Below are 72,089 nucleotides of genomic sequence, written 5' to 3' on the forward strand. Positions count from 1 at the left end.
GTTGAAGTCCATGAAAAAAGGAAAAAGAAAAAAAGGAGGCCACGAACTGTAAGGAGCAATCAACCAAAAAAAAAAAAAAGGCTAGGGACCAAGGCTAAGAAATAATCCCATCCAATACGTAAAGATCTTCTAGATAAAAGTTCCAAATTGTCGTGACTCGCATAATTAAGAAATTTCACTTGTGCAAGTCACAATGGGGAATTTGTTGGCACATAAATTTCAACCAAAATTATGTTCAAATTTCAAATACGGTCAATCAGTTAATGACACACATAGAGCCTATGATAGGATTGTTTTAGGTAATCACTTTCTAAAATGATCAACTTGATCCATTAAAGTGTATAAATAAAATAACGTCGTATCTCAACAACGTTATTCAAGATACTCAACTGACACATGGAGCCTACGAAAGATGAAACCTGTAGAACCTATACAGCAAGGACACCACACAGGATGAAACCCCAAAGATCAATCTGGTTAATCAGATATACGATTAATCATATAGCGCTATCATTCAAAATTCAAATGGAACTATCATTCAATTTGAAATTCAAATTGAGGATGAGGCATTCTTATCGTCTGGATGGCCCTTTATAAATATGAGGACTATCGCACAAGATGAGAAAAATCAAAAGTGAGAAGATCAAAGAGAGAAACAGAGAGAGAGAGAGAGAGAAAGAAATCAAGAGCTAAAGAAGTCGTTACAAGAAAAGAAGAACAGAAACCTAGAAAACTCAAGAGCCTACGCTACAAACGCAGAATGGCTAGAAATAGGTAAATGGTTCCAAACCCAAGAATTGTACTTAGTATTCAAGGGTTTAAAACCCATAACAATTTCAATAAAATATTTATTTTTCTTAAATTGTCATCTGTTATTTATGTTATTCTTCATTAATCGGAGGTTTCATTTATATAAAATGTGTAATTAACGATCTGGAATACAGATCGGAAATAGGAACCTGCTATTCAAATAATCAACACTGTTTCGTCAAAAAAACTAAACAGTGGACATTTGTAACATAAAATTTTGAAATGTGTTGAAACAATTTTTTGGACTAGAAGTGTTAATTATTTGAATAGAAGGTTTCTATTTTTGATCTGTATTTCAGATCGTTAATTATACATTTTATATAAATGAAACCTCCAATTAATAAAGAACAAAATAAATAACAGAAGACAATTTAAGAAAAATAAATAGCTTATTGAAATTGTTATGGGTTTTGAACCCTTGAATACAAAGTACAATTCTTGGGTTTGGAATCCTTTCCTATTCATCGCCATTCTGCATTTGTAACGTAGGCTCTTGAGTTCTCTGGATTTCTTTTCTTCTTTTTTTGAAATGACTTTTTTAACTCTTGATTTGTTTCTCTCTCTCTCTCTCTCTGATCTTCTCATTTCTGATTTTTCTATCTTGTGTGATGGTCCTCATATTTATAGAGGGTCATCCAAGTGATAAGAATGCCTCATCCTTAATTTGAATTTCAAATTGAATGATAGCGTTATATGATTATTCGTATATCTGATTAACCAGATTGATCTTTGGGGTTTCATCCTGTGTGGTGTCCTTGCTATGTAGGCTCTACATGTGCATCTTTCGTAGGCTCCACACGTCACTTGAGTCTCTTGAATAACGTCTTTGAGATATGACGTTGTTTTATTCATACACTTTAACGGATCAAGTTGATCATTTTAGAAAGTGATTACCTACAACAATCCTATCATAGGCTCTATGTGTGTCATTAACTGATTGACCGTATTTGAAATTTGAACATAAATTTGGTTGAAATTTATGTGCCAACAAATGCCTCCTCATGACTTGCACAAGTGAAATTTCTTAATTGTGCGAGTCACGATAATTTGGGACTTTTATCTAGATGATCTTTAGGTCTTGGATGAGATTATTTCTTAGCCTTGGTCCCTAGCCTCTTTTTTTTTTTTTTTTTTTTTGCATGGGCCTTTTACTTTTGTTGCATGGGTCCTTTTTGTAGACTTGATCCCCCCTTTTTTTTAAGGGTCATGGGTAAGGTCCAAAGATTTCATTGGACTTTTCCTTTTGTGGGCCTCCAACTTGCCACCATTTTTTTACAGTAGATTTTTTCTAGGCCATTATGTATAGTGATGGGTAAGGTCCAAGATTTAATTGGGCCTTTTCTTTTGTGGGGCCTCCAACTTGCCACTTTTATTTTTTATTTTTTATTTTTTAAGGATTAGATTTTTTTTATAGCAGATAGTTATATATATATATATATATATTTTAGGAGTTTGTCTAAATGGAATAGGATGGATTGGAATTGATAGGATTTAAATCATATATGAACTCTGACTTCTTTGGAGTGTTTTAAGAGACCACTACGTCTTTTCTTAAGCAAGACTTTTTATTTTATATAACGTCTATTCATGCATAAAGCCCATATATATAGATTTTTTTGCAGCTTTCTTCCTCCCAGTAGATTTTTTTGTTTCCAGAAAAACTTTATCCTTCCAGCATATTTTTTTTTTTCCAGCAAATCTCCAGTAGCCTCTCTTTTTCTTTTTCTTTTTTCCTTTTTTTTCCTCTGCAAATTTTGTAGTGCATATTTGGTCTTCATCCTTCTAGGTTATTTCCATCAGAAGTTGTCTAGCCATTGTCTTTCTTCTCTTCCCAGCGGAAGCTCCTTTTTTTTCCTCTGCAAATTTTGTAGTGCATATTTGGTCTTCATCCTTCTAGGTTATTTCCATCAGAAGTTGTTTGGCCATTGTCTTTCTTCTCTTCCCAGCGGAAGCTGTTCTTACATTTCAAAGAACGCACGAAAGAATTCATTCAAATTCCTTTTAATCAGGTATGCTTCCCTTATACCTTCATCATAATATTTGTTGCTTTCTTTTCACCTTTTTTTTTTTTTTTTGCTGCTGCCAGAAGAAAGTTTTTTTTTTTTAACACCCATACCAACTTCATGGATATCACGCTCAGAAATTTTGCATGCAATAGTATCCCTTGGCCTAACAAGACTTTCATCTCTGCATTTTTTTAAGGCATAAGATTTCTTTTATTCAAGAAAGAACAAGTTCTTTTATTGGCAATCAAGCTATTCATCAAGTATGCAATATGCCTTTTATCCATAGCACCCCTTTTTTTCTTCTCTGCTACTGCTACCATTTTTTTTTTTTTTTTTGTGCTAACTATGAGCCCAAACAAAGACTTTTCTTGTTTAAAGAAAAACTTGCCATACCCTTTTTTTTGTAACAGCATGTATTTATTTATTTAGCAGATTTTTGCTGAACCCAAATATGAACAAAGATAGACCTTCTTTTCTTTCTTTTTATTTTTTATTTTTTTTTATAGTAGCAACTTGTTCGTTGCTGTGTTTTTTAGCAGATTTTTTTTAAAATTTTTTACAGCAACAACCTGTTCGTTGCTGCGCTGTTTAGCAGATTTTTTTTTTCTTCAACAACCTGTATACAAAGTCTTTGCTTGTGGATATGACCAAAGAACCTGTTGCTTGTCTCCTTGAACAAATGAGGAACAATGGACATTAATTAACGACCAACATAATCCCAAGCTACAAAATCTGTTTTCCCTTTGACTTCTTTGGCAGAATCCTCACAAATTTTCAACCCCTTTTGTAGAAATTTGCCCTCCCCCCCCTTTTTTTTTTCAACCTTTCATTTTCTTAGGCACTGCACCTCGGACTTCCTAGCTACCTCGCATATGCCATTGGCTACCTTTTAGGGTATTCTTACTCATTCCTTGTATCTCATTTTATTTCATTATGTATATGTACTCAAGGAACTTTTTTCTCTTAGATCATGTCACATTGCAGAATCCATGGTCCACCTGTGGGAATCACAACTTGTCTTCTCCCACACCTAAGTCTCTTCAAGCCGTACATCAAGGTATACTTCATTCATCCACACACACACACACACACACACACACACACATATATATATATATATATATATATTATTTTTACCTTCTATATTTTCATTGAGTGTCTCCCACTATTTTCACAGAAAATATATTGGAAGAGGGAGATGAAACTTCTTCTGATACCTTGAAAGAGGCCCAAATTCTTGAAGATTTAATTAAAGCAAATGGGGTTGACAAATTATTTGACCGACTTGAGGCACCCCTTGCTCCATCTAGCTTTTTCTCGAGGACTTCATCTAATGAAGCAGCCACTCATATTCAGAAAGGTCTTACTATTTCTCTCCAATCAATGACAGATGTTAATGGCATGAATGCAGTAGCAAACAACTTTTTCATGGTTTTGAAGAGTTTGGGTGCAGACTTCATTTCCTTTTACGAGAAGATGAAGATATTTCTTGAGTGCTTTGCTTTGAAAACCCAACTTGCAAATTCTTCAAGCTTGTCTATTGCAGAGCTTGAGGCCAAGTTAGATGAGCACATTGTGGGTCTTAATCAAAAGATTATTCAAACCAAAGAATTACTTAAGCAACTTAAAGAGGAATTGTCATCCATCCAAGTGGAGCATGCATCCTTTACGCGTGATTTTCCACATGCTTCCGAGGGTATTTCTAAATCAGAAGAAGGCGTTCAAACTGCTCTGAATGTTTTGAGCTAGCACAAGAAGAAGAATGGATAACAGTGTATTGTTGAACGTGCTTTTGAAAGGGCCAAGGCTTCTCTTAATGAATGAATGTACTTCTATTTTGTTATTCATTCATTGATTATTTCCCAACGAACGAAATGTATTTATGAAATTTTGCTTAGTGATAGATTTATTTATTATGTGAAATTTCTCAATACAATACATTGATTTGTCTTATTTTAGCCGTTCATAGTTTATACTCTTGCGGGCCATGAGTATTCAATGTTTTACTACCTTACATTTCGGTGGAGTATTTTTGCAATTTAACCACATACAATACCGTTGCTGGTCTTCAGCCTATGTTTGGCCGTACATAGTTTACACTCTTGTGGGGCAGGAGTATCCAATGTTTTACCACCTTAGATTTTGTTGGGGTATTTTAGCAGTTTAACCACATATAATACTGTTGGTGGTCTTCAACTTATGTTTGGCCGTACACAGTTTATACTCTTGGGGCTGGCGTAGTAATCATGACCCCTGAAGGAGCGATAATAGAACATGCTGTTAAACTAGGCTTTAATGCATCAAACAATGAGGCTGAATACGAAACATTGTTAACCGGCCTACGAAATGCACTTCACCTCGATACGCGGCGTCTACTTGTTTTCTGGGACTCAAAATTTGTAATCAACCAGTTAAAAGGGAAATATGCAGCTAAAAATGACCGCATGACAACTTATATGAAAACGGCGAATTCTTTGCTCACGAAATTTGATCACCACGAACTTAATCAAATAACCTGAGATCAGAACACGCATGCGGACGCCCTGGCTTGCCTAGCCTCTGTCATCAACTCAGAAGTTAAGCGGACAATTGAAGTAGGTTTCGTCTATGAGCCGAGCATTGCCTCTTCAGAATCAGTTCAGATCAACGTTATTGAACCAGCTCCAAGTTGGATGGACCCTGTCGTTGCATTCCTATCCTCAGAGCAACTCCCGACGGATAAGAAAGAGGCACACAAACTGCGAAACAAAGCCCTCCGATACTACTTGGATCCGCAGGGGAAGCTTTACAAAAAAATCTCTCTTTGGGCCGTACTTAGAATGTGTTCACCCGAGTAAAGTCGAGGAACTCTTGTCCGAAATACATGAAGGCGGTTATGGTGCCCATTCGGGCGAACGTTCTCTGGCCCATTGAGTTGTAACGCAGGGGTACTATTGGCCTACCATGCGAACTGATGCCGAGTTTTATATCAAGAAATGTGAACAGTGCCAGAAGTTTTCCCCCTTAACTCATATGCCTGCCGAGGAGTTAAACTCTATCACTAGTCCTTGGCCGTTTGCCCAATGGGGGCTTGATATCGTTGGACCATTACCACGGGCTCTTGGGAACAAGTGGTTCTTAATTGTCGCAACGGACTATTTCACAAAATGGGTCGAAGCGGAGGCACTGACACGTATTCGAGATGCCGACGTTAATCATTTTGTATGGAAAAACATCATAACGAGATTCGGCATACCTCGAGCGCTTGTTTCAGACAACGGTATCCAGTTTGATTGTGGCTTGTATCGAGAATTGTGCAACACTTATGGTATCCGGCCCTACTTTTCCTCGCTGGCTTACCCCCAAAGCAACGGTCAAGCGGAGGCCACCAACAAAGTTATTTTGGATAGCATCAAGAAAAGGCTGAAGAAAACTAAAGGCAGATAGGTCGAAGAGTTACCCAGCGTGCCGTGGGCTCATCGCACTACTCCAAGGTGATCTATTGGGGAAACGCTGTTTGCTCTGTGCTTCTGAACCCAAGCAATCATCCCCCTGGAGATCGGCCTTCCAACCTTGAAATCGAAGGTTTTTGACATGGGCCAAAATGACATGATGTTGGCGCCTTGGACTTGACTTTGATTGAAGAACGCCGAGACCGTACCCTTGCTTCCATGGCACAGTACCAACAAAAACTCGCTAAATCGTATAATCAACGTGTTCAGTTACGTCATTATACACCAGAAGAATTGGCCCTCAAGAAAATATTTCCCACTGCTAGGAATCCCGCTGACGGAAAGTTGGGTCCTAACTGGGACGACCCCTACCAGATTGACTCAATCGCAGGGACAGGGGCATATCGGCTCAAAGACATGGACGGAAGAAGTTTGCCGTGTTTGTGGAATTCCACACACTTGCGCAAATTTTATCATTAAGCTAACTTGTACGACACGACAGTTTGTTTTGAATTTTTGCCGTGTACATCTTTCTTTTTTCCAATACAATGTTTTTTCTTTCTTGCCCAGTGAGTTATGGTTGTGTCAAAAAGCCTCTGAATTCGGAGCGCCCTTCATGGAAATCACGATTGGCCAATACAAAAAGCCTCCGAATTCGGAGCCTCATCCGTGAATGACACGTTTGGGCCGAATAAGCCTCCGAATTCGGAGCCCCATCCATGAATGACACGTTTAGGCCGAATAAGCCTCTGAATTCGGAGCGCCCTTCATGGAAATCACGATTGGCCAACACAAAAAGCCTCCGAATTCGGAGCCCCATCCGTGAATGACACGTTTGGGCCGAATAAGCCTCTAAATTCGGAGTGCCCTGTATGGATATCACGATTGGCAGACACAAAAGCCTTCGAATTTGGAGCCCCATACGTAAATGACACATTTAGGCCGAATAAGCCTCCTAATTCGGAGCCCCCTTCGTGCAAATCGCGATGGGCCAACGCAAAAAGCCTCCGAATTCGGAGCCCCGTGTGTGAATGACACCATTGGGTCGAATAAACCTCCGAATTCGGAGCTCCTTTCGTGGATATTGTGATTGATAAGCGCAAACGAGATTGACGTGAAGTAGTAGATGGTCATAACTTAATTTACAAGCATTGATCAAAATAACATATAGACATTCAAAATAAAATGTTTTATTAAATAGATCGTGAGTACATGATTTACATAAAAAAGGAACAATGTACATAAAAATTATTCGGCTCCATCCTCGTCATTAGTCTTCTCGGCGTCAAAAGCCTCAAATGGAAAAGTATAATTCCGATATAAAGGTGACACCGGATCAACGCTCGCGGCATGGAGAGCCTTGATCTATCCATGCTTTAATCCGCGATTTTCGCATCGACAGACTTCCTCGGCTAGTTTTCCTTCGCCTTGTCTATTCCAATTTTTCGGCCATCATGGAAGCCTTTTTCATAGGACCTGGTCTTCGCAGCTTCTATTGCGAACATATTCGCCATATCTCGGTCAGCAATCGTGTGATCCAAAATTTTCCGGTTTACTCGTTTTGCAACAGTCGGGTTCACTTGACTCGCCGACTGAGTCTAAGAGGTGTTAGCTTTCTTCAGCTCATTTTCGGTCTTCTCCGCGCTGGCTTGCAGGCTCCGAATGCGAGCGTCCTTTTGCTCTACCTCTCTTCTCGAGGCACAAAGATGCATGCCGATTTCATAGGAGGTATATAACCCCTTTACTGCTCCATGAACGCCCTCCTGAAAAACTTCATAATTAGCTCAGCCGACCATCAACTGCTGAACTTCTGGTGGAAAAATCTGTCGAGCGAACTCGACTGCTACATTTGGGTCGTGGATAATCGAATCCGCTTCCGTCATTGGTTTATTCCCAACGAAGACCAAAAAACTCAACGGGCGCGGTGGCCCACTGGTTTCTCTTCTCGAACGAGGGGAGTTACCTTGTTGTTGTTTTTCCTTCCTGGGTGACCTACTTCAACGACGTAGGAAATGACGCCTCTCATGCTCTCCTGACGTCCTACTCCCCGTGCGCGTAGGCTCGCCACCTCGATTCATCTCTACGTCCAGTTCTGCCAGTGTCATACCCTCCCGTCTGCTGTTGAAGAACAATCTTCTTGCCATCTACAATCATCCACACTACTTTTTTCCTCCCCTAATTTGTTAGATTTGAACGCAAAAATGACACCTCCGCATACGCAGCCCCCACTCTATTTATTCACTACGGGTGCAGCACTCCCAAGGCGATCTCATCAATGCTCTGTGCACCAATATTCGGCGGTCCAGTTCAGTCATTAGGTGGGGCAAGGGCAGATTCGTTAATCTAATCGGCGGCCCAGCCACGTGTTGGCTGCGAACGGGGCTCACCTCTCTATAAATAGGGAGGTCCCTATAAATAGGGAGGTGTTTCACCTGGGTAAAGAAAAGAAGGAAAGAAATAAGAAAAGAAAGAAAGAAGGGAAGAGAAGAAAGAGAGGAAAGGAAGAAAAAATAATGGAAGCTGAGATGGTCTTTGATAGTGGAAAGAAAAAGTAAGGTATTAAAGTTAAGGTGAGTTATAGCGATCCCGGTTGTCCCTTTACTGTTCTGTTGTATTCCGGACTCGGTTCCGTGGAATTGGTAGTTGTATCTATCTTGTTGTCGTCCTTTAATTCCATTTGTTTGAGTTTTAGGATGTGTTGGGCATGTTTCGAGCAGGTGGGTTGAACCTTGGTCTAAAATCTTGTTGCCAGGTTTTTGGTCGTTCCGCTCGAGCGGGACTTCTTGCCCTCGAGCGGGGATTGCATACTCCCAGTATTTCGTGTCCCTGCAAAACTCCTGCAGATGTGATTTCTACGCTCGAGCGGGTTTCCTGCGCTCGAGCGGGTCGCGCTCGAGCGGGTTTGTTGGCGCTCAAGCGGGTAGTACTGTCTTGGTGAAAGTTCTAGGAGAGGGAAATTTGCGCTCGAGCGGATTGGTTTTCTCGCTCAAGCGGATGTACTTTATTCTTGTGTCTTGGCGCTCGAGCGGGCCTTATTGCGCTCGAGTGGACCTAGTTTTTGTTCTTGACGTTCGAGCGTTGTGTTTTCCGCTCGAGCGGGAATGTCGTATATCAGTTGGCTGTGGGGCATTTTTAAATCACTTTTTCTCATTCATTCTCTGTCTTACTTTTTCGAAAAAGCCATTAGAGAGCACCTCACTCTAAAACTCAAACTTCTCTCTAAGTATTGATCTAGTAGGAGTTGTTTCCTCACCTTTGGCCTTTGTAAAAGTTGGGTTGATCGTTGAGGGCTACATTTTGATCCGAGAAACTTGTGATTTGGAGCAACTTCGTTTTCGTCATCTCCTTCGTTGGGTGTCATCTTTTGAGGTAGGGGTTCCTACTCACTACTATGGGTTTTGACCTAGATATTTGAGCATTTTGTTAAATGGTTGATTTTGGGAAGTTAGGGTTTGAAAATGTTAAAAGGGGGTTTTGTTATTTTTGATTCAAAAATATGTATTTTGGGTTTCAAAATAATGATATTATTGTTGGTTGTTGATATATAGGCCATTGGGTCAATATTGGGAAATGGAGTAGAAAACCCTAATTTGTTGTATAAATTAATTGGTATAATTAATTTGGAAAAATTGTGGACTTATGGAATTGAGTTGGAAATAATGAAATTGGCTCATTATGTTGTGAAATGGTGGAGTTAGATTTATAAATCGCTCACTTTTGGAAACATTGATATTTTATCTGTTGGAGCTTTTATTATCTGTTTAGAAATAATTGCTTTGGGCTACCGGTGGAGGGTAGTTATGATTGTTATAGGCAATGCATGATGATTAGGCAAACTAAAACTAATCAATTGAATGTGTCATATGGTATGACGGTTGATGGAATACATTTGCGTTATGTATTGATTGATTGTGTATATGACCTATGTGTATATACGTTGTGTGCGTGTGAGAGGAGATAGGGGATGTACTCCACGGTTTAGGGGAAGATGGGGAATGGACCTCTAAACCGGATGTTGTTTGGGAGAAGATAAGGGATGGACTCCACTGATACAGCTCATATGCTTGTCAGATAATGTGGTGATACAGCTCATATGCTTATTTATGGAAGTGTTGATATAGCTCATATGCTTATCTGTTAAAGTGTGGATACAGCTTGTATGCTTATCTGTTGAGATGTTGATATAGCTAGTAGGCTTATCTATTGTGTAATGGGAAATGTTTAATATGAGTCACTGTCTCATGTAAACTGTTGGCCAGGTTCTAAGCCATTGTTGTGAATTATAAATTTGATAAGAAATGGAAAGTGAAATGAAACATGGACATAGTGGTCATGTAATAGAAATGGTTTATGAATTGATTTATGAGGGTTGAACATTTATCAATTGCTAATGTCTTAGTTATTGCTCATATTGTGTTTAGTATATTCCTACTGGGCGTTGGCTCACCCTATATGGGACATTATTTTCAGGTACAGGTAGCATGCCACCTTCAAGGACATAGCTTGGATGATGATGAGAGTTGAAGACTCTTTTTGTTTATTTTGTTTGTATTACATGCATATCAAGCCAAGAGCTTATTGTGTATAGAGTTAGTACTCTTATTTTTTGTAACCAAGTGTTGACTTGGAAAGCTGTAAGCCCATAGGGCATTTGCTTTTGTTGTTAACATGTAATACTGTTGTAAGAACTACTCTGATGAATAGAAATGGTTGGTTTCTTTTATATCAATGCATATCTAAAGTGATGGGTTTTATGTCTTATTTTGAGGGCGTTACATGAGTTAGTTTATACCTTGAGTCACCAAAATACATTTTACGTATGTTTTGACTTACCATATTTATTTTATACAAGTTATGTTTTTATAAACTATTATAAGTTATATTATTATTTCAGTTACGTGGATTATTTTCTGAACCCGATTTGCTTAAAAGGAAACCCATGGATATGTTTGTTTATATTTTAAAGAATATTTGGTTATGACCTTATATACAATTATATTTTGTAAGTACCACCACGGGGTCCCATGCCTTGGGGGACTTAAATAACCATCGGCTTCTGTTTAGTCACTTTGTGGCCCTCTGATCCATTGACCTCTGTTTTGTGCGAAGCAAAGTGCTATGCGGAGCTAAGTGCTATACTATTGTGGGAGCCACCTCTAGAATCCGTACGAGCCACCTCTTGAATCCGTACCTTTGTTTTGACTGTCACTTTTGTAACCTCTGTTCTGTTCTGTTCTGTACCGTGGTTATGGTCATTTACTTACATAATTTCTATATTTTAGTTCTGCTACTTAATGAGCAGTTTTTGTCACTTACATGATTTGTTTACCAAATTACCGTGGTTATGGTTATTTATTTAGATAATCTCAGTTTTGCTACTTAAATGATTATTTGTTCCGACTAAGTTATCTTAAATGTTTTGGCCTAACTAACTATCCATGGTTATTTCATGTCCCTTATACTCTTGGTATAATATTTCTCACTCTGCCATGTGCTTATAGCTGTTTACCAATTTTCAGGAAACATGCAATTCAGAAATAGCTTTTGAAAGTCTTAGACGCGGGGCTGCGGAATAGACACACACAACAATTTTATGATATTTTTATATGTAAATATCTGCCTTTTTGGTCCATGTATTTTGTAATAAAAATAGAAGTTCCGATAATTATTTTGGTACCCTTATTTAAATATTACTTCCGCTCGCGTTTAATGATTTGTTTAAGAATTGGCCGGAGGTAACCTCAGTTACTGGCCATCACGATGCTTAACCCTTGGGTACGAGGAGCGGGTCATGACAGGCTAGGCTCCATTTCTCTCTCTCTCTCTCTCTCGTTTCGGCTGCTAACAGCTAGCCACAGTGACAGTGTAGTGTGCCAGTGGGTCACACTCTATTTCTCTCTCCTGGCCAAAGAAAAAATTATTATTAGTTTGATTTTAATTTAATAAATTATTATTATTATTTGTTTTATTTTTAAATTATTAATGTTATTTATTTAATTATATAAAATTTTATTTTACAAGATTAATTTTTATTTTTATAAGATCAATCTTTTTATTTATTTTATTTTTTATGTTTTTTAATTATTTAATCATTGCAAATTGTTTTTTATTTTTATTTTTTGAAATTTGACCATTGGTAGAAAGATGAGCGGATGGGTGGACTGAGCTGGGCCCCAAATGGAAGGCCCAGGCCCAAGGTACTGGGCTCGGCTCGGGTTCGGGCTTTAACCGGACCGAAATGAGCCGGGCCTACCTCGGACTTCGGGCAGGCTTCGGGCCGCCCACGAGGTCTCAGGTCATTTTTACACCCCTAATTGGGATTACGTGGGATGTCCAAACAATTTTTATCACAATTCAAATTTTGATATGGGGTCCCAATAAATGAGGTGCATTTAGAGCCACTTAGAGATATAACAAAGAATCTATCAAAAAAATTATTAAACACTCATATGGGTGTGGAGCTGGTATCCACATCTATATGATATACAACTCACACTCACATGAGTGTTTGATAATTTTTTTTAGTAAATTCGTTAGTGGATCTTTAGCATGGTTTTTTTTTTTTTTTTCGTTTTAATTAATCACTCGTTTGGCATGTTGGTTAAGTTGGCTTTTTTGTTAAAATAGTTATAAAAAGATAAGATAGATTAAAAAATCAATAAAAATATCACATAAATCATAATTATTTAATTTTTTTTCTTATAAAAATTAAAAAAATCATCATAAATAAGACTTTTTGATTTCAAACTAAAATAGCCAAAAAAATGAAAAAGTCAAAAAACTAACACATGCTCCAAACAAACCCTAATGTAGCCCAATCTAAATTTTAGGTGCAAATAGGGATTTGGGGTGTGTGCAGTGCGGTTTTATGGATTTATTTTGAGGTTCATTTTGATAATTCGAACTATTTACATTTTAGAGTATATTGAATAGAATATACTTATAAAAAATTAAGTTAATCGGATATTATTAATTTTTTCATCTACTCACATTTATACCTTAAAAAATAAATAATATTGTGATTTAAAATATTAAAATAAATACAATGTTAATGAATAAAAAGATTAACAACATTCTATTAATTTAATTTTTTACAAATATATTCAACTTAATAGATTCTAAAATATAAACAACTTAAATTATCAAAATAAACCTCAAAACAAATCTATACAACAGTGGCTCTATGTTAGGTGCACAGCACCCCAACTCCTGCCAGTACGCACCCATCGCATAATAAAAACCCTACTCAACCCTACCCAAAAAACACGACCTACAAAGCTGAAAAACCCTAGTTTCCCTCTCTCTCTGTCTCTGTATATATATAAGCACAGTCGAATGAATGAATCTCAAAACTCCAAGCCTTTCGATGGCAGTCATCCATGACGATGAGCTCAGCCTCCTTTCTTATTTTGTATATGCGAATTCATTAGTGTGTGTTTTGTGTGTCTGGAAGTGAAAATTTACAAATTAATAGCTTTACTTTGAGTTTTGATTTAATTTTTCTTTAATATCCTGACGAGTGAATCACAAAACTGAAGCTTATGCATATAGATATGTACTTAAAATCATGAGTATCGATTTGTATGTATATATATATGTTGTGGTTTATATGGAGCACTGAGGTACGATGATGATTACATGTGATTGGTCTCGTTCGTCGTAATGGCAGCCATTGCCTTGCCGACCATCCTGATATATCACCACCCATAAACTGAGTCCTCAAAAAAGACCTCTCTTTTTTCCTCTATATTTAGCTTTTCAAGCTCTATTTTTTATTTTGTATATATATATATATGTATTTATGTGTCTGTTGTGTCTATATTTCATATGGGTTTTTTTTTTTTTTTTTTTTTTTTTTAGTTTTCTGTTTGTAAATTGGCCAATGATTAAACAATTTTTAATAGACAAGCATATGTCTGAAACATATTGTGTTGACAAACTAATCTTCTCTATGAGGCCACTAGATGCTACTACATTTGTTTTTAATTTTTTTGTTGGTTCTTTATTTTTTTTAACAGATCTGTGCATCTCCTACTCTTGACTCAAACTTGTATCAAATATAAATTTGCATAAACTTAATCAACAACCTCTTCCATTACTTAAATTTTTAAAGACAATTTTGAAGCTTCCAAAATTTTAACTTTTCCATCGCTGAAATTTATGCTTAAATTTGAGTGTGTCAATTGGAGTGAGCTTCCACTCAAATTTGAGTAAAATCTGAGTAAGGGCTGGACATAGCCTAATTAATATATGATTACTCATGTTTACAACCAAGCTGCTGTTGAGTGAAATTTTGTGACCAGTGGATGGTGTTGAGTCCTAATATATGACTACTTTATTACTTTAACCTCTTTTGAAAGAACCAAGAGGTGGTAAACTTTTGATTTTGATTTATGCTTTATTTTGTTTTTGCCTTTTCATTCTTTTCAAATTTTAGCTTTTTTTCTTTTTTTTTTTTTTTTTTGCCGGGTAGAAATCATGTAGTTGTATTTGTTTGTGTTTGTGTTTGTTTTGTTGAGTGTCTGTTTGTGTCAAACAGGGTCATATGATGATTTCATGCATAGTTCAGATGATAATATATGATTATACATTTGAATGTCTTTCGCTCCTATCTGATGACTCTGTTTGGGTTTTCTCAGTTGCTGTATACTGTAAGTTCTGTCTCTGTTGATTTTGTATGTGATCATTAATTTTGTAGATACCCCAAAATTTTGATGCTCTTATGTGAAGCTGGTGTGCAATCATGGTAGTCAAACTCTGTTCAAGATGTATTAAGGCTTCTTTGTTTCTTTTACGTGTGTCGTGATTTTTTATCTGGGTTTAATAATTGTTTTGAGAACTTGTGCTAGTCTCATGTGCGTTCAACCTATTCAGGGAGTTTGTTGGAATATGATTTCTGGACTAAACGGCTCTCTAAAATAGCTATGAAATAGTTTGATTCAATAACATCCCTATCCATATGTTTTAGCAAATTCTGAGTTTCATCTCCCAAAATTAATTAATGTCTTTAATAGCCTCCCTATGATTGACAATTATGTGTTTGAAAAACTGAAACATATGGTGATGACTCTAACTTGATACTACTATGTTTCTTGTTTTTTTTTTCTTCATTTTTTCTGTTGGCTTTGTAATTTTATTTGAGATTTGCCAATGCCAATGATGAAATAAATAGTAGTGTGCAATATATGATTAATCATGATTACTATCATACTAGATTGAGTTCAATTTTATTTACTCACCTTCTTGTTGTGTAAACATAATCCCACCTTTTGATTGCTTCCTCCAAAGCAGTTAACTCCATTCCTAACATTTAACTTGTTTTGGAAGAACCAAGAGGTGGATAACTTTTACTTGTCATAAAGGCGAGTGAACAAAATTGTTCTCATGCTATCTTTTGAGGCATTGTTTTGTTTTTATTTTTATGGGTTTGGTCAATGAGTGCCCTAAGGGCATTGGTTAACAATGTTTAATTTGATTGTACATTACATGTTATGTACAAGCATGTCAAGCTTCTTATCGAGTGCCCTAAGGACACTTGTTGACAAAACTCTATTTTTATTTTGCTTTTCAAATGTTAGCCTTCTTTTGTGTTGCTGAGTGTTTAAATTAACCCAACAGGGTCACATGATGATTTCAAGCACAGTTCAAATGATAATTTATGATTATACATTTGAATGTCTTTTGCTCCTGTCTGTTGACTTTTGTTTTGATTTTATCTGTTTGTTTTTGTTTGTCAATTTCCTTTAATTTTGCAGATACCTGAACTTTGATGCTGTTATGCTGGTGTGCAATCATGGTGATCAAACTCTGGTTACGTTTTATTTAGGATTCTTAGTTTCTTTAATTTGACATCAAAGACTGTTTTTGTTAGCAAGGTTTAATTATAGTGTGTCTGGGAATGTTGTTTATTATTTGTGTGACATCAAATGCTATTTTTTTTTTTGTTCTTTTTGTTAATTGTTTCTTAGATTTTTTTAAAAACAATATACTTCTCAAATCAACTAGATTAGATAAATTTAAAAAGTAAAAAAAAAAAAATGACAGAATATTTTTAAAAAGCTCACTATAGGCAAACAAATGAAAAACAAAATCTCAAAAATAAAAACAAACAAGTGAGTGACTTTTATAATAAAATCAAAATGTTCTTTGGTGTGATCAAAGAATTCATGGTATGCAAATGAGAACATGCCCAATCCCATCAGTTTTGGAGATCTTCTATTGGATTTTGTTAATTTATTTTTGTTTACTATTCCAAATATATGCAAGGCTTCCAGCCATTTTTTATTTGCTTCATTCTAAATTTTAGATGTTATAATTTGCTTATAGGTTAAATTGATTTTATGTCCTGTGTCAGGATGTTTAATTTGGGATCTTGGAGACCTTTGACGAGGAAGCTGGTATGAACTTTAATGATTCATTTTTGCTCTTCTTTGGTTCCTCAACTTTTGTATTAAAGTGGGTTCAGTTATATATTTTTTGGGTCAATGATTATGCAATTCTTACAAGATAAGCATATGTTTGAAACAGCCAGTGTTGACGACTAATCTTTTCAATGATATCTGGTACTTGCATCTTTACATTCATTTTTAATATGTTTTGTTTTTAATTTTTTTTAGTTTTGGGTGATGATTTAATTGGTACTATATACAGGAAGAAAATTATTTTTGACCTGTGTTTGTGTACTTATTTGATGGGACTTAAGACTTGATTTGGTTTGTGTACATATTTGTTTTTGCTCTTTGCGATTGTGCGCAATAACTATGACATTTGTACTTTTGTTTCTTTCTTTTCTTTCTTCTCTTTGAGCGAGTGTTTGTTCCTTCCAGCAACTCCAACAATGGTTAAACATTATTCTTCAAATTTTAATTAAATGATGAGTTCTCTATTCTCAAGGGGCTTTTTCATAAAGCTTCTCTAACAATGCTCTTTATGTTTTCTCTATTATTTTTTTAACTTAATGGTTATATTTTAAAAATATATATATACATTTTCTTTAATTTTTTTAAAAACTATAAATATTTTTAAAAATAAATGATGTTAGATGGGTTGTAACTTTGAAGCCAAAATTGTTTTAAAGAGGACGTGAAAAACAATTCCTCTTGTTTTGGGAACCTGCACTAGCCTTTTATACCTTTTCTAAAATAGGGAGGTTTTGGGGGAGTTTGTTGGAACTCTTTTTGAACTAAAAAGATATCCAGAACGGCTAAAAAAAGAAAAATGCTAGAGGCTCAAATTTTTTTATCAAAAAGTATACCAAACACTCATGTAGGAGCCACACACGAGTGTTTGGTAAAAATTTTGATAGAATTTTGGAGGTCCCTAGCATTGCTCCTAAAAAATTTGGTGTGATGGAAGTTGAGCATCTCCAATAACTTTCTTAGCCTTATTTTTAAGCTATATCTGGTGTCTTTCTTCAACAAAATAGGTCTAACAACATCCCAAAGAGACTCCATATTTTAGTTAATGACTGCATAACTCTAAATATGTTTATAGTCATTGTAGACTCCCAAAAATAAGAAAATACATTTTTATTACCGTTTCTAACCAGGTAATTAAATGCAGTAATTGCATTTGAGTGGTATTTGGTGAAACAAATTACAAAATGCTAAGAAATTTATTTTAATTGCAGTAGAGGTGGGAATAAATAAAAGGGGTGAAATATATTTCTTGAATTGATCAAACTAGTCACCTGTCAATTTCTTTACTATTCTTTATTTCTCTTCACATGCACATTTTCTTCCTTATTTTTCTATATTTTTTTGCTATTCCTTCTTGCAGTCTTCCCACGTTAAACATGATTATCTTTTCATTTTTAATGAAATAATAAATAATATTTAAATGGAATAGAGGAAGGAGAGGATTTACTGGGGAAGTGAGTTCCTGAATAGAGACCTCACTTTTTACCTAAAATTTGGAGAAAGATTGTTGGTGGAGTTTGTTCTACAACTTCTCCAACGGACATTTTGTTCCTATTTTTTGGCTAAGTTTAGGAAGGACGCACCAAAAACAGCTCTCTATGTAGTATATTCTTGAAACAGTCACTACAAAATTTTAAAATACGTGCAATGCATATATTATTGTAACAGTAGGCAATAAAATATTGCAGTAGGAAAAACTGTGTTTATTGTTTATATCCAAAAAAAAAAACATATTGTGAACTTAACTAGTAATTGTTAATGGCTTTTTTTAATCTATATGGTATGATTTTAATTAAATTGCATATTTTTTAATTGAAAAGGTTTGAAGAAAGTATATTTAAACTGAATTGAGAAATAGTAGAGAATACTTTCAGAGGAATAATGCTTAGATGTACCTAATATTTTATATATTATTTGATACCATCACATCATGTGGGTTTCACACTTTATTTAAGGAGAGGGTAACATCTTGTGTAGAGTATTAGGTACATCCAGCATTGTTGTTTCAGAAGAGAAGCTGTACTAGTGTCCACACAAGACAAGGAAAATTTGTAGAAAAATTACAGAGTATTGTTGGAGTCGTTTTTATTAGCTTTTTCTTTCCCATATTTTTAACTGAGATTAAAGATGGTAGTTGGTATCTTCTTTTACATGAATTGTTGGCATGAGAGGTCGAGTGATGAATAGTATCACGGTTCAGATGATAATTTCAATGATTATTACTCTGCATATTCGTTGCTCCTATCTGACGACTATCTTTTGTTTTTACTTCATGTGTATGTCACTGGATGGATTTCACATACACAACAATTTTGCCATGTATGTAAATGACGCATCATATTCAAAATAGACTTGTATTACTGTTTTTTTTTTTCTTCTCACATCTGCTGATGAAACAAAAGTAATTTTGTAAGCTGCATCCAGTCAGGAAAAAGTGTGGGGTGCCACGTACTTGTCCTTCACCTTTAATGTGTGTACATGGTGTTTTCAGTCCTTGTAATCTGACTGGTTTCCTCTTGTTTCTCCTCCCCCATCTCTGTCTACCCCTTGTCTCCCATTTCACGAGCCACATTTTTTCTTCCCCTTGCATATTTTCATTTTAGACAAGTGCTTGATATGTTTCAATTATAATTTGAATTGCTTTGTTCTCTCATGGGTAAGACATTGTCTACTGTCTGAATGTTTCTGGTAAACCTCAAGATAAATCAGCTATCCCATCTTGCACTATTTTCATTGTCTTCTCTAGGCACTGTCTTTCTTTGGGTTGGTTTGTGTTTTTGTTTGTCTGCCTGCTAGTGGATGGAGTCCTTCATTTGGTGCTATGAAGGTAACCACTGCTATGAATAATTCTTTTGTCCTATCAGTTATTGGCTGAGTTAGTGGTTTAGGCTCCCTCATTGTAAATCATGTTATCATTATTGCTAGGAAAATCTGTGGTGCACACACCCCTTTAGGTTATATCATGTACACTGCCATCAGCTACTATCCTAAATGCTCTAAGTTACGACATAACGTGTTTGAAGTTACAATCCAACCAGATTATGTCGCAACTCTAATAAGAGTTTTAATCTGGAGTTACAATTCAATGTGGTTGTTGTCCTAACTTTGACCACATCATATCGTAACACATCCCCCACTACAAACTGGCCCTTATTGCTATCAGTTTTTTAATTATAGGTTTATGTCATTGTGACACCCAACATGTTTCCATGTTTATTGAAGTTCACATAAAATTTGCGTGGGTATGTTCCTATGCACAATGTTTGCAGGTTAAGGCAGTCGAACGCGGGAAATGTGTTGCCAAATGTAGTCTCTGTGAATGTCCCTCAAATTTGATTGCATGTGAATCGTTTAACTGAATCATTTTATCTTCAGAAACTGATTCATGCAAATTGGAGCCACTCACATAGATGATTTGAAAGTGATTTCTACATCCAGCTGCTGCCAATACATGTGTAATTGGAGCATAAATGTTCAATGTGAAGGTACATTCTGAGCTAACTTGTAGCTTTGAAGATGGTTTTGCGTTGTAATGAGATTCGTTTCAACAGTTCCAACTGAAACATGTTTGTGCAAACATTTTTTTATGAGTTGTACTGTGACAATGAATTGTTCTACTTTATTTCAGAAAGTATTTAATGAAATGCTCGTTGTGCCTAATATGTCTGTTCTGTTTCTTGGTTTTTTTTTCCTTATAATACATAAATGTTCGTCTCTTCCAGTGAATTATTCAGAATGAGGTAATTGTGTTTCTATTGCAACAACAGAGTAGAGTGGCAGTTGGGTTTCTATGAATTGCATAGTTCCGTTAACATGCTTACAAAAAATCAAAACAGATTATGTGAGTTTGTCTTCTTGTCTTCTGTCTCTGTCAGACCACACTACTTATAGCCAAGTCTGTCAATTGTGACGGTTCAGTTCTCTCTGGTTAATTTCTCACTTACTTTTGCAATTATCGCCATGTATTTGTTCTTTCTAGCTCATTCACGGCCTACTCAATGGTTCATTCTAAATTTGGTAAGAACAAAAGTCGACTTATAAGGAAACATAAATTATTACACGAGTGTAGAACATTACATGATTGCGTGTTCAATCAAGTGTTTTATGATTTTATAAGATTTTTATTATTTGATCATGTAAGCATAATTCGTCTATTATTGAGCCAGCACACAATTCAGTGCAGGGGTTTTCGAAAGTTGGGACAGACTGCTGATTGAATGCACAAACAAACTTGGAAAATTTTGGCCTTGTTTGGTTTGTTTTTGAGAAACAAATTTTGGAGAAAATTTTCTAAAATTTTGTTTGGCTTAGTGATTTAGAGAAAAAAGTAAATTAAATTCACTTTCTATCTCTTACACATCAATCAATAATTTTTTCTCTCCTCTCCTTTTCAATCACTTTTTTTTTTCTCACACATCACTCAACTGCAACAAAATATCAAATTATCTCAAATTCTCATATTCCAAAATTATTTACAAAATATATAACCAAACAAATCAAAAAAAATTTTAAACTCTTTCTCCAAAGATTTTGTTTGAAAATTTATCTATTAAAACCAAACCAAGCACACCCTTTTTTCTACACACCTAGTTATTTAAGTAAACACACTTAATAAAATATTATTTTAATGACAATTATACCTTAAACTAAAATGACCATAATTAACATTCACATCTTTTAAAACAAAATAAAAAAAAAATCTCAATGTATACATTTTGAGTAAAAATAAAAAAATAAACCCTAGTAGATTTTTAGAAAAACTTGAAATTCAAGTTTATGAAAAAGTTTTGAACATTGATTATATTAATTTATTTCACTAACTCTCTAATATTTTACCTATTAAAAAAAAAAAAAAATCCCTCATCGGATAAATTAGGATTGGATATTTTACCTTTATCTTTAAGTTGGTTGTTAATTTTTTTAATTTCATTAAGGATAGATTGGTTGGCTGTTTGAAGGTGTTTTACTTCTGTTTTTAATACATTAATTTTCATTTTTAAATCTTGGATAGTTGTTGGCTTTTCAATTGATTGAGAAACTTGCATGCGGTTAAGAACTTCTTTTATGCTGTAATGTTCAATTGGAATTATTTCTTCTGTTTTTTGATTCTGATAACATATTTTTAAGAATTTTAGTTTCATTTCTAGATCTTTAATCTGGTCTGCTAATTCTAACATGGACTTCTGGTCATTAGTTAAAACATTGAGGCTGGGCCCTCTTAAGTCTAAATCATTCATTTCAACTATTGTTTTCCAATAATTTGCATCGGTTAGAGCATCCAGAGCATTTATTTTACTGGTCTTACAAGAACATTGTGCTGGATTATCTGAGTCAGAACTAGACTCAGATGGGGAATAAATTTCTACTAATCCATCTTTTGAGTTAGATGTACTATCTGTACTAGAAAGGGTTTGCAAAATCTGTTATTGAAGCTGCTCATCCAAGGACGTCTCATTAAGTTTTTGTTTCAATTTAGCTCTGCATTTATTCACGTAATGTCATGTTGTTCCACAAACAAGTGATTTGTGATTTATCTTTCTTTGGATAAGATTTCTATTTACCTTTAATTGATCTTGTAGGCTTTTGATAAGACTGTTGGGGATTATATTTATTCTTTCTGGAGTATGATTTCCTAAAAGATTTTCTATATGGTTTATGTTGTCTATGCTTCTTAGATTTAGAAGGATACTGGATTTTGGTTTCATAGGCAAATTGATCACAAAATTCACCTAATTCTTTTCTACCTGTTAAATTCTGCTTCTTCATAAGATACTGGAGTTTAAGGTCATTACAAAGGGAAAGACCTTCTTCAACTATGATTCCTATGAGCTGACCATAAGTGTACTGGTTGTAAGGGATATACATTCTATTATGGCGATCCCTTAGTTTCTTGTAGATTGTTTCGACAAAGAGGTTAGAAAGACCACCAATGAATTTGGTTTTCCAATGTTCACTATTAGCATCCTGGCGTTGCATTACCTTTAACATAAACACATCTTTATACCATCGACAATGGGTTAGAGATGGGCAACGAAGGTTCTGTAGAAGTTCTCTACTTCTATCACTGTTAGCTACATCTGGTCCTGTAAGGATGTAAACGGCATCTTCCCTATTTCTGATGGTTCCTATTATGGGATCGGTATCTATCTTAAAGGAATTAAGAATTTTGTTTTGTTGTGTGGCGGTAAGAACATTATCCCACCATCTTTTAAGGATACCGGTAAAGCCATTGACAATAAATCGGGCGATTTGGCTATAAGAATTGTCATTCTGTTTACAAACAGTGGCATACATCATAATCTGGTGGATTGTTTCAAATATTTGGTACTCGGTATATCCATCAATATTCCATTCATAAATAGTCTTACCATGATAGGCTTTCTAGGAATGAAGAAAATCTTCTTCATATAAAATATCCTAGGGTGTAGTACCTACTAGGTTCGGTTAAAGCCATGCAGGATGTCTGTTTAGGGAAATAGGTTTTGTTTACATATTGGATATCTTGAAAATTATTCTGAATCTCAAGAATATGAAAGGGTGACAATTCATCATCCTTATCCTCATCTAGAGATTGTTGGTAATTCTGATTGTTTAGCATATTTAGTTGAGAACTGGATTGCCCTAGCTTCATGTCTTTGATTTTATTCACAAGAACATCCAGAAATTCATAATCCTGTTTGACTGATCTAAGCTTGAAATTAGAAATTTCTAAAGGTGGTTTAATATTAACGGGATGTATAGGTTCAGGTTCAAGCTTCTTTTGATCAATTTTTTGAGTCTGAAGTAATTCTGTTATGGTCATTTCAATTTGGTTTAATTGATTGCCTACTGTTTGAAAATGAAGATTTGTATAATTATTCTGTTTCATTATTGGGGCAAGATCTTTAACCCAAATAATATCTCGTTTTTCAATCCCATCTGGTGGTTTTACAAAAGCAGTAATGTGTAAAGATTGACTAGAATAATTTACCCCTGGTGCCAATTCTACAGATAAAGGAGGAGGATGTACAAATTTAATGGTTTGACTATCTGTAGTAGCCCAAGATTTCTGTAAGTCGTCTAAAACATTTAATTTTGATGATGATAGATACTCTATTACAGTTGTATATTCATAATACCATTCAACAAAAGGTTTCATTATTTGATATTTTTCAAGATGAAAATAATACCGTTTTTTAAGCTTCTCAAGTTCTGGAGAACCATGGATCTGAAAATATCATATCCTAAATTCTTGGTATTTATCTTGCATAAAATCCTGGTTTAATTGTTTTCTTATTTCACTTCCTGGTGTAAAATCCATTATATTTCAAAATTCATGTCACTAGTTGTTAGGCTGTAAGGCCTTCTGTTTTCATACACTTCATGAGGTATTTGATTTTCTGATACATGAATTTCTTGAATCACAGGGTCTGTAGGCGGATCACTCTTTATGAACTTTTTTTTTCAAATTTTTTTAAAAATTGTTTTTCAGTTAAGTTTAGTAGAGCTCAAAAGTGTAAATTTAAAATTAAAAAAAGTTCACTAACGCACTGTTTGTTTCAACAAAAAATAATTTCATAAATATTTTTTGTTCTAGAAAATAATCTTCTAGAAAATATATATATACATTTTTATGTTTATTGGTGGTGATAGCAAGACGAAGGTGGTGGTGTGGTGATAGGGTGGCGGCAACAATGATGGCTACAGTGATAGTATTGATAGCTGTTGTGATAGTGTAATGGTGGTGGAGATCATGGTGATGGTGATAGTGTTGTGATATTGATAAGATTTTAAGATTTTAGTCTAAAAAATAGAAGTAAAAAATATTTTTCTATCTAAATAGACTTATTTTTCGTTGACAATAAAAAGTGTTATTTTTTATTCTACCAAGGAGAATTTATTAGAAAATGTTCTTTTAAGTACATGTATTCTAATTAGTCTATAAGATATTCATGTATTTCAATAAGTCCTATTATTTTGGACATTTGATTCACTAAATCTTAATTCTTATATTTTAGGTATTTTATAAACAATTTTATTTTTATAAATATTTTTTAAACCCTTAGCAACTTGGTGATGTGAGCATTCACATTAAATAAATTTGAGAGTGTAGATGTTCACATCATAGAATATTCGCACTATCAATGTGAATATTAATGCACACTTTACTCTATAATTATTAGAGATATTGTGATAACTATATTACCCATAGAATTTATTGAAAAGAAAATTTACTTATAAATCACATTTTGAAGAATGATGATCCATTTAGTCGCAATGATTTTTTTATAAACCAATTAGTCCCATTGATTTTAGAAATGTAGATTTAATATATTATTTGAAAATTAGATTTACGATTATACCCTTATTTCTATAATGTTTCCTTATTTTTTTTTCTTTTATGCTAGAAAGGTAAGGTACACAATTTATAAGAATTTGGAATAAATTTTTGTATGATAATCTTTTTTATTTGGAAAAAAATGACTTAAAATATAGGATTCTTCAAATATTCCAAAACGATATGGGATTCTTCAAATATTTCAAAAGGAGTACAAAAAACTCCTTAGTAAGCTTCAGACAAATGTGTAATTTCAAATTGTAACACTCCAATGTAACACTCCAAAAAGAAAATCCTTAGTATATTTTTTTTTCCAAACATAATACTCCAAAAAAACTCTTTAGCATAATACTCTAATGTAACACAGAAAAAAACTCCTTAGTGTATTTTTCTCAAACATAACACTCTAATATAACATTCCAAAAAAGTTTCTTAGTATAACACTCTAATGTAACGCACAAAAAAAACTTCTCAGTGCACATTTTTCAAACGTAACACTCCAATACAACACTTTAAAAAAATTTCTTAGTATAGTACTCTAATGTAACACACAAAACAAACTTCTTAGTGCACCTTTTTCAAACGCAACACTCCAATATAACACTTTAAAAAAAATTCTTAGTGTAACACTTTAATATAACACACAAAAAAACTCTTTAGTGTACTTTTTCCAAACGTAACACTCTAATATAACACTCGAAAAAAACTCCTTCGTATAACACTGTAATGTAACACACAAAAAAATCTTTAGTATAACACTTTAATGTAACACAAAAAAAAACTCATTAGTATACATTTCTCAAGAGTAACACTCAAAAAAAAGTATGTGCGATTCTTCAAACCATTGCAAAATGATAAGGGATTCTTCAAACCATTCCAAAAGAAGTATAAAAAAATTCTTAGTAAATCTTGACAAATATATAATTTCAAACTGGGAGTGTTACGTTTGGAAAAAGTACACTAAAGAGTTTTTAATATTTTTGTGTGTTACGTTGGAGTATGTTATATTGAAGGAGTTACGTTTGCGATTACATTAATTGGAGTGTTACGTTTGGAAAAAATATACGAAGGAGTTTTTTTTCAGTATTACGTTGTTACGTTTAGGAAAAGTACATCAAGGAGTATTTTTATGTATTATATTAGAGTGTTATGCTATTAAAGTATTACATTTTGTTTATAATGTGAGATTTGTTCTAAAATAAGGGAAAATCCAACGGATTACCCAAATGTATAATTTTACATTTGAAGAAACTCACTTTTATCGTTAAAAAATTAAACCTAAACATATAAAACATATAAGTAACTATCCTTTTATGTAATTTTTATTTTAATGGGACCTCTGAGTGCATACGAAAAAAAGGACGACTAAACAACTTACAAGATTATATTTTAAAATTTATTGATGTTTCACCCTTACTAAAATATAAGAAAATAATTTATATTAAGTAAACTATAAGTAGGTGAAAAAAATTACCAAGAAATATCCCTGGTACAAAACATCAAAAGAAAAATATAAGTAGAAAAAATAATAACAACTTTGCTACAGACCCCACTGGGGGTCGACCCCCAATGATGTGGCAGCCCCTCATTCGTCCAAATCACAAAAAAAAAAAAAAAAATTTTTTTTTTTGACCAATGGGAAGCCTCCATTCATGACCCCAGTGACCCCCACTGGGGTCTGAGCCATTTTTCAAATAATAATAATAAAAAAGCTATCAAAAAAAAAGTCTAAAAACGCGCGCGAAACCGTCCCCGTGTCCGTTTCACCGTTTTTTTCGTTCCCCAAGAGAGAGAGAGAGAAAACTAGAACTAGTCACAGTGAACGATCAGATCAGAGAGAAAGAGAGAGAGAGAGAGAAACGAGAATCACTCGGATCTCCATATTCTTGACGATGAATTTCAACATTCTAAATTCACTCTTCGAAATGCACTTGTTTAATCCTCTCTTCACTCCTCGCCGCGTGTCATTATATCTTTTTCTTCTTCTTCTTCTACTACTGCTACTACTACCCATTTTGCCAATGAATTCAACTTCATGCGTCTGTTTGTCATTTCGAGCATTTCTTCCCATATTTTCTCCAGAAAATAAACAAGAATTTTACAGAGAAACTGCACCAGCATTGTTTGGGTTTTCCCCACCATTCAGTTGATCGTGTGACGCTTCGAATTGGAACAATTCGTTGCCATTCTGATCAGTTTCAAAGATGATCCAAGACCCACAAATGATAACCCTAGACCTAGATGTAGAACTAGACCTAGACGAAGACGAAGATGAAGATCAAGACTCAGATCCATTATCACCATCATCTCCCAATCAAACCGAATACTTCGTGCAGAGCCCTCCATCTTCCGAGTCTCACAACGGCGGCGATAGTAATAGGAGTCCTATGCAGCAGTCCACTCAGTCCGACGAGAGCAGCCCCTTGAATTCATCTCTGCATTCGTTGAGCAGCGGAAGCCGATTTTCGAGCAGGTCCTGGAAGGTGAATTGGAAGCTGTTTCCTCCTATTGATGAGGTGGAAGAGACTTTTGATGACTTTAATTTGTTTGATAAATGTCCTAATATTAGGCCTTGGCATTGTTTGCTTCTGCTGTTTGGGTCTGTTTTTCTCTTTACTCTCCTCTGTTTGATCATTGGGGGCATCAGTAGGCCTTACAGACCTCAAGTGGCCATCGAGGTATGGATTCTAAAATATTTCAATCTTCAACTACCCACTGTTTGTAAATCTATTTTGTTATTTGTAGTATTGCATAATCTGTGAAACTTAGAAACTAAATGCACAAAGTGGTTAAAGGAAGGTACAAACTAGAGTTTAATGCCAGTTGACGCAGAGGAATTACCGAGAGAGACGTGATTGTTTAATCTGTAAAGACCTAAAAAACTCAAGTGTTCTCTCAAATTTATGATAGTTAAATATGGTTGTTAGAATTATACAATTCACAATTCATAGGATTTGAAACGAATTTCAACAAAAAGAATTCGAATAATGGTGTTGAATTGGAAATTGAGTGAATCCTACAATTCACTATGATTCATTATGATTCGCACAATTCACCACGTCAGTACTGTTTTTATTTTTGTTTACATAATGCATGAAACGCCATTTTTCGCCAAACTATGAAAATATATAGAAGAGATTAATTAGTTATATTGATATACATGATTTTATATGTATATACATATATAGAATTTAGTGATATTGATAATTTACTTTATGCATTTTTATATGTATATATATATATATAGAATTGTATTTTATATTAAATAAAATAAATCTTACGATTCACAATTCGATTCGCAATTTGACAACAATGGTTTTTTGAAGTTTTTAAAAAATAGACGCAATATATTTATTCCAGTACTGGATATTTGTTTTGGGTACCTGCTATGCGTGCAGACCAGCACCAGATACCGTACGACATAATTGTAGTACCCATGCTTCATAGCATCATATCTCTCAAAAGAGAAGATATACATTGAATAGTAGAGCAGTAGGTGAATCCCCATATTTACTAAGCCTATACAGTCTTCCTTTCTCAGTCTGTGACTCCTTTTACAATTGGTAGGATGGGAAAAGGAGAAGGGAAAGCTGCATCACACTTTCTAATATCATCAGTTGTCTTTTGAATTAGTGTTGAGGAGGGTGTGCTGTGGAGATTGAAGCTCTGGAGATTCCTTCCTCTCCAGATGTGGTATAAAGCTACACTTTAGAGTAAGAGATAGTATGTATAGTGTTGACATTAACTTTTTCCCTCTGATTATTTTGGATTATTTAACGCAATTCCCTGTTCTATTCCTGAGGCTCCCTAAAGGCTGCGCTTCTTCTTAAAATGAATTTCCATATATCTGCCGAGTAGGGGCAATTTCTATATTTCCCAGCCAGTCCGGATTATTTTGGCATTTTGGAGCAGCTTGTCTCTCTCTCTAATTTCTCTGTTAATTTGAAAGAATTTCACTATGCAATGCAACAATTCGACATGCCAAGGTTCTGTTAGAAATTTCCACTCCTTTCTGAGTTGAATTCTCCTTCAATTTCTTATTCGTGGTTTGCTTAGGCAAATCAATCATGCTCAAATCATTCAATTGTATGACAACTGAATTTTTATGCAGATTTCTGGCTTTCAGAGTGTTTTTCACATGTTTTGCCTTCTTGTTTGTGTATTGATACATATTTTGCTACGGTGACAATATTGAAGGATTTTAAAGACATTTTCAGGTTAATACCAGTATTACCAGCTCAATTAGCCAATAAAATTAGTGAATGTTTTACAGTAGGGGCCCATTTTCGCTAAATTTGTAGCATTGAATGCCCAGACCTTAGTCTATTAAATTTTCTGGATGTCTTGATCAATAAATCTTTTAATTTTGAAATTTTTTATTGTTTACGATCTTGAGAAATTCCAGGAGCTGGGTTGATTGCGGATACTTCTTTTTCTTTTTTGCTGGGAAAGATTGCTTATACTTCTTGAGTATCACACATTGCAAATTTGTATGATGGTACACAGTGACATGCTAGATCAAGTTTGGTCTATGATATTCCATAACTGATTTGTGTAAATGATCTTTTGTTTGTCCTGTCTCGTCTTATCAGTAAATTTCATTATTCTCAGAGTTTGCTCTTCAATCACAGATCATGAACACTTCGCGATGAAAATTAAAAGATCCTTGGAACTGTGCCTTTTGTATATTTTTATCCATGGTTGGTTATGAAGAATTTATTCAAGACACTCGCAATCTGCCAATAAAATTTTATCTTTTTAAATTCTTGGAATGTTTTATTGTTTTCTCTTTCTATCATATCTAAATTATTTATCTCCTTATGGAGAACCCTTTTCTTTCAGAGCTTGATGGTAAATAATTTCTACTTTGGAGAAGGATCAGACTACGCAGGGGTCCCAACTGAGTATCTGACAGTGAACTGTTCAGTGGAGATGACTATATACAACCCTGCTAAATTTTTTGGCATGCATGTCAGCTTCACGCCTGCTGGTCTATTCTATTATGAGATTACTGTTGCAACTGGTCAGGTCAGTTTTTTTTTTTTTTTTTCTTATATATATTGGCTGCCAATTCAGGTTTATATGAATGAAACACTTCATAAATTTGTAGACAATAATGGGTTATATGGCACATCAATATTGTCCTGGTAAGTCAGATGATCATTTTGCAGAGCCAATAGCCGAAAAATTATGAAATAAGATACTAAGCACATTAAACATTGAACTTTGACTTGTGGACTTGAAATGATTCACGAAACTCATTCATATTGCTTTCAACTTCCCTTATCTTTGTATTACGCAAACACGTAGAACATTTCTTACACTTGTTCGTAATAGAAATTAAAAGAAAAAAAAAAATGCTGAAGCTAACCATATATTGATTGACCTAATTAAACATGGATGTTTGATTTGTGGTCTTCAATTGCTCATTGACCTAGTTTCTTTAATATATTTTTCCAAAATTTCCTGACTAGTAAAATTGATTATTGAACAAAAATGCTGAATTGAAGCTAATCATATCTTGATTGAAACATTTGTTCCAGCTGAAGAAATATTACCAACCGAGAAAGAGCCACCATATCGTGTCTCTGAACCTCGAAGGCAAAAGGGTCCCCCTTTATGGAGCCGGGCCAAGCTTAGTGGTGTCAGACAGCCGTGGTGGAGTTCCATGTAGGTTGGAATTTGACATCCGTTCACTAGCAAATGTAGTGGGGGTGTTAGTGAGGACAAAGCATCGAATGCATATCTCTTGTTCCTTGACTGTCAACTCTAGGAACACCGAAGCCATTAAATTCAAGGAGAATCCTTGTAGATATGATTGAGGAAATTGGAGTTTCACATGAATAAATACCGATCTCCTTGTTCAAACATTGACGTAGCTGATGAGATGATTCTCTTCAACTGAAGGATGAAATTTGAATGCTAGAGATCATATTTGTCATCATCACCATGGAATGGTGTAATTGTTAGGCCTTAAGTTCATTTTGCTCTGTTTTGTGATAGTGGTGTCTTTTTTATTCCTCCTTGGTGGGTGGTGGGTGCAATTTTGATCATTGTGCTTCTCTAGTTAGGAGCTTGTTTTTTGTATTTAAGTATGTAAGTGATCATGATTTTGTTTTGACATTTATGTTTGAAAGAAGCTAAATAATTATTTTTGGATTAGGAAAGTGGAAATTCACCTTCTTCTTGTGTTAGGAGCTTGTTTTTTGTATTTAAGTTTGTAAGTGATCATGATTTTGTCTTCACATTTATGTTTGAAAGAAGCTAAATTTAATTATTTTTTTGGTTAGGAAAGTGGAAATTCACATTCTTCTTTTGTTAGGAGCTTGTTTTTTTTGTATTTAAGTTTGTAAGTGATTATGATTTTGTTTTGACATTTATGTTTGAAAGAAGCTAAATTTAATTATTTTTTTGTTTAGGAAAATGGAAATTCACCTTCTTCTTTTTCCTGTTTGATTACCCTTAAAAAATGAATAATATATCATCATCTTTTTTCTTTTCTTTATCTTAATCTAAGATTGAAAAATAGCATTAAGTCAATATTATGAACATTAGACTTCTGAACTCATTGAATGCTATTGAGTAATGTACTTTGACTAGTTGTGTATGTGTTCATCCTTATTTGTTAAATCATCAATTTTTCTAAACACTTTAAATTTTTAGGAAATAGGATCACCAATGTATATCAAGTTAAAACACCTATTCTCATGTATGCAAGGTATATCAAGTTATTCAACGCCCATTCTCATATTATGTTGAAGTCATCATTTGTCTTGAAAGATTAAGCTTATAAGAAATAGGTCTGACAATGTATATTAAGTTATCAAATTATGATCTCAATCGATTAATTCATATCATAACCCTTATTCAATTTCATTAGAAAATTTGAATAGCAACAGAGACAGGTTAGCAGAGCCTACCTCTTAAGCCAGCAATGCCAATTAGCAGGCATTGTTTTTTATGTTTCAATGTTTGATACAACAGAAATATTTTTTGTGATCAACAATAAATAAGATTATTTAGGCAAAAAACATTTTTTTTTCTTTTTACTTTTTAAAACATTTCCTGATTATGGTTTTACCATCACCTATCTATCACCACCTCCGTCACCCTTGCTATCGGTACTACCACCACCACCATCATCCTACCACTATTGCTACCACTACCACTACCACCACCACCACCGCCATTGCCCCACCACAGCTGCCCAACCACCACCACTGTTACCACCACTACATCAACACTATCATAACTATTAGCACATTAGTTTTAAGGTCACAATCAACACACAAAAAATATTTTCCACAACATTTTTTGTAAAATGTTTTTCGCCAAAATAAACAGAAGCAGAATGTTGTCAATAAAATGATCTGTGGTGCATCCAACAATGCCTAAGAATTTGAACCAATATGAGCACACGGAAAACGACCAAACTTAATGAGACAATACTCATCTTTCAAAAGTAAAGCTACTTTCATTACTTCAACAAAGAATTGATAGTGTCTTTGTCTGCTCGGAATCATTTGCAACTCTGTGTACATACAATTTAAGCAGATTGACTTTTGCTTCACAAAGGAACTCAATCAGTGATCCCTGATATAACGGATCTGTATGTTGTATGTATAACTAAAAGTAGCAATAGAAATTAATCGAAGCTAAAAAACTGCTCGCCTGTGCCTTTCGTCAGTTTCAGAGCACGACTCTACACGAATTTGAATATGGCCCATAAAATCCCACCTGCATTTCGGGCAGCCTGTACCATGTCATCAGCGGTTTGGCTGCAGCTCCACACCTACCAGAGACAAACATCAATTTAGTTGCCATACTCAGCCTCTCAGACGACGACCTAGAACATTTCAGCACCATCCGGGTTCTTGCCTTAGATGTCCCATTTTGGTTGGTTATGACTACACTAGATAGATTGAAGGAATTGGAATAATCAGGACGGAGGTTTTCCTTATGGTAAACTCTCTCGGGGCTCTCTTTTGTAATTTCATTCTTGTCATTATTCGGAATCATTCTTTGATTTTCTTCAACATCATTCATAACTCTCTTGACTTCACTTGCCAATCCAATGGCACGCCACGCATCAGCAACGAGCCGAACTGTACTCTCCTCCGGATGAACACCCTTCTCTTCCATAATTTGAAGCAACTCTTCTGCTTTCCACGGATGTTTAGCTTCTCCGTATCCCCATATTAGTGTTTCAAAAGTTTTCAAATTGGGGGAAATGCCAATTTTACACATTGTCTTATAAACCTTCCGGGCATGATCCATTTTGCCTGCACTGCACCAGCCGCTGATGATTGTCGTGAAAATCACAACGCTTGGGTGGACTTTGTATTTTTCCATGATTTTCAGGATGGATTCGGCCCTGTCAGGGTTTCCAGCACGCACATATCCTTTTGCAAGAATGCTGAATGCATGGATGTCAGGTTCTACACCAGCTTTGACCATGTCATCGAAGATGTCTTGGCATTTGTCCATGAGTCCTGCTGAACTCCACGCATTCATGATGGTGCTGAATGTTATCACGTCTGGTTTGACCCCGAATTCTTCCATCAGCGTCAGTGTCTGCCAGAATAACGCTCATTGTAAGTGATACAGGGAGGGGAAGTGTTTAGAATGAAGAGAGATGACAAGAACAAACACAAATCTAAACACAAAATTGGAAAGTGAGAACATCCTATTTCCTGAGTTCTGGATTATAAATTTAAGCGAAACCATACTATCTCACTTTTGAGAATTCTCCAAACCAAAGAAAAATGCTAGTGAATAAATACTAACCTTACGATCTTTCACATTTAGAAGCCTTGCTTATTGGTTGTCCATCCAGTGATGGTAAAGGGAGAAAATTTTCTATATTTTCATTTATTTTCCTTCATATTCTAAGAAAATAGTTCAATTCATGATGTTTGAGAGTGCTTTTCTTTACTCTCTTGGATTGCATGACTACTTAAAAGGGGTAAAAAGGAAAAAAAGAAAGACTTATCACTCCACTATTTTCATTCTTTTTATCCAACCCAAGGGATGAACAACTGTGTCTGCAACTCCATCTTATTATCCACGGTCGATACAGTTTCACTATCATCAAAAAAAGTTACAAACGAGATATAAAGATAGCCACCCCCTCAACTAAATATACATAGAATTAGGACAGCAGGTCACAAGTGCAGAAATACCAAAAGTAATCTAACTCCAAATTCAGGGCACAATTATCAGTTTCACAAAATTGGATCTCCAATCGAGTGGTTAGTGTTCAATGCTTATCAGGATCCACAAAACCCAACAATATCAAAGCCATAAGTGAAATCCTAGTTGCTGATCGAAAAAAAAAACTTTTTTGCTGATAAAAAAAAAATGTGAAATCCTAGTCACCAAAGGCAGGCAGGCCTTCAAGGCAAAAGAGAAAAAAAATGTCAAACTCAGAGGGCTAGCCTAGTTATGTTTTTGTTTTCTGTATTCATTTTCCAGAAAACAAAAAAAATGTGTTTGGCATACTGTTTCTGAGAATTCTTCCTGAGAAATTTTTCTAAAATCAACCCACTTTTCATGAGACACCAAAAAGTTATTTTAGAATTTGCAAAACAACTTTGACACAAAATTGAAAATAATATGTGGGTGTTTTCGAACATTTCATTGCTTTTGTTTCCAAATACATGAAAACAAAAGCAGAGAAAATAAAAACATGTATAACCAAGCTCGGAAAATCTGGAGTAACTTTTAAGCAAAGAAAATATTCATGACTTTGCTGTCCCTAGCAGACAGATGAGTATGTGCAGGATGATATTGGTACTGGTAATTGAATAATTGGAAACAATAGTATGTTTTGATCATGAACTGTTTGGTAGACATCTACTATTATAAGTATAAATCATCTAAGTGATTTTTTAACACGTGGAACGCACCTCATCAACTCCATCTGTGTCAGTAATGTCAAGAAATCCTTTGATAAGGGAATTGAAAACAACAAGATTTGGATGCACTCTAAGATCCTTCATCCTGTACATGAATCTCAAGGCATCCACCATATTTCCTTCCTTACAGTATCCATTAATGATGATTCCACAAGTCCGCTGATTGGGCAGCACTTTGTTATTCTGCATCTCCAATATCATTCCTTCAGCTCTACTCGTTTCCCCATTTTGAGAGTAAGCCCGTGCCAATGTGTTGTAAGTGACAACATCGGGTCTCAAACCAGATGAAACCATCCTATACACCACATTCCATGCCTGTTCAATGTTGTTCTTGATACACCAGGCTCGGGCAAGAATATTATATGTCTTATCATTTGGTTTCACATTTTCTTCATTCGACATTAGTTCCAACACTTTCAAAGCTTCTCCAGGCTTGCCAACGATCCCAAACCCTTTAATTAATGTGTTAAATGTGCTAGTTGTAGGCTTACACCCACTCTCCTTCATTTTTTGGAAGATTTTCATGGCGTCTTTGACATTGCCTGATTCAGAGAAAGCGTTAATCATTGCATTGAAGAAAATTGTGTCAGGCTTGAGACCATTCTCTTCAACCTTAGAGAGGAGCGATGGAATGGACTTGAAATGCTTTTGGAGGGTCAAGGCAGCTAAGAGAGTTGTGTATGTTACGAGAGTTGGCTTGTGTCCTTCTTCTGTCAAGCCTTTGAAAATTGTGTGGACTTCTTGAGGCTTTCCCTTCTCGATTAAAATGTTCATCAGCTTTGTTCTTGAACGAACTGTCGTACAACTATTGTTCCCCAAACATACAAGGCAGTGGGATTGCATTTGGGAACTTATAGAAGTTGAAATTGGGCGTGTTAGGTCCTTCTCATGTATATGTGGTTCCTAAGAGATTCAAATATCAAATGTTTGACAAATAGAAAAAGGAGTATGCGTCTATGCATGAATTTGAGTGTGTTGTGCATGCAAGTATATCAGAATTTGCAATTGGTAATACAAACAGGCCGAACAAACTGATACACCATTTCAGATGGAAAAAAAAGCCATATTTCCACGAAGAAGTCCATATTGTTGGATGTGGAGAACAGTTGCATTCTCAAAATCACATCTTCGAAAAACCAATCAGAATCCAGACAAGTAGAGTTCATTTGGTCAGTCCTGATAGGAAATATGAATGTCTGAAAATCAAAAGAAGTTGGTCATCTGTTCTCATGAATATTAGCAATGGAAAAAGAAGGGCACATTAATATTGATAAAGGGAATATTACGTGTTGTAAAAGAAATAGAGTGTCCAAGAAGCATATTAGTATAAAATTTTCAACACCAAAATAAACGACTATAATGTTAGCATTTCATTTTCCCTCACAAATAAAAAATAAAAAATAAATAAAAAATCAACCAATACATACAATTGAGTTCTTCATATTATACTCAACAATAAGCATGGTACATATGAGTGCAGCCAGTATTTGGTCAATGGACTTGAAAGTGGCTCAGTAAAGGTTTCAAGAAAATGCAAGAAAAAGCAATTCAACAAAGATATTGACAGGAATCAAATATACTGATTGAGTTGTAGTCATAATACCATGGTAGGTGATGCATGGATCCATTTCTTGCTTGCAATTGTACCATTTTGTTGTTTTCCAGTGATGACAGAATGAGCCTTCTCTTTACCAAACTCTCCCATTTCTTCTCTACCTGACCTAATAGCTCTGCAGACTTATTGCTTTGATTGATTATAAATACCAAGTTACCAACAACCAGGCTACAGAACTTGCATTTCAACCAAATTCGTGTCGTCAGCATAGAGTTCTAGAGTGTCATATCATTCATACTGAGATCCTACAACCAAACAATCAAAATATTAACATAACATGGATTGTAGGGATGAGTCGGCTCAAAATAATAGGTCACACTTCGGCTGCCATTAGATGCATGCAATTCTTAAAAGTATCCAAAATATAGGTAGAAATTAGGAAATTAGACCAATTTGCCAACTGGCAATGAACTGTGCAGAAGGCTCAAAGTGGGAACAAATCAGTCTTGGCACATAAATGCAATTACATAGTATAAAAACACACACTCGTTCTTCTCCCCAAACGCTCATGGGCCTGTGGAGTTTTGAATTATTCAGTACAAAATAGAAGCATGCCCAGCAAGTGCAAAAAGAATTCCAATACCAAATCAATTGATAAAATATACTAAAATTACAGTTTGATGACATGTGTCCATTGTGTGTTCCCAACGTGTCTGACTGGAAAAAGAAAAAAGAAAAAAGAAAAGGGGACACTTCCTCCAGCGTGAGTGGAGTGTGTCTAACACGTTTCCGGATCATATTTGACGGTGTCTGTGTCTGAACATAATCGTGATGTGGTGTTTCATTGCACCAACCTATAACCATACTTCTTGGTGGAAAGCTATAAGTTTCACTATAACATCTATTGTAAGTGGTAATAATAACTACATATACTTTTTTGGCGGAAAGCTATAAGTTTCACTAAGACATCTATTGTAAATGGTAACAATAACTGCGTATACCGCAAGAACAAGTAACAAAATGTAAATATTGATTCCATAGGCAATAGCTTGTCTTCTTGACCTTTCAACCACTGAGGCATGCACCTTGTTCGTTGGAGAAAATTAAGCTTGACAAACCAGCATTCGAGGCCTCATTTATCACATGTTAATGCAAAACCTCCAAGAGCAATGCATTTATTTTCACCATCTAACCACAATCCAGTTCCATTGATGCAAGAAAAAGAATAAAAAAATCAAACCAAACCATATTAAACCAAATTAAGTTTTCCCACTCTAGCGGAGTCGGTTACATGAATCTTTTTTCATTGTTCTGCTTTGTTAAGGGCTATATGCTCAATTAAATTAAGGAAACTAAAGTTTGTTAAAAAGTAAATCAGGCTGAACCAGGTTGCGTCATCTCCTAAGCAAGCAGGAGAGAAGAACATAGCAATGCTCTTCCCAGCATATTACTAGGATCTACAATCTAAGAACATTGGACATCAAATACTGAAAGAAGAAGAAAGCAATCTGGTATTTCAAAGCAAACTGATTTTGGGGAACAGAAACAGAAAAAATTTTGTTCCATAATTCAAACACATAGCAGGCACTGCCAATTTACTCTTTGACACAATAACGAATTGGGTATTGCATGCACACAGGATTCAAGGCACAAAATTCATAACCCTCACATGGGTATTCTAAAATTCAAGCAAACACCAAATTTTATAATTCAGAAACATGAGAAGCCAAACCCAAAGAACTTCATGGTGGGTCAAATTAAGAACAACAAAATGAAAGAATGTGCAAAGCTAGTTGTGGTTTTACCTCTTAGAGTTCAGCAGCTGAGAGAGAGAGAGAGAGAGAGAGAGAGAGATGAGTGGTAAAAGTTGCAGAGATTGAATCTCATGTAAGAGTGTTGTTGGGTAGTGAGTAGTGACATCAATCAGCCAATGTTATCCACAAATATTATCAGAAATCAGAATGGAGTGTGGATATTTAATTGGTTGATGAGGGTCTTTGAGCAAGTTATATTCTAGGGAGCATACTCTGCCACGTTTTTATGCACTGCACTGTAAAGTTTTTGTTTTGTTTTGTTTTTGTTTGTTTTTTTTTTTTTTTTTTAAGTCAGCTTAAATCTTAAGATTCATTATTTTCAATTCAAGAAAAAAAATGTTTTAAAAATATAATTTTAAAAAAAAATTTACAAAAATTTAAATAAAATCATGCTTTTAAAACAAGTGCGGCTATTTGGCCCACATCTTTTCTTTGGACCCAGCGCTTCTATATACCTGATACATCAAAATTGTTCATCATTTTTTGTTCCGGTAAATAATTCATTTACATTTTATTTCATGAATTCCAAAATTGAATGGGTGTGTTTATTTAGACGGACTGAATAAGGGGACTATAATTTACCGGAATATTAGTCCTGGGATATATTGTTCCGAACTATTTGGTTGGATTGGATTTGTATTCTATGTTTATTTAGTCATGAGATTAGATGTCAGGAAATGATTATTTAGTTGGATAGGATATGATTCTTATATTTGTTTGAGATATTATGGAGAATGATAAATGTTCAAATAACTATTTTATCATTTTCAATTATTTACTAAGTAATAGCAATATTAAACATATCTTTAATATTTTAATTATTTTTAACTAGTTGAAATAAAAATTTATTTTATTTTATTTTTTACATAATTAAATAAATTTATTTTTTTTAAATTAAATATCAATAAAAATATATGTTATTTTTTAATTGAAATTTTAAATAAATTTATTTTAAAAATAATAATAATTAAATAATGAAATTAAATAAAAAATCTATTAAAATTTAAATAATGAAATTAAATAAAATATAAACAAAATTTAAAAATAAAACATCAATAAAATATTTATAAAAAATATTTTAAATAAATAAAACATCAATAAAAATTAAATAAAATTATTTTATTTTTAAATTGAGACATTTAAATTTTATTGAATTTTACTAAATATAATACATAATTAAATAGTAGAGGATCAAAATGTTCATTTTATCACCCAATCCTATATCTCCTCTTATCCCGCCATTTGTGTCCCACCCCCCTCATGTGACACAATAGTCTAATGGATTTAGGACAATTAGTCCGGTTCAAAAATTGGAACCAAACAATGGACTATTAGTCCAATCCCATGAAATAATCTCTCAAAACAAACACACTCGATAAGTAATCACTTTAAAGTATTATCTTGTTACAATTAACATCTTCCGTTAGGATTCTGTTAATGATTCGCACAAAATTAGGTCATATGTGAAGCATATGACACATTTATTGAATTTTTATGACAATAATATTCTTATCTGGTGATCCATTTGCCTTTACCACTAAGATAAGAAAGACAAAATCTTAATTAGATTATCATATAAGAATATTATTATCCTTAAAAATTAATAAGTGTATCATGTGCTTCATACATAATATAATTCTATTTAAATCCCTAAGAAAATCCTAATGAAAGATGTCTAGTGTAATAAAATAATACTTAGAGGTAGTTTATTGTTAAGTTTTAAGTTTATGAGGCAAAATGCAAAAGAGTCATAATTGAAAGGAGTTTAATGTAATTTACTTTATTTATTTGTTCCTTTGAGCATCCTATATAGTTAGTCCTAACTCTACTTGCAACTCTTTTTCTTCAACAATCCTCTTACCTCCGGCCCTTCTTCCTCACTAGTGACTCCTTTCATTTCCTCAGACCCACTATTTCTTAGTCTCATCTTTCCCCATCAATGACTTCCATCTCCAATTTCTTAACATATTGAATGGTCAAAATTTTTAACACTTGTAGAAGTTATCGGAAGTAACCTAAATCTATTATCAAGTTCAAAAGTTATTCCTTCTATCACGACCCCAAACCGCCCCTAGTAGTTTGGTGCCGTGATGGCCAGTAATCCGAGATTACCGAAGGCCAACTTTCAAAATTCACACACAAACAGAGTATAAATATATATGGGGCTCACAAGTGCGGAAGCAATAATTTAAAAATACAAGTGGTCCATAAGAGCAGTGCGTAAGTTACATGGGATGGCATACAACTTTACATAATATTACAACTTGGATACAAATACAATAAAGTACAAAATACATTTTACACCTTGATCAAAAGGCTTCTCCATCCGACATGTGTAAATTACAAGCATTATAAGCCGATAAGCATAATTTTCAAGACTGCCGACATGAACACAAGTTAGGCCGACATAACAAAAACCCAAAACAAGCTTGCGAGTCACACCTAGGCGTCACCGCCTTCCTGCTCATCACCTACATATATATATATAGAGGGTGAGCTTGGATACTCAGTGAATGGTATAAGAAATAAAGGGATTTGCATGACTGGTATTCAAGATCTTTATCAAACAATACATAACATAATTTGTGCAAGTCAAGGGATGAACCAAGTCCATCTTCCAAATCTGTCAAGTTTCAAAGGATGCTTACTAACATCATTATAATACAAGTGATGACATCTCGGCAAACAAACCCACGCGGTAAACCGTCAGTGGCAAACAAGGCAAGACAAGGGAGATATCTCAATTCAATGGTGCCGTTGCATTATAGTCTCCTGACACTAAGGACCTGTGCTACTAATGCTTAGAGTCCCTTAGCACGTACGGACTTCCAAACTTTGTGCTGCAAATGCTTAGAGTCCTCCAGCACGTAAGGAATTTCAAACTTTGTGCTATAAATGCTTATAGTCCCCTAGCACGTACGGACTTTCCAAACTTTGTGCTGCAAATGCTTAGAGTCCTTCAGCACGTAAGGACTTCCAAACTTTGTGCTACAAATGCTTATAGTCCCCTAGCACGTACGGACTTTCCAAGAATGTCATCAAAACAAGATAGTATATATATTTTCCAACTAGGAATAACCATTCATGCTTACAAATACTTTTCAAAACGAAGCAAAACAAGACTTTTATCAAAGCATTATAACATAGATTTATTAAAAACACCACTCACTTAGTTCTTCAAACGTCGGGGTCAAGGCAAGTCCAAACCCTACAAACACATGGCAAAGTCTGTTCAATGCACTTTCAAACAAGTTTCACATGCATGCAGATGATCTTGGCATTCCTCAAGACTAAGTCAAATCAAAACAAACACAGTTCTTTATCTCGGGAAAACATGCTGGGCAACTACCAGGTCTAGGCCGAGGTCTGACACCTCCTTGCCGAGGTGTTGCCTCGATGGCCACATTTAAGGGAATGAGGTCGGGAAAAATCTGGGTTTCCCTTTCCAGAAGAACATGAAGAACATGAACATGAGGAAGATGAATGCAAAGATCATAATTTGCTATTACAAAATCTGAGATTTCATGCTATGAGTTCAAAAACATGGACCTGGGTACCCATATTCAAGGATCTTGTGAGAACAAACATAAAAACATGAATCTTAATGCAAACTTTCAGATCAAGCAAGACTTTTTCTTCAAGAACACATGAACACTATTTTCTCTTTCTAAACTAACTTTAAATCGATGCATGACATGCAGAACAGGTTCGATCGTGCAATGCAGCTAGATGATCAATAAGAACGACAAGAGTAAATCAAGAATCTAACCTCAATACGCGAATCTAATGGTTCGATCTCTAGGAATCAAGCTCGAAAGCTCACTCTCTCACTCTAAAACTTCTTCTTCTAGAGCTTCTCTCTCCTCACAAACGAAGACATACAGCAAAATGATACATTTCTAGGTCTGTTGGCTGACTTAACCCTCTACAGGGGCACGTGGCAGCGGCTGGTTGGTGCTACTCAAAAAGGTGGCTGAGTGACAAGACAAGACTATGACAAAGTGTGTTCATCAAGCAAGATGGCATGAGCACTTCAGTAGGCAATGATCTCGGCTAAAAGCAAGGCATCGGCAAGTAAGGGAACAATGACCTCGGCTAGGAAGGACAACACTTGACTAAGCTGTGCCACACCTTGGCCTAGATGTGCCACACCTCGGTCTAGGTCATACCACTCCGGGACAAGATCACTTAGGTGCAAAGGTAACATCTCGGCCTAGATGATTCACACCTCGGCCTTGGTGATGAACACCTCGGCCAACATGTTAGGGCGGAGGTGGAGGTCAAATAAAGGGGTTCCGAGATAATTCTAGACTGAAGACGACCTCGGCTAAACTCACACCAAGCGAGGCACTAAACATGCTGTAACACTTAAACGAACAAGGACAAGACTCGAAATGCAAGTTTACAAGACAGAATCACATGAATGCATATGAGTATGGTTAGGATAGCGTGAGAGTTATTACACCTTCATTGCGTAGCTTTGATAATATTGCTACGTAGTTCTCTGCTAAACTCATAATTTTATAATATCTACCAACAAAACCAACCAAACAAATTATTATAATTTTTTTCGGCAAGAGAGTAAATTATTATAAGAAAACTAAGAAATTATGTATATAAAGAGAGAGAGAGAGAGAGAGAGAGAGAGAGAGAGAGATGAGGCAATAGAGACAGTAATCACATTGACTTTTCTTCTTCTTGGTGGGTTTGGTTAGGGTTTTTTGAAAGAGGATTTTTTTTGGGGTGTGAGGGGTTCAATGCGTGAAACGTTTTCACAAGGATAATTTTGGTATTATTTGGGGAAAGGAAAGAAATTTTAAGGGTTTCAAAATTTATAAGTGGGGGCCCATAGAAATGGAGGGTCCAAAATAATTCATGGGGTGCTGATAGTACCACTTTTTTTATTTTTATTCATATATATATAATGATTTGCATTATTGTGGATCTTTCATTTCAAAACAAAACACTAAAAATAGGTTCATTTATAATAATGGTATTATCATATCATTCTTGTAGAATTTTTTTGTACAAATAGTATATTTGTAAAACAAAGCACCTATAAAAGTGGCTTATATTTATAACAATATGTTTGCCATATGCTTCTTGTAATTTTTTTTTTTTGGTATGAATTTTATACATAAATAGAATTTTTCTTAATATATATATATATATATATATTAGATTTGTATGGATGAAAATGGTAATGAAGAATAATACTCTATGCACTAATTAATGTATTAATTATTGTGCCAATTGATGCTGTGGCATAATTTAAGAGATTTTTAGTATTTGTAATATATATAATGAGTGAGATCAATAATAATATCATAACTAATGTTGGTACACTAGTTAGTGCGCTAATTAGTGCATGTAGCACCACCGGATAATGAATGTAGGACACAGGAAAGTGTAAAAAAGACATTAATTGATGAAATGAGAATGTAAAAGGTTATTTTAAATGGTTGACTTTCTTTCAAGTTTAAATATGATTTTGAGAGAATTTGAAGGGTTTATGAGACTCATTGTAAGTCTTGTTTCGATAATCCAAATCATTTATTTTGTAGGGTTTTCTATTTATATCATTCATGAAAAATTTTAAATCAATCTGATAATTATAATATTTTTATTCATTGCGTTTATCTTTTAAAAAATGAATAGTAAATAAATTTGGAAAGCCTACGAAATAAACAGTTCAAATTATTATAATGAAACCCAAAATGGGTTCTACAAAGCCCTCAGTTCAAATTTAAATTTGAAAAAAACTCAATCCTCAAAATTAATTAGGTAGAAGGTATTACACAAAGCCCCATAAATAAAATGGTGCTGGTTTTTTTGACATTTTTTAATTCAAATTATTTTGTTTTACTAAATTTTCTATAAAATTATGTCATTTTTTTTTCTTATTTCAGATTCATGTTGATTAGATGATCTTAAATATATATATATATATATATATTATTTTTAAATAAAAAATTTAGAAAATACAAAAATAAACCAATTTTTCTAAGTTTTTTTTTTTTAAAATTTAAAATTTGGCATGTTTTTGTATTTAGTGAATGTTTTTAAAAATAAATTAATTTTTTTTATAAAATTTTAATCATTAATCAAGACATATTTAAAAAGTTGAAAAAAATCGACTCAAAATTAAAAAAAAAAGTTCAAAGACATACAAAATAAGTTGACAATTTAGTTTTAACTAAATATTTATCATTTTTTTATTAAAATTTTGTCATATCATAAAATTTTAATCCTATTCTATTCCTAAATTTCTAAACCATAATCTTAATCCCTTACTCTCGTTCTCAATAGCTATGCCTGCCACACAGGCCCTGTTTGGTACAGCTTAATTTCAGCTTATTTCAACTTTCAGTTTAATTTAAGCTATTTTGATGTGTTTGGTTTAGCTTATAGCTTATAGCTTATAGCTTTGTGGAAGTCAGAAAACAGCTTATTCTTTAAGTGGGGCAGGAGATGCTTTAAGAATAAGCTGGAAATCAGCTTAAGCTGAAAGTTATAAGCTATAAGCTGTTTAGCCATAAGCTATAAGCACTTTCCCACAGCTCTACCAAACAGGGCCACAATCTCTTTCCAATCCCTCCGCAGCTTCAACTACTCTCTCCAACGTTCTTTCTTTTTCAATAACTTTGGCTCTCTCCTTGCATTTGTTACTTTATTTCTTCCTTGCAATGGTCAAGATTCATTTTAAGAAAATCTAATGGTATAAATCATTCTAAAAAAATTATTTTTTAATTTTTAATAAAGTAATTTGAGCTATTAAATTCTTTTAAGATCAATCATGACCATTGTAAGGAGGAAGTGAAATAGAAAATGTAAAGAGAGGATCCTTGCTATTTCATTGCCTATGCACCACCACATCCTTTTTCTTTCCTGACAACATAGAAAAATTGTGACAAAAAGAGAGAGAAAGAAATTGCAAAGAAGGCGGCATCGGTGCCACACCACCAAATTTCGTGATATTATTAACGATAGTAGGCAATAATAGTAAAATTGATGCAAAATTAAATAATAAAAAAAATTATTGAAAAATCCAATCTAACAATTGTGTAAGGCGTTAGACCCAGCAAATATTATATTTTTTGTTTGTGAGAAATCCACATTTTGTAAAATAGTTTGGTAAAAAATCATTTTATTATTTTAGAAAACATTTTATTTCTAATTTTACCCTTTTAATTTTTATTAACAACTATCCATTGAAATTTTATTTTATCTGTTGAATTTTTTTATCTGTGTGAAATTCTAGACATTGAAATTCTTGTTCTAATTTTTCTTATCTGTTGGAATTGACCAAGCCAATTTTTTCTATCTGTTAAATTTCAATAAAGCTTTATTTTTCCTATCTGTCACAGATCTCAATAATAACACCACAAAAAAGTCAAATTATCTGTTGAAATTTGCACACACGGAGCGAGCTAAGGTTCTGCTCCCTCAAATCAACGAGAGAGAGAGAGAGAGAGAGAGATCTATTCAAAGTTAACAATGCCAATTCTTAGATGGGCTCTCCCAACTCAGACATTGTAAATATGGGTTTCAATTTTCTTTTCTTTTCTTTATCTGTTTATAGAGAACCAAACAGGGGATTATGAAGAAAAAGACATATTTTTCCAACCAGAGTTGCAGAACTAGGCTTCATCATGATCATCATCATCATCATCATCAATAACAAGAAGAAGATCAACAACAACAACAAAGATTTGGATGTTTCATTCCTTTCTTCGGCCACAACACCACCCCTTCAATGCATCACATTCTTCGGTCGTAGTCAGAGACGCAAGGAGGACATGGGCTTCAAACATAAAGCAAGTGGTCCAAAGCTTGATCGTTGATTGGCGAAGAAGGACATAAACTACGACCCGACGACCTCGTTGTCCTTGTCGTCTTCGGAGACTTCATCTCTTCGAACTCGATCGATCGATTTATCGCCTTATGATGAGAGAACTAGCTTCAGGGTTCACGAAATTGATGGCAAATTCGATATAATTGCCAAACTTTAGGGCTTTGGACAGATGACTTTTCGATTCCCACAACTGCTTGGGAGGCGATAAAGGTTCGGTCATCATCAGATCTTCTTTCTAGGTCTCGGTTACAGCAATTGAACAATCCCAAAGTGGATACAATCCAAACCCTAGTGGAGGATAATGAATTATCTGATGGGGTTACACAATTCCAGTTTGTTGGTGGTAAAGGTGGAGCAGGAGAGGGAGGAGGGGGTGCGGAGGAGGAGGGGTTTGGTCGAAGACGGAGAGGGCTTTGCCGGAGGCAAAGATGGAAAGGGACTGGAAAATAGAGAGAAATGACGTTTTGAGAGAGAACGGAAGAAAGATGATGGTTTCTCTCTCTAGACCACCAATTCAACAAATCAGACCTTTGTATATATAAACCTAGCATATCAATCGTGCCATGGACGTAATTAAGGCTAAGTTTGGCTACTATAAAATAATTCATCTTTTTATCTTTTTATTTTTTTTATTATATTATTTTTTAATTTTTTTATATATTTTTTCATAAAAAGATAAAAAATACACTTATTTAGGTCATCCCAAATAACTCCTAAATTTTAAAAAGAAAAAATCATTCATAGTTATGTTAAACATATTTTTAAACTATTAGCATAAAATATATGTAATTTTTTAATGTTATCTAATCATCATTAATAATTAAAAAATCAATCACAAATTAAGTTAATTGATAATTAAAAAATATAATAATTTATTTTTCAAAAAACATAATGAGTTAAAAAAATCAATTACAATTTTTTTTGGATCAAAATACAATCTAATCATCATCAATAATTGATACATTATGTGACCCTAATGAGTACAATTTATTTTGTTTTTCAAAAAACACAGTGAGTTAAAAATTAAATCACAAATTAAGTGAATTGATAGTTAAAAAACACAATAATTTTTTTCAAAAAACACAGTGAGTTAAAAAAATCAATTATATTATTTTTCAAAATACAATCTAATCATTATCAATAATTGGTACTTTAAAAATCAAATCAAAAAAAAAATCAAATCAAATCACAAATATTTTTATGCTATCTAACTACAATCATATTTTTTTCATAAATAATTATAAAGAAAAACCATTAAAACAGTAAGTAAAAGATTAAATCACATTAAAAAAAAATCATTGAACAAATTACAATCACATCACATTTTTTCCATAATAAAAAAATAAATAAATGAAAAAAAGAACCATTGACTAACTACAATCACATTAAAAAAAAGAACCATTGAACTCACTACAATCACATTTTTTTCTTCGTGAGTGTTTATGTTTATCTAACTTTAATCATATTAAAAATAAAAAGATTAAATAACATTAAAAAAAAAACTATTGAACTAACTACAACAATCATATTAAAAAAAAGAGTTATTGAACAAATTACAATCACATCACATCACATCACATTTTTCCCATAATAAAATAAATAAATGAAAAAAAAAACTATTAAACTAACTACAATCACATTAAAAAAAAAGAATCATTCAACTAATTATAATAACATTTTTCTCTTTGTGAGGGTTTATATTTATTTAACTTCAATCATATTAAAAAATTAAAAATAAAATTAAAATAGTAAATAAAAAGATTAAATAATAATAAAAAAAAATCATTGAACTAACTACAACAATCATATTAAAAAAACAGAGCCATTGAACAAATTACAATCACATCACATTTTTCACATAATAAAATAAATAAATGAAAAAAAAAGAACTATTAAACTAACTACAATTACATTAAAAAAAAAGAATTATTCAACTAATTATAATCACATTTTTTTCTTTGTGAGGGTTTATATTTATCTAATTTTAATCATATTAAAAAATAAAATTATAATTTTTTATTCGCTAGACAAGTCACAAATATTTTTATGCGCTATTTAACTACAATATTAAAACAGTAAACAAAAGGAAAAGTCAAGAAGGAGAAAACAAAAAGAAGACTTACTGTTTGCATACGTGGTCACTGAAGTTGAAAATGTAGAAGTGAGAAATCAAGAAGGAGAAAACAAAAAGGAGACTCACTGTTTGCAATAGGTATGTGAAAAGTTAAAAAGAATGTGTGTATTGGAGAAGTTAAAAAGATTTGGAAGAATTTAATAAGTCCTAAGTTTTTTTTTCAAAAAAAATCAAAAAAATTAAGAAATAAATGTTCAGATATTGGAACTCCCACAAAACTTGTGGGTTAGAGACAGATATAAATAAATAGATAGATATAGATATTTATATTTGTTTTAAATTTTTCTTAATATACAAATTATTTGTTTTGAAAAATGTACTACAGTAATTATGAGAGAAGTCAAAAAGTCTTGTGGGTTGAGAGAAGTTAATAAATGCTAAGTTTAATTTTTTTAAAAAAACAAAAAATTAGAAAATTAAGATTGGCATATTGAAGCTCCCACATGCCTTGGGGATTAAAAACCAATTTTTGCTTAATATATAACTAGCATATCACTCGTGCTATGCACGGATTGTGTTTATAATTATTTATATATGTGAATTGCGATTTTTAAATGTCTTTTTTTTTTTAATTGCCTTCTTTTTTTCCTTTTTTTATATTATATTAAAGTTTAATATTTTGATAATAATCATATGTGTTAGACTTTTCAAAGAATTAAATGCCTTTTTATTTATTTATTATATTATATTAAAGTTTAATATTTTGATAATAATCATATGTGTTGGACTTTTCAAGAAATTTTTTTATGCTAATGCATTAAAGTGATATTATGAGGGATAATAATCATATGTGTTGAGACTTTTTAAGGAATTCATATGTGTTGGATTTCAAAAAAAAATTTTTATACTTGTTCTTAATGCATTAAAGTGTTATTATGAGGGTAAGACTTAGGGGTTGGGGAGAAGTTAATTAATATTAAGGGTTTTTTTTTTAAATCAAAAAATCAAAAAATTTAGATTGGGAGATTGGAGCTCCCACAAGGCTTGGGGTTAAAAACCCCCTTTTGCTTAATATATAGTATAGATAACTAGCCTATCATCCGTGCTATGCACGGAATAATTATAAATATTTATATTTGTTTTAATTTTTTTTAATATATAAATTATGTTTTTTAAGATTTTTTTATAAAAATAATTTAATAATCTTATCACTAACCATAGTGTACAGAAGAAATTAAAAAGGTTACTGCAGTAACTGTGCATATGTTGTATCTATAATTATTTGTATGAGAGGATTTTAAATGCTAACGAGAGATTTTGACCAAATCAATAAATGCAGGCATATGGATTGAAAAAAGTTAATAAATGCTGATCAGGGAATTTTGACCAAATTAATAAAAGTTGAGGTTTTTTTTTTAAAAATCAAAAATTTAGAAAATTAAGATTCAGAGATTGAAGCTCCCATAAGGTTTAGGCTTGGGGTTTAAAAACCCCATTTTTCTTAATATATTTACAATTATCTATATATGTGAATTGCGATTTTTAAATGTCTTTTTTATTTTTATTTTTAAATGTTTTCTTTTTTTCTCTTTTTTATATTATATTAAAGTTTAATATTTTGATAATAATCATATGTGTTGGACTTTTCAAGGAATTAAATGTCTTCTTTTTTTATTATATTATATTAAAGTTTAATATTTTGATAATAATCATATGTGTTGGACTTTTCAAGGAATTAAATGTCTTCTTTTTTTATTATATTATATTAAAGTTTAATATTTTGGTAATAATCATATGTGATAGACTTTTCAAAAAAAATTTTTTATGCTTGTTCTTAATGCATTAAAATGTTATTATAAGGGATAATAATCATATATGTTAGGACTTTTTAAGGAATTCATATGTGTTAGATTTCAAAGAATTTTTTTTATGCTTGTTCTTAATACATTAAAGTGTTATTATGAGGGTAAGATTTGGAGGTTAGGAGAAGTTAATAAATGCTAAGATTTTTTTTTTAAATCAAAAAATCAGGAAATTGAGATTGGGAGATTAGAACTCCCACAAGGCTGGGGTTAAAAATCCCATTTTGCTTAATATATAGTATAGATTAGCCTATCACCCGTGCTATGCACAGGATAATTATAGATATTTATATTTGTTTTAGATTTTTTTAATATATAAATAATATTTTTTAAGATTTTTTATAAAAATAATTTAACAATCTAATCACTAATCATAGTGTATGAGAGAAGTTGAAAAGGGTATTGCAATAACTCTACACAGATTGTATCTATAATTATTTGTATGGAAAGATTTTAAATGCTGATCAGGAGATTTTGACCAAATCAATAAATAGAAGGAGATAACTTCAACAAAAGAAGATAACTTAATCATACAAATCACAATTTTTTTAATGCTATCTAATCATCATCAATAATTAAAAAAATCAATCACAAATTAAGTCAATTGATAATTAAAAAACACAATAATTTATTTTTCAAAAAACATAGTGAGTTAAAAAGATCAATTACAATTTTTTTGGGTCAAAATACAATCTAATCATCATCAATAATTGGTACATTATGTGACCCTAATGAGTACCATCCATTTTGCTTTTCAAAAAATACAATGAGTTAAAAATCAAATCACAAATTAAGTAAATTGATAGTTAAAAAAACACAATAATTTCTTTTTCAAAAAACACAGTGAGTTAAAAAAATCAATTACAGTTTTTTTTTTCAAAATACAATCTAATCATTATCAATAATTGGTACTTTAAAAATCAAATCAGAAAAAAATCAAATCAATTCACAAATATTTTTATACTATCTAACTACAATCATATTTTTATCAATAATTGGTAGTTTAAAAATCAAATCAAATCACAAATATTTTTATGCTATCTAACTACAATCATATTTTTTTCATAAATAATTGTAAGGAAAAATCATTAAAACAGTAACTAAAGATTAAATCACATTTAAAAAAAGAATCATTGAACAAAGTACAATCACATCACATTTTTCCCATAATAAAAAAATAAGTAAATGAAAAAAAGAACCATTGACTAACTACAATCACATTAAAAAAAAAGAACCATTGAACTAACTACAATCACATTTTTTTTTTCTTTGTAAGTGTTTATGTTTATCTAACTTCAATCATATTAAAAATAAAATTAAAATAGTAAATAAAAAGATTAAATAACATTAAAAAAAAATTATTGAACTAACTATAACAATCATATTAAAAAAAAGAGCCATTGAACAAAATACAATCACATCACATTATAATCACATTTTTTTTCTTTGTGAGAGTTTATGTTTATTTAACTTCAATCATATTAAAAATAAAATTAAAATAGTAAATAAAAAGATTAAATAACATTAAACAAAAATAATTGAACTAACTACAACAATCGTATTAAAAAAAAGAGCCATTGAACAAACTACAATCACATCATATTTTTTTCAATAATAAAATAAATAAATGAAAAAAAAAACTATTAAACTAACTACAATCACATTAAAAAAAAAAAATCATTCAACTAATTATAATCACATTTTTCTCTTTGTGAGGGTTTATATTTATCTAACTTCAATCATATTAAAAAATCAAATTATAATTTTTTATTCGCTAGACAAATTACAAATATTTTTATGCACTATCTAACTACAATATTAAAACAGTAAATAAAAGGAAAAGTCAAGAAGGAAAAAACAAAAAGAAGACTTACTGTTTGCATATGAGGTCACTGAAGTTGAAAGTGTAGAAATGAGAAGTCAAGAAGGAGAAAATAAAAAGGAAACTCACTGTTTCCAATAGTTATGTGAAAAGTTAAAAAGAATGTGTGCATTGGACAAGTTAAAAAGACTTGGAAGAATTTAATAAGTGCTAAGCTTTTTTTTCAAAAAAAAATAAAAAAATAAGAAATTAAGGTTCAGATATTGGAACTCCCACAAAACTTGTGGGTTAGAGACAGATATAAATAAATAGATAGATATAGATATTTATATTTGTTTTAATTTTTTTTAATATACAAATTATTTGTTTTGGAAAAGGTACTGCAGTAATTATGAGAAGTCAAAAAGTCTTGTGGGTTGAGAGAAGTTAATAAATGCTGAGGTTAATTTTTTTTAAAAAAAAAATAAAAAATTAGAAAATTAGGATTGGCATATTGGAGCTCCCACAAGTCTTGGGGGTTAAAAATCCCCTTTTGCTTAATATATAGTATAGACTAGCATATCACCCATGCTATGCACAGATTGTGTTTACAATTATCTATATATGTGAATTGCGATTTTTAAATGTCTTCTTTTTTTCCGCTTTTTATATTATATTAAAGTTTATTATTTTGATAATAATCATATGTGTTAGACTTTTTAAGGAATTAAATGTCTTTTTTTTATTATATTATATTAAAGTTTAATATTTTGTTAATAATCATATGTGTTAGATTTTTTTTTTTTTTTTTTATACTTGTTCTTAATACATTAAAGTGTTATTATGAGGGATAATAATCATATGTGTTGGGACTTTTCAAGGAATTCATATGTGTTGAATTTCAAAGAATTTTTTTTATGCGTGTTCTTAATGTATTAAAGTGTTATTATGAAGGTAAGACTTGGGGGTTGGGAGAAGTTAATAAATGCTAAGTTTTTTTATTTTTTTAAATCAAAAAATCAGGAAATTTAGATTGGGAGATTGGAGCTCCCACAAGACTTGGGGTTAAAAACCCCTTTCATCAACTCACATTTGTATTCAATTTAATACTTATATATTTATTTTTTATATACACAGATTCGAGTTGATGAAGGGTTTATAAATATCTGATCAACTTGATTTTTTACAGGTGTGTTCTACTCGACGTTCTTTAAAAATTGAACGGTTCGGATGATGAAAATAAAGTCCGAAATAATTCTCAAAAACTGCACAACTTCTTATATATTCTCCTCAGAAAATATCAAATTCAAACAATCAGCCTAAGATCTCATGCCAAGGAACAACACCACCATCATATTCAATAAAACCTCCTAGTGCCAGCCATAGCTATCCACTGAACCAAAAAGATTAACCTCTACTCTATCTATCAAAAGGTTTCAAATGGGGCACGTGGTCCAAAAAAACGGTGGAAATAGAAACCCAAAATAGGGGCATCATATATGGTTCTTGGCCATTTTGCTTTGGTTTGAATTATGAAAGAAAACCAACACTCATACCTCTAGTCTTTCTGAATCCTCTTTACTGTTTAGTTTCTTTAGTTTTATCATTTTCTTTTTTTGGTAAAAATTAGTTTTAACATTTTCAAAAATGGGCCTTGCAGTGTTGTTGTGTAGTCTGTGGTATCTAATAAATTAATTAAAAACTTAGTACCAGAAAATTAAATTTATACTATATATTAAGTAAAAGGGGAGTTTTTAACCCCAAGGCCTGTGGAAGCTTCAATATGTCAATCTTAATTTTCTAATTTTTTGTTTTTTTTAAAAAAAAAATTAACCTCAGCATTTATTAACTTCTCTTAATCCACAAGACTTTTTGATTTTTTTCATAATTACTACAATACCTTTTCCAAAACAAATCATTTGTATTTTAAAAAAAAATTAAAACAAATATAAATATCTACATCTATATCTATCTATTTATTTATATCTATCTCTAACCCACAAGTTTTGTGGGAGTTCCAATATTTGAACCTTAATTTCTTAATTTTTTTGATTTTTTTTTTTAAAAAAAACTTAGCACTTATTAAATTCTTCCAAATCTTTTTAACTTCTTTAAATTCTTCCAAGTCTTTTTTGACTTTCTTCCAAGTCAAAAAATGTGATAAATATTACATTACATTACAATCAAACGATGGTCATTTTAAATTCAAAAAAATATGATTGTAATGTAATGTGATTGTAATGTAATGTGATAAATATTTGAATTTAAAATGTGATAAAGTCTTTTGAATTTAAATTCAAACAATTGTAAAAAATTAAAATGTGATTGTAAATTAAAACTTTTTAAAAAAGACTTGGAGAAGTGATCGTTTGAATTTAAAATGTGATAAATATTAAATTCTTTTAAGTCTTTTTTGATCGTTAAAAAATGTTAAAAAAATGTTAAAATCTTCCAAGTCATATTAAATTCAAAAAATGTGATAGTTTGAATTTAAAATGTGATAAATATTAAATTCTTCCAAGTCTTTTTTTGACTTTCTTTGATTTTTTAAATTCAAAAGTATTTACAATCGCACTTATTAAATTCAAACAAATCTTTTTACAATCACACTTTAATTTTTTAATTCAGATTGGGATTAGAAAATTCAAACTACAATCACATTACATTACAATCACATTTTTTTCTTTGTGAGTGTTTATGTTTAGGATTTAGGGTTTAGTGTGTATTGGAGAAGTTAAAAGACTTGGAAAAATTTAATAAGTGCTAAGTTTTTTTTAAAAAAAAATTAAAAAAATTAAGAAATTAAGGTTCAGATATTGGAATTCCCTCAAAACTTGTTGGTTAGAGACAAATATAAATAAATAAATAGATATAGATATAAATATAGATATTTATATTTGTTTTAAATTTTTTTTAATATACAAATTATTTGTTTTGAAAAAGGTATTGCAGTAATTATGAGAGAAGTCAAAAAGTCTTGTGGGTTGAGAGAAGTTAATAAATGTTGAGGTTAATTTTTTTTTAAAAAACAAAAAATTAGAAAATTAGGATTGGCATATTGAAGCTCCCACAAGCCTTGGAGGTTAGAAACCCCCTTTTGCTTAATATATAGTATAGACTAGTCTATCACCCGTGCTATGCACGGGATAATTATAAATATTTATATTTGTTATTATTTTTTTTAATATATAAATTATGTTTTTAAAGATTTTTTATAAAAATAATTTTTATATGAAAAATTAAAAAGGTTACTGCAGTAACTATGCACGGGCTGTATCTATAAATATTTGTATGAGGTGATTTTAAATACTGATTAGGAATTTTGATCAAATCAATAAATACAGACATGTGGAAAGACATGTAGATTGAAAAAAGTTAATAAATGTTGATCAGGGGATTTTGACCAAATCAATAAATGTTGAGTTTTTTTTTTAAATATTTTTTTTTTAAAAAAGGCTATTGCAGTAACTATGCACGGGTTGTATCTATAATTATTTGTATGAGGGGATTTTAAATACTGATCAGGGATTTTGATCAAATCAATAAAAACAGACATGTGGAAAGATATGTAGATTGAAAAAAGTTAATAAATGCTGATCAGGGGATTTTGACCAAATCAATTGATGCTGAGATTTTTTTTAAATAAAAAATAAAAAATTTAGAAAATTCAGATTGGGATATTGAAGCTCTCACATGCCTTGGGGGTTAAAAACTCTCTTTTGCTTAATATATAGTATAAATAGATAGATAATATATATATATATATATATAGATTATAAGATGAGAGAAATAAAGTGTTATCTTATTATAATGGAGGAGATCTTATAAAAAAAACGTGTAGACATGAATGCTCTCCTATTTTATTGTGTTTACAATTATCTATATATGTGAATTGTGATTTTTAAATTATTATTTTTTTAAATTTCTTCTTTTTTTATTTTTTTGTATTATATTAAAGTTTAATATTTTGATAATAATCGTAGACTTTTCAAGAAATTTTTTTTATGTTTGTTCTTAATGCATTAAAGTGTTATTATGAGAGATAATAATCATATGTGTTGGGACTTTTCAAGAAATTCATATGTGTTGGATTTCAAAGTTTTTTTTTTTTATGCTTGTTCTTAATGCATTAAAGTGTTATTATGAGGGTAAAACTTTGGAGTTGGGAGATGTTAATAAATGCTAAGATTTTTTTTTTTAAATCAAAAAATCAGAAAATTTAGATTGAGAGATTAGAGCTCCCACAAGGCTTGGGGTTAAAAGCCTTCTTTTGCTTAATATATAGTACTAGCCTATCACCCGTGTTCTACACGGGATAATTATAGATGTTTATATTTGTTTTATATTTTTTTAATATATAAATTATGTTTTTAAGATTTTTATAAAAATAATTTAACAATCTTATCACTAACCATAGTGTATGAGAGAAATTAAAAAGGGTATTGCAGTAACTATACACAGATTGTACCTATAATTATTTGTATGAGGAGATTTTAAATGTTGATCATATAACAACCCAGATTTTTAATTATTCTGTAAAATTTATACTAATATTATTTAATCTCAGTTCGGAAAATATATAATTTATTATATAGTATTATGTGTAATTTTGTAAAATAATATAATTATTAAAAGTTTATGGGTCAAAATATAAATAATAATAATAATAATGGACATAATAATAAAATAAATAATTAATTTTCTATTAGTATGTGATAATGTGTAATTTAATTAAGAATTAATTAATTTATATAATCATATTAAAATATTGGATTAAAGAATAATTATCTTAAATATTTATTTAGGATAAGATTGAATCTATATATATTTATGACGAATCTGGAGGCAGAGAGATGCTCGGCCACGTGTTGGCCAAGGAGTGGCGTCACCTCCCTATAAATAGGGAGAGTGATCAATCTAGAAGAGAAAAAGAAAAGAAAAGGAAAGAAAGAAGAAAAGAAAAGAAGAAAGGAAATGAAAGAAAGGAAAAAAATAGTGAAAGTTGAAAGGATTTTTGATAGTGGAAAGAAAGAGTAAGATATTAAAAATAAGGTGAGTTATATTATATTTTGAGTTATTAAAATGTATTTTACATATGTTTTGACTTACCAAAATCTGTTTATACAAGTTATGTTTTTAATCAAAGTTATGTTTTATAAAAGTTTCAGTTACATGATTTTATTTTTGAACCCTATTTGCTCAAAAGGAAACCCATGGATATGTCTGTTTATATTTTAAAGAATATTTGACTATAACCTTATAAACAATTATGTTTTGTAAGTACCACCACAGGAGTCCCATGCCTTGGGGGACTTAAATAACCATTGACTTCTATTGACCACTTTGTAGTCCTCTGTTTGTCATAGTTCCATTGACTTCTGTTCTGTGCGGACCAAAGTGCTGTGCGGAGCTAAGTGCTACACTATTATGAGAGCCACCTCTAGAATCCGTACGAGCCACCTCTTGAATCCGTACCTCTGTTCTGTGCGGACCAAAGTGCTGTGCGGAGCTAAGTGCTACACTATTGTGGGAGCCACCTCTAGAATCCGTACGAGCCACCTCTTGAATCCATACCTCTGTTCTGACTGTCACTTCTGTGACCTCTGTTCTGTTCTGTTCTGTACCGTGGCTATGGTGATATATTTACATAATATCTGTATTTCAGTTTTCTGCTATTTAAATGATTTCTGCTACTCAAATGATTTGTTTATGTAAATGTTTTGGCTACATAACTATCCATGGTTATTTCGTGTCCCTTATACTCTTGGTATAATATTTCTCACTCTGCCATGTGCTTATAGTTGTTTACCAATTTTCAAGAAACATGCAATTCAAAAATAACTTTTGGAAAGTTTTAGATGCGGGGCTGCGGAATAGACACACACAGCACTTTTATGATATTTTCCTATGTAAATATCGACATTTTTGGTTAGTAAATTTTGTAATAAAAATAGAAGCTTCGATAATTATTTTGGTACCCTTATTTAAATATTACTTCCACTCGCATTTATTGATTTGTTTATGAATTGGCTGGAGGTAACTTCAGTTACTGGCCATCACGATACTTAACCCTTGGGTACGGGGAGCGGGTCGTGACAGATCAGGTGATTTTGACCAAATCAATAAATGCAGGCATGTGGAAAGACATGTGGATTGAAAAAAGTTAATAAATGCTGATCAAGGGATTTTGACTAAATTAATAAATGTTGAGTTTTTTTTTTAATAAAAAATTTAGAAAATTCAGATTGAGATATTGAAATTCCCACAGGCCTTGGGGTTAAAAACCGTCTTTTGCTTAATACATAGTATAAATATAGATATAGATAGATAGATGTAGATATAGATATAGTAATATAATATAGATAGATAGATATGTTGAAATTTTCAAGGAATTTTGTTTATGCTGATCTTTAATGCATTAAAGTTTAATTATGAGGGGGTTTTGACCAAATCTCCCAAAAGGCATGGGGATTAGGAGAAATTAACGATGCTAAGTTTTTTTTTTTTTTTAAAATAAAAAAATAAAAAAAATTAAGATTAGGATATTGAAACTCCCACAAGGCTTATAGGTTAAAAACCCCATTTTCCTTAGATAATTGTGTTTACAATTATCTATATATGTGAATTGCGATTTTTAAATGTCTTTTTTTTTTAAATGTCTTTTTTTTTTTCATTTTTTATATTATATTAAAGTTTAATATTTTGATAATAATCATACGTGTTAGACTTATCAAGGAATTAAATGTCTTTTTTTTATCATATTATATTAAATTTAATATTTTGATAATAATCATATCTGTTGGACTTTTTAAGAATTTTTTTTATGCTCGTTCTTAATGCATTAAAATGTTATTATGAGGGATAATAATCATATGCGTTGGAACTTTTTAAGGAATTCATATGTGTTGGATTTTAAAGAATTTTTTTTATGCTTGTTCTTAATGCATTAAAGTGTTATTATGAGGGTAAGACTTGGGGGTTGGGAGAAGTTAATAAATTCTAAGGTTTTTTTTTTTCTAAATCAAAAAAATCAGAAAATTTAGATTGAGATATTGGAGCTCCCACAAGGCTTGGGGGTTAAAAACCCCCTTTTGCTTAATATATAGTATAGATATATAGATTGTGATTTTTAAATGTCTTTTTTTTTTATAAAAAAAATATCCTTTTTTTTTCCTTTTTATATTATATTAAAATTTAATATTTTGATAATAATGATATGTGTTAGACTTTTCAAGGAATTAAAATGTCTTTTTTTATTAGTATATTATATTAAAATTTAATATTCTGATAATAATCATATGTGTTGGACTTTTCAAGAATTTTTTTTATACTTGTTTTTAATGCATTAAAGTGTTATTATGAGGGCTAGTAATCATATGTGTTGGAACTTTTCAAGAAATTCATATGTGTTGGATTTCAAAGAATTTTTTTTATGTTTGTTCTTAATGTATTAAAGTGTTATTATGAGGGTAAGACCTGGGGGTTAGGAGAAGTTAATAAGTATTACGATTTTTTTTTTAAATTAAAAAATCAGAAAATTTAGATTAGGAGATTGGATCTCCCACAAGGCTTGGGGTCAAAAACCCCCTTTTACTTAATATATAGTATATATTAGCATATTACCCGTGCTATGCACGTGTTGTATTTATAATTATCTATATATGTGAATTGCGATTTTTAAATGTCTCTTTTTTTTCTTTTTTCTTTTTTAAATGTCTTTTTTTTTATATTATATTAAAGTTTAATATTTTGATAATAATCATATGTGTTGAACTTTTCAAGGAATTAATCAGTGTGTTTGGTTTGAGTTTTCTGGATTAAGTTTTTTGAAAAATGAGTTTTTTGGTTTTCGTATTCTTTTATTTTTAGTGAATATTTTTTAAATTTTAAACATTTTTTTTAATTTTTTAGATGTACCTTAGTTAGATGTATCTAAAAAGTAAAAAATTTGTGAAAAAATATTTTAAAAAATTAATAAATACATAGAAATACAAAAAATATACTGAATTTTTGTATTTTTTTGTATTTTTGGTATTTAGTGAATTTTAAAAAAAATTATAATTTTTTTACTTTTTAGGTGTATTTATGTTAGGTGTGTCTAAAAAGTAAAAAAATTGCTTAAAATATTAAAAAAGTTCAGTAAAAATAAAAAAACACGGAAAATAAGAAAGTAAAATTTTCTGAAAAGTGTTTTCTGAAAAGTGAAAACAAGCAAGCTGAATGTCTTCTTTATATATATATATATATATATATTATATTAAAGTTTAATATTTTGATAATAATCGTATGTGTTGAACTTTTTAAGAATTTTTTTTTATACTTGTTCTTAATGCATTAAAATATTATTATGAGGGATAATGATCATATGTGTTGGGACTTTTCAAGGAATTCATATGTGTTGGACTTTTCAAGAAATTTTTCTTATATTTGTTCTTAATGCATTAAAGTGTTATTATGAGGGTAAAGCTTGGAGGTTGAGAGAAGTTAATAAATGCTAAGGTTTTTTTTTTTTTAAATCAAAAAATCGAGAAGTTTAGATTGGGATATTAGAGCTCCCACAAGGCTTGGGGGTTAGAAACCCCTTTTTCCTTAATATATACTAGCCTATCACCCGTGCTATGCACGAGATAATTATATATATTTATATTTGTTGTAGATTTTTTAATATATAAATTATGTTTTTTAAGACTTTTATAAAAATAATTTAACAATCTTATTACTAACCATAGTGCATAGGAGAAGTTAAAAAGAGTACTGTAGTAACTATACACGGATTGTATCTATAATTATTTATTTGAGGGGATTTTAAATGCTGATCAGGGGATTTTGATCAAATCAATAAATGCAGGCATGTAGAAAGACATGTGGATTAAAAAAAGTTAATACATGTTGATCAGAGGATTTTGACCAAATCAATAAATCCTTAGTTTTTTTTATAAAAAAAATAAAAAATTTAGAAAATTCGGATTGGTATATTAAAACTTCCACAGGTCTTGGGGTTAAGAATCCCATTTTGCTTAATATATAACTAGCATATCACCCGTGCTATGCATGGATTGTGTTTACAATTATCTATATATGTGAATTGTGATTTTTAAATATATATTTTTTCAATGTCTTCTTTTTTCCATTTTTTTATATTATATTAAAGTTTAATATTTTGATAATAATCATATGTGTTGGACTTTTCAAGGAATTAAAATGTATTTTTTTTTAATTTTATATTAAAGTTTAATATTTTGATAATAATCATATGTATTAGACTTTTCAAGAAATTTTTTTTATACTTGTTTTAATGCATTAAAGTGTTATTATGAGGGATAATAATCATATGTGTTGAGACTTTTCAAGTAATTCATATGTGTTGGATTTCAATTTTTTTTTTTTTATACTTGTTCTTAATGCATTAAAGTGTTATTATGAGGGTAAGACTTGGGAGTTGGGAGAAGTTAATAAATGTTAAGATTTTTTTTTTTTTTAAATCAAGAAATTTAGATTGGGAAATTGGAGCTGTGAATTGTGATTTTTAATTTTTTTTTTAAATGTTTTCTTTTTTTCATTTTTTATATTATATTAAAGTTTAATATTTTGATAATAATCATATGTGTTGGACTTTTCAAGAAATTAAATGTCTTTTTTTTATTATATTGTATTAAAGTTTAATATTTTAATAATAATCATATGTGCTGGATTTTTCAAGATTTTTTTTTTATATTTGTTCTTAATGCATTAAAGTGTTATTATGAGGGTAAGACTTGGGAGTTGAGAGAAGTTAATAAATGCTAATATTTTTTTTAAAAATAAAAAAATCAAGAAATTTATATTGGGAGATTGGAGCTCCCACAAGACTTGGGATTAAAAACTCTTTTTTACTTAATATATAACTAGCATATCACCCGTGCTATGCACGGATTGTATTTACAATTATCTATATATGTGAATTGTGATTTTTAAATATTTTCTTTTTTTCCTTTTTTGTATTATATTAAAGTTTAATATTTTGATAATAATCATATGTGTTGAACCTTTCAATGAATTAAATGTCTTTCTTTATTATTATTATATTCTATTAAAGTTTAATATTTTGATAATAATCATATGTATTGGACTTTTCAAGAAATTTTTTTATGATTGTTCTTAATGCATTAAAGTGTTATTATGAGAGATAATAATCATATGTGTTGGGACTTTTCAAAAGAATTCATATGTGTTGGATTTCAAGAATTTTTTTTATACTTGTTCTTAATGCATTAAAGTGTTATTATAAGGTTAAGACTTGGGGGTTGGGAGAAATTGATAAATGCTAAGATTTTTTTTTTTAAATCAAAAAATCAAGAAATTTAGATTGAGAGATGGGAGCTCCCACAAGGCTTGGGGTTGAAAACCCCCTTTTGCTTAATATATAGTACTAGCATATCACCCGTGCTATGCACGGGATTAAATTTAAATAAAAAAAAAAACCATTCATAGTTATGTTAAACATATTTTTAAATTGTTAGCATAAAATATATGTAATTTTAAAAGAAAATATTGACATTGCATAATTAAAGTAATAAAAATAAGAATTTATTACATTTGTTCGAAATTCACTGAATAAGTAAAACAAAAAATAACTAAAATCTAAATTGTTGTGGGCCTTCCATCAGCATTCCTGCATTGTCAACATGATAGTTAGTATCATAATTAATGAACAATACATATATTATGTATTTATAAAATGTTATAAAGTAAAAAAGTTATACTTACATTTTTTTTTTACTTTCTGAAAGATATAGACATTCTTCAGACCAATCTATATTTAAAACAAAGGTGACGCACGGTGCACAATCTAGTTGACGTGGCATTGTTGGTACAGGTATGATAAATGCATAGGCACGGTCTTGGCATGACGCAATATGATTTTTAATCATTCTAACGCCATTATCCTATAAAATTTTGGAATTATAAGTTTGTGTTTGAAAAAGTAAGAATAAGTTATTTATAATAAATTTTATAACTTCCTACCTTTGATCTCATATTCTTCAAATATGATGGTTGACATCGCAAAATAAACTCTGCCCGTTTATCTTGAACAGTGAGATTTATTGAACCAGTACTGTCTTTGACCACAAGGTTAACATTGTATCTTATCAACCAAAAAAAAAAAAGGACGCTTGTTAAAAGGAAATATTGTACCTAATAAAAAATTAAAACACTTATTAAGTTTGAATTGTTATTGTACATAGTAATTATTTACCTAAAGAAAATTACCTTGTTATAATATCAATATCATCATGTAGGCAGTGATGACAAACAATGTGACCATAATGAAATTCAACTTTTTGAATTCAACAATGTGACCATAACTATTAAACTAACTACAATCACATTAAAAAAAAGAATCATTCAACTAATTATAATCATATTTTTAAAATAAAATTAAAACAGTAAATAAAAAGATTAAATAACATTAAAAATTAGTTAATCACATTTTTTAACTATTAAACTAACTACAATCACATTAAAAAAAAGAATCGTTCAACTAATTACAATCACATTTTTATTTTTGTGAGAGTTTATATTTATCTAACTGTAATCATATTAAAAAATTGAAAAATTAAAATAGTAAATAAAAAGATTAAACAACATTAAAAATTAGTTAATCACATTTTTTTAACTATTAAACTAACTAAAATCACATTAAAAAAAAGAATAATTCAATAATCATATTTTTAAAATAAAATTAAAACAGTAAATAAAAAGATTAAATAACATTAAAAATTATTTAATCACATTTTTTTAACTATTAAACTAACTACAATCACATTAAAAAAAAGAATCATTCAACTAATTACAATCACATTTTTATTTTTGTGAGAGTTTATATTTTTCTAACTTTAATCATATTAAAAAATTGAAAAATTAAAAATAAAATTAAAATAGTAAATAAAAAGATTAAATAACATTAAAATTTAGTTAATCACATTTTTTTAACTATTAAACTAACTACAATCACATTAAAAAAAAGAATCATTCAACTAATTATAATCATATTTTTAAAAATACAATTAAAACAGTAAATAAAAAGATTAAATAACATTAAAAATTAGTTAATCACATTTTTTTAACTATTAAACTAACTACAATCACATTAAAAAAAAGAATCATTCAACTAATTATAATCACATTTTTCTTTTTGTGAGAGTTTATATTTATCTAACTTTAATGATATTAAAACATTATTTATCTAACTTTAATTATATTAAAAAATTAAATAAAAAGATTAAATAACATTAAAAATTAGTTAATCACATTTTTTTAACTACTAAACTAACTACAATCACATTAAAAAAAATAATCATTCAACTAATTATAATAACATTTTTTTTGTGAGAGTTTATATTTATCCAACTTTAATCATATTAAAAAATTAAAAATAAAATTAAAATAATAAATAAAAAGATTCAAAAATAAAATAAAAAAACCATTGAACAATATTAAAACAGTAAACAAAAGAAAAAGTTAAGAAGGAGAAATTATAATCACATTTTTCTTTTTGTGAGGGTTTATAAAAAGATTAAATAACATTAAAAGGTAAGGAGAAACCAAAAATAACACTTACTGTTTGCATACGTAGTCACTGAAGTTGGAAGTGTAGAAGTGAGAACTAAAGAAGGAGAAAGCAAAAAGGAAAATCACTGTTAATATTAAAACAATAAACAAAAGAAAAAGTTAAGAAGGGAAAAACAAAAATAACACTTACTGTTTGCATACGTAGTCACTGAAGTTGAAAGTATGAAAGTGAGAACTCAAGAAGGAGAAAGCAAAAAAGAAAATCACTGTTTACAAAAGGTATGTGAAAAGTTAAGAAAAATATGTACATTGGAGAAGTTATAAAGGTTTGAAAGAATTTAATAAGTTTTTTTTTTTTTTTCAAAAACAAAACAAAAAAATTAAGAGGGAAAAAAATTAAGAGCCATTTACACAATAGTTACATGGGTCTCTTGGGGATGCAAAAAAATTTATATCTATTTTTAACCCATAAATTTTTGTGGAGTTCCAATATAATATTGGGGTTGCTTGGTGATTGGTTCAAAAATTATAATTACACTATTGATAAATGGAGGAGACCAAAACACTTATTAAATTCTTTCAATATAATTTTTTTCTCTCTTAATTTTTTTGTTTTTTTTTCTGAATGTAATCATAGTGTCAATGGCTCTTAATTTTTTTCTCTCTTAATTTTTTTGTTTTGTTTTTTGAAAAAAAAAATACTTATTAAATTCTTTCAATATAATTTTTTTAAAAAAACACTTATTAAATTCTTTCAATATAATTTTTAAACACTTATTAAATTCTTTCAATATAATTTTTTTCTCTCTTAATTTTTTTGTTTTTTTTTTCTGAATGTAATCATGGTGGCAATGGCTCTTAATTTTTTTCTCTCTTAATTTTTTTGTTTTTTTTTTGAAAAAAAAAATAACACTTATTAAATTCTTTCAATATAATATTGGGATTGCTTAGAGGGTGGGAAAATAAAACAATAAATGAAATGAGAGAGAGAGAGAGAGAGAGGGGCCACGCCACCACTTTTGCTTCAATAAATGAAATGTGAGAGAGAGAGACCCCAAGAGACCAAAACACTTATTAAATTCTTTCAATATAATTTTTTTCTCTCTTAATTTTTTTTGTTTTTTTTTCTGAATGTAATCATGGTGTCAATGGCTCTTAATTTTTTTCTCTCTTAATTTTTTTGTTTTGTTTTTTGAAAAAAAAAACACATATTAAATTCTTTCAATATAATTTTTTTCTCTCTTAATTTTTTTGTTTTTTTTTTATGAAAAAAAAATAACACTTATTAAATTCTTTCAATATAATATTGGGATTGCTTAGAGGGTGGGGAAATAAAACAATAAATGAAATGAGAGAGAGAGAGAGGCCACGCCACCACTTTTGCTTCAATAAATGAAATGTGAGAGAGAGAGAGACCCCAAGAGACCAAAACACTTATTAAATTCTTTCAATATAATTTTTTTCTCTCTTAATTTTTTTATTTTTTTTTCTGAATGTAATCATGGTGTCAATGGCTCTTAATTTTTTTCTCTCTTAATTTTTTTGTTTTGTTTTTTGAAAAAAAAAATACTTATTAAATTCTTTCAATATAATTTTTTTAAAAAAACACTTTTTAAATTCTTTCAATATAATTTTTAAACACTTATTAAATTCTTTCAATATAATTTTTTTCTCTCTTAATTTTTTTTTTCTGAATGTAATCATGGTGTCAATGGCTCTTAATTTTTTTCTCTCTTAATTTTTTTGTTTTGTTTTTTGAAAAAAAAAACTTATTAAATTCTTTCAATATAATTTTTTTAAAAAAACACTTATTAAATTCTTTCAATATAATTTTTAAACACTTATTAAATTCTTTCAATATAATTTTTTATTTTTTTAAAAAAACACTTATTAAATTCTTTCAATATAATTTTTAAACACTTATTAAATTCTTTCAATATAATTTTTTTCTCTCTTAATTGTTTTGTTTTTTTTTCTGAATGTAATCATGGTGTCAATGGTTCTTAATTTTTTTCTCTCTTAATTTTTTTTTCTGAAAAAAAAACACTTATTAAATTCTTTCAATATAATTTTTTTTAAAAAAACACTTATTAAATTCTTTCAATATAATTTTTTTCTCTCTTAATTTTTTTTGTTTTTTTTGAAAAAAAAAAAACACTTATTAAATTCTTTCAATATAATATTGGGATTGCTTGGTGATTGGTTTATTGTTTTATAATTACACTATTGATAAATGAAGGAGATAGAGGGTGGGGAAATAAAACAATAAATGAAATGAGAGAGAGAGAGAGAGAGAGAGAGGCTATTTTGCTTCTCCAAGAGACCCATGTAATCATGGTGTCAATGTAATTATTATAATCTTTGAACCAATCACCAAGCCAATTTTTTTTTTTTAAAAAAATAAAAAATCAGGAAATTAGCATTGGCATATTGGAGCTTCCACAGGCCCTCGGGGTTAAAACACCATTTTGCTTAATATATAGTATAGATAGATATAGATATAGATATAGATAACAATTCATCTCACTAATTTTAAAACTCTAATTGACTATTAATGAGGTGAAAACTTAAAAAAAAAAAAAAAAAAATTTGGGCTAAAATATTACATGAATAGGTGAGAGCCACCCCTAAATAGGTGAGATACACCGCTAAAGCTCCTTTAAAACTCAAAATTTAAAATTCCTAAACATTTTTCTATATAAAATGGAAGCTTGTCCTCGTTGACAAAAAAAAAAAAAGAAGAGTTTAGCACGTAGACTTTGGGAAAAAATAAATAAATTTGAATTTATCACCTGAACGGCTAGATAATAAAGCGTAAAATCAAAATAATTAAAAAGATAAAGAGTTAAATTGTTAATTACACTGACAATCCCTTTATTTGTTTGAAATCACACTATCACCCCCTTTTATTTCTTAAAATCACACTGCCACCCCTTATCATGTTATGTAGGTTAGATCTATTTAGTTAAGGGAGCTTTTTTGATAAATCCACTTTCTAAGAGTTTTATTCCATCCAACCCATATTCTTTTTGACTCTTCCATTAGGTCCTATTTGAGATAAGAAGACCAAAATACTCTTTTCATCTACTTATGTTCCATTTAGTTCACATTATTTTCTTATGTTTCAATAAGTCCTATGGGTGACATAATTATCAAAATACCCTAATGTGAATGTTCACACCGTCAATGTGAATGTTTATATCGTCAATGTGTAGGGGCCCGGCCCATGTCGATCCTCGTGGGTGCCCGAAAAAATTCAAGTCGGGCCTCTACGCATTGATGATATGACATTCACATTGACGATGTGAACATTCACATTATGGGTATTTTGGTAATTATGTCTCCCATAGGACTTATTGAAACATAAGAAAATAATGTGGACTAAATAGAATATAAGTAGATGAAAATGGTATTTTGGTTTTCTTACCTCAAATAGGACTTAATGGAATAGTCAAAAAGAACGTAGGCTGCCCGAAGTCCGACCGCGACTCGGGAAAGGCTCGTTTGGGCCCTAGCTCGAGCCTAGTCCGAGACCCTAGGCTAGGGCTTGGGCCATCACTTTGAAGCCCGGCCCGGCCCGGCCCATCGACCTGGTTAAGGCCCATTCAAGGCTCGCACCGAGGCCTAGTGTCTTTTTTTGTGGAAAGTAATAAAATTTTGGTAAAAAAAATTAAAAAGAATTAAAAAAAAATGGCCAGGTGTAGACACCTCATTTTTGACTGCCCTTAAGACTTGGGCACTATTGATGATTTACTTGATGGAGAAAGGTGTGCAGGGCAAAGGTTTAGTTTCTTCGGCAAGGAGAGAGTCAAATCTCAACTTCATACCCCTTTTTTTGGACCAAAACAATCTTGATCAAAAGATTTTAGACTTGAAATCCTCTCTTTCAAAATGTTTTGAAAATAAAGTTCTACGATGTTCCGATGCTCGCATTTTGTTAAATGTTGCGCTTTTCGGTAAACCGAGCAAGGGCAAAGTGGAAATGAACGAAAGAGAGATGAGATCTTTGAAAAATCTTTCAAAACACCTTGTTCAGAGGTTTGGAGTTGAAGAAAAGAAGAGTGGAGAGAAGAAACCTAGTTGAGGAAGAGGATGGGCATGAATCGCTAAGAGAGAGTCAAGTGGTCCTCGCTAAATCAGGCTTATCTGTCTATACACTTGGATTTAAGATATGAGGACACCACCGTTGGAAAGAAGACTTTTGGGGCTTCATTTTTCACTCAAGAATCTCCTAAAACCAAGTCCGGACGGGAAAGATATGGTTGGTTGAAGTAGGGCATCAATCCGGTTGGACCGAATCTGCGCGGCTTCACCAAAACAGGCATAACTTTTTGCACAGATGGAATTTTAATGCACGGTTTGTGCCATTGGAAAGATAACTTCTGGGGCTTCATCATAAAGGTTTTCCGACCACCTTGACCCTTTTGACCTGGTCGGCCGACCACTTGAACTGGTCGGCCTGCTCTCTCCTTGTTTGTCTCAATGAGTGTGTTCCAGCTGTGCCAACTGGAAGGCATTTGCTGCATCCTCCATACACGTGTATGGAGGATGTTTAACCTAGCTTTGAAGCTTCTTGGAGAAGCTTTTGCCTCTCCTCTCTATAAAGGAAGCCCTCACTCTCCATTTGCAAGGGTTCAAATTTTTGTTAGAGCTAAATAATATATCTCTCTTTATATCTCTCTCTTTTGAGCTCTAAATTGCTTGGTTCTTGGCCCCTTTGCACACAACTCCGTAGCCTAACCCTTCCATCATCAACCTAAGACCCTTGGAGGGTATTTTCAGATGTTCAAGGTTGGGTTTTTGCGTCCAAAGGTTGCTGGTTTTTGCTGGTCTCCAAGGGTAACATTTTTCCCTCTTTTGAGCATTATTTTGATCCATATCTTAGAGTAGTTTGCAAGAATATTTGGGCTTTGTCATGAACTAAAAAAAGTCTTGTTTTGAGCTTCTAAACATGTTTGTTTAAGGCCATTTTTCAGTTGGGGGTCATCTATCCCCTTGCATGCTTCATTTTCTCTTGTTTTGAGCTATGCATTAGAGCATTTGTGTTGGCCTTGGTTTGGCCTTTTAGCCACTGAAATCCAGCGGATTTTCAGTGGCTAACATGTGTTTTTGAGCCTCAAAATCAGAGAGGGGTGACCCTCTCACCCCTTATTTTGTTTACTAGCTTTGTTGGCCTTACAAAGGAGTCCCTATTTGCATGTTTCAAAGCCATGTTTCAGGCCACTTTTTGTAAGTTTTGTGACCTGCATAGGCTCTGTCCAGAGCCCTTTTTGCCATGTTGAATATCTATTATGCATGTGCAGAGTAATCCTCTTTAAGGCCTTCCAAAGGGGCCTTTACTTGCATGCCTCCTAGACTCATTTCAGGCCATTTTTAGTGAGTTTTAGGGCCCTTATAACCTTTGTCCAGAGGTAGTTTTTCCATTTTATGTGTCCATCATACATGTGTAGAACAACCCTCTCATTGGCCTTTCAAAGGAACACTTCATTCTAACATGTGTTGACTGAGTTTCAGTGGGTTTTTGGTCATATTTTGGCATGCCATGTTTCTGTTTTTTGCTAGTTTGGTGGCCCCTCATGTGCTTCATATAAATTTAGTGTAAACCATGCTTACTAGCCTATGTTGCATGTTGTTTTGGCTCTTCATGTTAGCACTTTTTGGCCATGCCTTAAACTGATTTTGTGCATGTTTTGGACTGCCTTAACTCTGTTTTTGGGTCTCATGGTCGAATGATGCTTGTTTTGCATGCTTGTAGTTCAATATCCATGCCTAGCTTTGAGATTTGAGGTCTATTCCATGCATATACTGAGGTGTTTTCATGCTTTGGGGTCATTACACATCATATTTCAGAGCTTATATGAATACCATATTCCCATGATTTCCACTCTTTAAACGTGTTTGAGAGTTGTGCGTAAATGCCTCGTTTTCGGACCATTGCATGAGCTTCATTTCTTTGCATGTTGAGTCATCATTTTGGGCCATTTTCCCACTGTTTCAGACCTGCATAGGGTCTGTTTGGGGCTGGTTTTGCCATTTATACATTGCTTTGTGTACCTCTAGTGTAACCCGCTTCACTAGTTTCGGTATTCGAGCCATCTTGCATGCATTGTGTGACATATTTGCATGATTTGGGACCATTGTACATTATGTTTCAGAGCTGGAAAATGTGTGTTTGCATGCCATGCTTCATCCTTTGCCATGCTTAGTTAGAGTTGCATGTTGTGCCTTAGGATTTGTTCTTTACATTCGTGCATGTTTGCATGTATTTCGGTTGTCTCATTTTCATCATTTGGCCACTGATTTGGGTGTGGCTAAGGTCCACTCATATTGGTTTAAGTCCATCTTGTATTGTGTATGCCATTTAGTTCACGTTGTTGCATGATTTGATCATTGCATTGTGTATGCCTTGTTCGTTTCATTGTGTTTGTTAGTCTTCATATGCATTGCGTATGCCATATAGAATCATCTTGCATTGAGTATGTGTAGACGTCCCCCGAACGCCCCGGGAGAGGAACGAGTCCCCCCCGTTCCGTTCGATATTGGGGTCACTACAGCTCAGGACTCTCAAATTTGTCACGGTTCTAAGTCTGAACCAAAGAGTCCAAATCCGGCAAATCGTTTTGAGAAAACAGATTTTCGAAAGAAGTGCCAAACATGGACTGCTTTGCCAGATATAGAGTCGCCACCTAAATATTTTATTTTGGGAAATTTAGGAAACCCTGACTCATTTGCCTAAGGCCACGTGTCCGTCATCACCAAAGTTGCCTCGGCTCAGGAACTTGGGTATGATTGGGGAAGGTCACTTCGTGAGCACCCCCGCTCGCCCGATCAAAGATCGGCCTCTACTAACCATGATATCAAGTTTTGAAAACATTGTGTGTTCTTATTCCGGTTATTAGCCTAGATTTACTATGTGATGCGCACAGCATACAAGTATAGACTGGATCGTCTGAATCGGAACAAAACATTTCATGTTTGTTTGCTTGAAAATGGTTTGGTGGTGCTACTCGCAAGTAGGCTAAGACGTGGATTTGCCACCCTCGGGTGGGCTTAGAAAAACATGATTTTGCCACTATCTAGTGGGCTTAAAACATACATTTGATGAATTGTTCCAATTCAAATAATCCAACCTTCACCCACAGGCATTCAGGCAGTTATATCACATAAGCATATAGCCTCATGGTAAGCATGCTATTCATGGCAGTCACTCACACGCATGCAAGGATGCTAAAGCATAAAACTTACCGAGTACTCCAAGCCAAAACAGAAGCTAATTAGAAATCCATGCATGATCCTAATTATACAGAAATGCTTAATGCAACACATGCAAAAATGCAACTATAGTAGGCTCGGCTATTCTGAACATGGCATATGAAATGCTACAGCTAACATGTATTCAATTTGGAATTGAAAATACAATGCAGTTAGTATGGTGCGCCGAGCCCGGTGCATGCAATACAGATGAATGAATGCAAACATGCTATCATACTGTATGCTAATTGAAACATGCCCTAATCTAACCATCATAAGCGGGTAAATAAAAGGGAAGAAAGACGTGGGGTTGGAAGACATACATCACACACACGCACACTTATTACAGTTGTGCCCTCGCGCAGAGGGTCCGAATAAATAGTACAGTCCAAATAATACAATCCAAATATATACAAATTCCTAATT

General features: G+C 31.8%; 1 protein-coding gene, 2 long non-coding RNA genes and 4 other non-coding genes across 9 annotated transcripts; 6 read left to right on the forward strand and 1 right to left on the reverse strand.

Annotated features, from left to right (window-relative positions):
• The first annotated feature begins 13,472 nt into the window (after positions 1-13,472).
• On the forward strand, positions 13,473-20,325 carry LOC114271416 (uncharacterized). The gene is made up of 2 exons (XR_003632329.2): positions 13,473-16,644; positions 19,935-20,325. It is a non-coding gene; the product is annotated as an uncharacterized LOC114271416 (long non-coding RNA).
• Positions 13,870-13,966, forward strand: LOC114271464 (small nucleolar RNA Z43). The gene has a single exon (XR_003632345.1). It is a non-coding gene; the product is annotated as a small nucleolar RNA Z43 (small nucleolar RNA).
• Positions 14,784-14,871, forward strand: LOC114271461 (small nucleolar RNA snR60/Z15/Z230/Z193/J17). Its single transcript, XR_003632342.1, has one exon. It is a non-coding gene; the product is annotated as a small nucleolar RNA snR60/Z15/Z230/Z193/J17 (small nucleolar RNA).
• LOC114271462 (small nucleolar RNA snR60/Z15/Z230/Z193/J17) lies at positions 15,863-15,950 on the forward strand. Its single transcript, XR_003632343.1, has one exon. It is a non-coding gene; the product is annotated as a small nucleolar RNA snR60/Z15/Z230/Z193/J17 (small nucleolar RNA).
• On the forward strand, positions 18,833-18,922 carry LOC114271463 (small nucleolar RNA snR60/Z15/Z230/Z193/J17). Its single transcript, XR_003632344.1, has one exon. It is a non-coding gene; the product is annotated as a small nucleolar RNA snR60/Z15/Z230/Z193/J17 (small nucleolar RNA).
• An 8,042-nt stretch (positions 20,326-28,367) lies between the features above and the next one.
• Positions 28,368-31,155, forward strand: LOC114271439 (uncharacterized). Its single transcript, XR_014349370.1, has 3 exons — positions 28,368-28,968; positions 29,825-30,010; positions 30,526-31,155. It is a non-coding gene; the product is annotated as an uncharacterized LOC114271439 (long non-coding RNA).
• A 1,281-nt stretch (positions 31,156-32,436) lies between these two features.
• Positions 32,437-38,493, reverse strand: LOC114271417 (uncharacterized). 3 transcript variants are annotated; one of them, XM_082903092.1, is made up of 4 exons: positions 38,260-38,493; positions 36,503-36,759; positions 34,891-35,802; positions 32,437-33,556 (listed from the first exon to the last, which is right to left on the reverse strand). In XM_082903092.1, the coding sequence occupies exons 2-4, from the start codon at positions 36,602-36,604 to the stop codon at positions 32,672-32,674; spliced, it is 1,899 nt and encodes a 632-aa protein (XP_082759218.1). In that variant the 5' UTR covers positions 36,605-36,759; positions 38,260-38,493; the 3' UTR covers positions 32,437-32,671. The 3 variants fall into 3 exon arrangements, with proteins under 3 accessions (XP_082759218.1, XP_082759220.1, XP_082759219.1); XM_082903094.1 differs by having other exon boundaries at positions 36,503-36,751; positions 38,260-38,390; XM_082903093.1 differs by having other exon boundaries at positions 36,503-36,860; positions 38,260-38,354.
• Between the last annotated feature and the right edge of the window lie 33,596 nt (positions 38,494-72,089).

This window comes from Camellia sinensis, chromosome 13 (genome assembly GCF_055761805.1).
Source record: "Camellia sinensis isolate YWXY chromosome 13, ASM5576180v1, whole genome shotgun sequence".
Lineage (NCBI taxonomy): Eukaryota > Viridiplantae > Streptophyta > Magnoliopsida > Ericales > Theaceae > Camellia > Camellia sinensis.

Excerpts from the sequence above, each read along its gene's own strand:
- LOC114271417 (XM_082903092.1), bottom strand. The coding sequence starts at position 36,604 with ATGGGAGAGTTTGGTAAAGAGAAGGCTCATTCTGTCATCACTGGAAAA. Across the intron at positions 35,803-36,502 it reads TCCATGCATCACCTACCATG|GAACCACATATACATGAGAA; the intron begins GTATTATGACTA and ends TGAATCTCTTAG. Across the intron at positions 33,557-34,890 it reads ACACAGATGGAGTTGATGAG|ACACTGACGCTGATGGAAGA; the intron begins GTGCGTTCCACG and ends TTATTCTGGCAG.